The sequence below is a fragment of the Chenopodium quinoa genome, unplaced genomic scaffold (assembly GCF_001683475.1).
Source record: "Chenopodium quinoa cultivar QQ74 unplaced genomic scaffold, ASM168347v1, whole genome shotgun sequence".
NCBI classification, from domain to species: Eukaryota; Viridiplantae; Streptophyta; class Magnoliopsida; order Caryophyllales; family Amaranthaceae; genus Chenopodium; species Chenopodium quinoa.
In genome coordinates, this window is record NW_018745448.1 from 2476267 (window position 1) to 2548355 (window position 72089).

Below are 72089 nucleotides of genomic sequence, written 5' to 3' on the forward strand. Positions count from 1 at the left end.
TAAAGCCATGCTTAAGGGAGCCATATCCTAATAAAACCCAAGGTCACAACAAGTGATGACCAAAACATCTCCAATCACTACTCAACTCCACAAAAGTTCACCAAACAATCATATACACAACACAATCCCAACACATACATATTCACTCACAAAATATGATAATATGAAATAGAGTGAATTAAAACAAACTTTGAACTACTTATTCTTTTTCTTTCTTTTTTTTCAAACTTGAACCCTTTTTTTTTCTTGAGCAACCTTCAAATAGAACATTTGAACATATGAAACAACTTTTTTCTTTGCTCTTCTTTTTTTTCTTTTTTACTTCATATTGGAAATTTTCAGCTTTGTAACACAAAACATCAATATTTTCCAATCATAATATCAAAGAACAATCACTCTTCTTTTATTCCCACATTGTGCAAATGATATGCACACCAAAACTCCCTCACCTCACCAACTAATAGCTCCCCAAGCCAAGATTGGGACTAGTAACTAATGGGGCTCATATAGCCTTGTAATGTGGCTAAATAAACAATAAAAGGGCACAAGCAACAACATGGGTAACAAGAAGGGAACAAATGTATCTAATATCGTCGGAAGGCTACCTAAGAGAACAAATGTCTTCGTCCTCCTCAATGTGCATAATATTGAGCCATATAAACATTACTAATAGTTGCAAACCAATACTCAAATTCATTGACATACCAGGAACTATCACACATTCCTAACCAAATCAACTAGTCAAGCACTATATTCACAAATAGTTGGCAAAATTGACGCATGTTTAGGAATCCAAACAATTAAACTTCAAATCATGATCAACAAATTCACAAAGCTCATTATCATATACCAAGAATCAAAAAAATATTTTCTAAGTATGGGACACAAGGAAGCATGATTTACAATTCATTAGAACGTATTTTTGAATTTTTATATTTTTCAAATTTTTTTGTATTTTTCATAAAGGAACGCAATAAAAACCACACTAGAAAGCAATAAAACTATACTAGAAAAGCAAATAAAAAGAGAACAGAGAGAAAGAGTTACCATATATACAAGAAATCTCCCCCCAAGCCAAATCAAGCAATGCCCTCATTGACTTGGGAAGGTAGCTAGGAGAAGCTACTCCTCATCATCATCCATCCTCTCGTAACCTCCTCCATAACTCGAGCCGGCACCACCCTGGCTCGTTCCAGCACCACCATAGCTTGAACCACCTACAAAGTAGTTAGGGTTCACATTTCCCCCCATACCCCCAAAAGGAGCATCACCCCCATATCCATGGACTGAAGAGTAGTCCACATAAGTACCAAAAGCTCCTGGGGTGGAATACCCTCCTTGGGGGTATTGGAACCAATCGGGAACTAATGCCTTGGGGGGATAGCCCCTCGGCGTGCATAGTCATCGTACATCGGGTATAGACCCCTCCCGAGGTTCCTCTCTATATGACCTACCCGCCTATCCAAAGTGCCTAACCTATAATCGAGGTTTTGCACCATACCCTCTACTCTCCCTTGCCCCATCTCTCTACGGTCAAGTTGGCTTCGAAAAGCCGAAAAGTCATAAGGGTCATGAGGGTCAATGTTATAATCGACGAAGGAGGTGGGCATGACATAGGTGAAGGGTTGGGGTGGTTGGTAGTGTGGTGAATGGTGTTGGGGGAATGGTCTTGGGGTGATTGGTGGGGTTGTGGTGAAAGGTGAGGTTCTTGAACCTCGCCTTGACCGTTTATCTCGAAAGTGTAAGAAGGCTTCCCCTTCTCAAATTTGGTCAAGGCGGGGTTGGGTAGTATAAATGCTTGGTCTCTCCTACCCGATTGCCGGTGGACTATCCACCAAGTCTCACTGCCCATAGGTTGCACCCAATTTAGGCCCCCTAAGTAAGCTAGGTCCATGAGGGTTGAACCCACCACTTTCCTATGTCCGGTCGGGTTCCATCCTAGGTGTTTAACAGCAATATGGGTCACCAACCCCCCAAAGTAGATAGGCTCCCTAGACCTACACGATTCGGCCGCATTGGCCGCCATTTGAAAGTGTTGGGCAATCCTATATGGTATGTTTAATTTCTCAGCATTAGGGATCATATAGTATGCCAACAATTCAAGTTCATCCCTCCTCACGTTTTCCGGTTCATGCCTCCCAAAAATTGTGAGGCCGGCAAACCTTTGACAAAACTTTGGGACGAGATGTTGAATACACGTTCCCTTAGCGTGTTGGAGGTTAAGCAAACCCTCCCCGGTGAGTCTCTTGTAGACCACGGCAATGTGGTCTTGGGAGGGTTCAATAGGTTTGTCCGATTTTAGCTCAAACAATTTACCAAATTCTTTTAGCGTTAATCGCAAATCATTGTTTAGCAATCGGAATTGTACATGAGTGATTAAAGCATTCATTTTAATAACATTAAAACTAGAAATAAATTCTAATTTCAAGTAATCATAATTATCATGATGCATTTGGAAAAAACCACTCATGCCTATACCCTTAAACAATTTCTCTACATGTTTATCAAGACCTAGCCTAGACAATGTAGGATGGTGAACGAAACGAGTAGAGATTACCTGCCTCTCGATGAGGTTGAGCATCCTTTCTCGTTGTTCCGTTGAGGTGATAACAACCTTCTTCCATCCCGATATTTGAAGCTTCCGGTCGACCATTGGTTGTTATTGCCTTGAACTTTCACCCCTTTGTTGTCTAGATCGTTTGGAAGCCATTTGTAGTGAGAAATTTGGGTATTGAAGCTTTCTCCCTCTAAGGGTTTTAAGAAATTTTGAGATAAAGTGGGAGAAAGTGGGTGGAAATGTAGAGGAAGGTGTGAGGATTAAGAATATGTAAAAAATTTAAGGTTTTGATGGAAGAATTTGAGAAGATCTTGGAAAGAAAGTGAGTTTGAAGGTTTGAAAATTGAGGTTTTAGAGAGATAAAGTGTGAATAAAGAAGAAGAAGAAGTAAGAAAGAAAAAGAAAAGAAATGGGGAGAAGGAGGATTTAATCCTCCGGAATTTAGGCGCGCCCGATCAGGCAACCGATCGGGCGTTTCTGGTTTTCTCTGAAATGTGAAGTGTGTGCCCGATCGGGCGCGAACTCTAAGCTCGAAATCGCCAAAATGTTCGCCCGATCGGGCGAGCTTCGCCCGATATTTCTTTTATGGCACTCGATTTCTCCAAAATTCCGCCCGATCAGGCGGCCTCGCCCGATCGGGTGAAATTACCCTTGTTTGTCTTCCTTACTTGCGCGGCCGATCGGGCATGCCTCGTCCGATCGGGCGATTATATGCTCCGATAAAATCCATATTTCGCGCCTGATCGGGCGAAATTTTGCTCGATTCTGGCCTTAAGGTGCGCGCCCGATCAGGCTAGCCTCGCCCGATCGGGCCCGTACCCAATCTAAAGCTTCTCTTTTCTTCGAACTTTTTCTCTTGAAAACTCCTTACTTTGTGATCTAAAACCTGTACAAAAACACTTATAAAAGGTAAAATTTCACCCTCCTCACCTCTCTAAAAAAAATAAAATATAAAAATAACGAAAAACTAGTCTAGAAAGCAAGAAATACGGGTTGCCTCCCGCAAAGCGCTGGTTTATCTAGTTCCCGCACGACCCTCTTACCACATTGAAGCTCAAAATGAATCGGAACCGCTTAGGTGAAGTAATTCAACTGCACCAGTCGTAGCCCCCTCATGATATAGCTTGAGTCTTTGGCCATTAACCTTGAACTCGTTACCATGTTCATCGAAAACCTCCACAGAACCGAATTTATTGGCCCTTTTTACAGTAAAAGGACCCGACCACCTTGACCTCAACTTTCCTGGGAATTGTTTAAGTCGAGAGTTGAACAACAACACTTTATCACCCTCTTTGAATTCTCTTGGAAGGATCATCTTGCCGTGCCATCTCTTTGTCTTCTCCTAGTAGACACGAGCACTATCATAGGCCGTCAACCTAAACTCGTCGAGTTGGTTAATTTGAAGTAACCTCTTTTCTCCCACTAATTTGGCATCCAAATTGAGCTCCTTAATAGCCCAATATGCCTTGTATTCTAATTCGACCGGGAGATGACATGCTTTACTGTACACGAGTCTATATGGAGTAGTACCTATAGGGGTCTTGAACGCAGTTCTGTATGCCCAAAGGGTGTCATTCAGCTTATCGCTCCAATTTTTCCTTGACTTTGCTACCACCTTCTCTAGAATGGCCTTGATCTCTCGGTTAGAAACCTCAACTTGGCCACTAGTTTGGGGATGGTAGGATAAACCTGTCCTATGGTAGACACCATATTTCTTGAGGAGGGTGTCTAACTTCCGCTCATGAAAGTGAGATCCTCCGTCACTGATTATCGCTCTAGGCACGCCAAATGATGGAAAGATGGTCTTCTTGAAAAGTCTATGGACTACCTTGGCATCATTAGTAGGAGTAGCGATGGCCTCAACCCACTTGGATACATAGTCAACGGCGACAAGTATATAGTGGTTCCCTTTTGAAGAAGGAACGGTCCCATGTAATCAACACCCCAAACATCAAAAATTTCAACTTCTAAAAAATTCCGGTTTGAGGCATCTCATGCCGCCGCGAGATGTTGTCAGTCCTCTGGCAAGAGTCACAAGCCTGTACAAAAGTGTTAGCATCCTTAAACATTGTAGGCCAATAAAAACCCGACTCATTAATCTTGGCCACCGTTTTAGTGGGGCCATGATGTCCTCCATATGGTGAGGTGTGGCAACTAGTAAGCACACCATTGACTTCCCATTCGGGAACACACCTGCGAAATAATCCATCTGCACACTCACGAAACAAAAAAGGATCATCCCAAAAATAATGTTTAACATCAGAAAGGAATTTCTTTTTTTGTTGGTAGGACAAGTCAGGAGGTAGAGTACCACCCACTAAATAATTAGAAAAATCAGCATACCATGAGTGTTGCTCTACAACTACATATAGATTGTCATCAGGGAAAGAATCATCTATAGGAAGAGAATCCTTACCCTCATCATACCTGATACGTGACAAGTGGTCTGCCACCACGTTCTCTGCTCCCTTTTTATCTTTTATTTCGATATTAAAATCTTGGAGCAAAAGAACCCATCGGAGTAGCCTTGGCTTTGATTCTGCCTTAGCTATCAAGTACTTCAACGCTGCATGGTCAGTAAAAACAATGACTTCAGAACCAACAAGATATGATCTAAATTTTTCTAAAGCATATATAACAGCAAGAAACTCCTTCTCCGTAATGGCATAATTGACTTGGGCTTCATCCAAAGTTTTTCTTGCATAATAAATAGCATGCAAAACCTTGTCCTTTCTTTGTCCGAGCACGGCTCCTAGTGCAAAGTCACTTGCATCACACATGATCTCGAAAGGAAGATTCCAATCGGGGGCACATATGATGGGTGCCGATATTAAAGCCTGTTGAATCCTGTTAAAAGCCTCAAGACACTCGTCAGTAAAAATAAAAGGAGCATCCTTGAGCAAAAGCTGAGTTAGTGGTTTAGCAATTTTAGAAAAATCTTTGATAAAGCGACGATAAAACCCCGCATGACCCAAGAAACTTCTAACTCCCTTAATATTAACTGGGGGAGGTAATTGCTCAATCACTGAGATCTTAGCTTTGTCTACTTGTATGCCCTTATCAGATACAATGTGACCTAGAACTACTCCCTCTGTCACCATAAAGTGCCACTTCTCCCAGTTTAGAACTAAGTTGCATTCTTCACATCGTTTTAAAATTTTAGCGAGATTAATTAGACATGAATCAAATGAAGAACCATACACGCTAAAATCATCCATAAAGACTTCCATAATAGACTCTATGAAATCAGAAAAGATGCTCATCATACAACGTTGAAAGGTAGCAGGAGCATTACATAAACCGAAAGGCATTCTACGATATGCAAAAGTGTCATAAGGGCATGTAAAGGTTGTCTTTTCCTGATCTTTAGGGTGAATCGAAATTTGGAAAAATCACGAATACCCATCCAAATAGCAAAAGAACTTATGGTTAGCTAACCTCTCAAGCATTTGATCTATAAAAGGGAGGGGGAAGTGGTCCTTTTTAGTGGCGATATTCAGTCTACGATAATCAATACACATACGCCACCCTGTTACAGTTCTAGTGAGAATTAATTCATTTTTTTCATTAGTGATCACAGTCATCCCACCTTTTTTTGGCACTAACTGCACAGGACTTACCCACTTGGAGTCAGAAATAGGATAGATAATACATGCATCAAGTAATTTCATAACCTCCTTCTTGACTACTTCCTGCATGTTAGGATTCAATCTTCTTTGGGGTTGAATGCAGGGCTTATAGTTATCCTCTAGATGTATCCTGTGCATACAAAAATCAGGGCTAATACCCTTGAGATCATCAATACTGTACCCAATAGTTTTCTTATGGGTTTGAAGAACCCCTAGAAGTTGGGAAGTTTGTAGGTCATTAAGTGCAGTATTGATAATCACGGGGTATAGTTCTTGTTCATCCAGAAAAATATATTTCAAATGAGAAGGGAGAGGTTTTAGTTCAGGTTTCTTGACCTCTGCAGGTTTCGATTCCTGAACTAAATTTACTACCTTCATTGTTTCCTTGGGGTCTAACTCTTTTAAGGAAAGAGCTCTTTCAATCTCCTGTACCTCATTACCCTAAACGCTTGCATTATCTGTAGATAAATTCCCACAAAGAATTTCCTCCAGGGGATCCCTTGCAAGAACCTGTGGCAAGCTATCATCACAAGTATTGTCCATTATATCAATTATATCAATATATCAACAATTTTCCTCTAGCATAGGCCCTTTCAAAACATTCCCTAGATTAAAAGTAACATAATCATCAACAACAGAAAGGGTTAGTTTACCATTTTTCACGTCAATAATGGCTCCTGCAGTATGGAGGAAAGGCCTGCCTAATATAATGGATATTTGTGTATCCTCTGCCATGTCTAAAACAACACAATCAACAGGAATAAAAATTTTACCAACTCTGACAGGGACATCCTCTAAAATACCTAGGGGGTATTTTGCAAAACGATCTGCCATTTGCAAAGTTATATTAGTAACTTTTAATTCTCCCATATTAAGTTTAGCACAGACAGACGATGGCATAACACTGACACTGGCACCCAAATCACACAAAGCTTTATCAATAAAAACATTCCCTATATTACAAGGTATAGAAAAACTACCGGGATCCTTTAATTTAGGAGGGGATTTATTTTTCAATAAGGCGCTACACTCCTCTGTGAAAGCTACAGTTTCTATTTCATTAAAGGCCCTTTTCCTAGTCAGAATGTTTTTCATAAATTTAGCATATGCAGGAACCTGAGTGATTAAGTCAGTGAAAGGAACTGTTACCTCCAAGTTTTTCACAACCTCTAAGAACTTACCAAATTGTTTATCAAACTTACTCTTCAATTGTCTATTAGGGAACGGTAGTTTGATAATTGGGCTATGCACATCTCCTCCCTTATCATAAGATTTACCCTGCACAGAAACACTAGAAGGGTTAGTATCTGTTTGTAGCCCTACAGGGTTAGCAGGATTAGCGTTTGATGTAGAGGAATCTAGATCAGGAACTGGTCCATCTTCCTTCGACATAGGAGGTCCATCATAATGTTTACCACTCCTTAGAGTGATTGCATTGGCATGATCTGTAGGATGGATAGGTTGTGATGGTAGAGCTCTCTGATGACAGGATTGTAGGGCAGATGAAAGTTGTGCAATTTGATTATCCAAGATTTTATTGTGGGCTAAAATAGAATCAATTTGCGCATCCCTACTCTCCATATGCTTTTGCATATTAGTAAGCATTGCTCTAATTACTGTCATGGCAGGGTCAGAAGATGATGAGGGTGATGCTTGGCTTTTCTGATTAGAATTTGGATGGTAATATTTTTGTTGTGGTGGGGGTTCCTGTTATGGTTGTTGTGGAGGTGGAGGATTTTGTACATTGGTGCTCCGGTATGAAAGATATAGATGGTTCCGGTAGCCAGGATTAAAAGAATTGGAATAAGGGTTATTCTGCCTATAGGTTTGGAAGGCACTAACTTGTTCCATGGAACTCCTACAAACTTTCTCCCAATGCCCTACAATTCCACAATTTTCACAAAAAGTTTCATGGTTAGCAACAGCAGAAACATTAGCTATAGAGTTAGGAGTAGCAGTAAGATTATCTAATTTTGACAAATAGACGTTAATTGAGCTTGCAAAAAGGATACGGAATCGACATTATGTTTTCCTTTTTTTGCAAACCCTCTCGGATTCTCGTATTGGGAATTGTGTATTGTCATATCTTTGATAACCTGTCCTGCATCGTCCACATTTAAATTCATGAATCTCCCACTGGCTGCAGAATCTAGAACTGATCTAGAAGAATTTCAAAGTCCATTGTAGAAAGCTTGGATCAATAACCATTTTGCTAGATTGTGGTGGGGGCGTTCTCTCTGTAGATCCTTGAACCTCTCCCAATCCTCATATAGCGTTTCATCGGCCTCTTGAGCGAAGTTCTGAATAGCACTCCTTAGTACCGCTATTCTCTCTGCAGGATAATATTTATTATATAAATTCAAAGCAAGAGTTTCACAGTCAGTAATACCAAGTGAAGTTCTATTCAAACCATTAAACCATAATTTAGCCTTGCCACATAATGAAAAGGGAAAAACAATCTCCCTGATTTGGTCCTGCGTGACCCCAGCTTGTCTAATGGTGTTGCAATACTGGCAGAAATCTGCAATGTGAAGATTAGGATCTTCACCCTTAGCTCCACTGAATTGCTTCCTCTCTATCATAGTGATAAATTGGGGCTTGATCTCAAATTGAACTCCATATAGAGCCGGAGTGGGAGTAAGATGCTGGAAATCTGTGAGCTTCGGATGCGAGTAGTCACTGAGTTTCTTTTGGGCCGTCATCTCTGATTCTGAATGTGAAGGAATTTCTGCGTCACTAGAATTAGAGGGATGGTCTCTTCGATTGTTGTCTTCTTCAGAACCTGCCAGAATTTGTCTATAAATTTTCCTTTGCCTATGAAACGAGCGCTCGATCTCAGGATCGAATGGAATGTAATTGGAACACCTGGGCATAAACAAGGAACTAAAAGACAAATATGAGAATTTCCTCAAAGAACTTACGTTCTCTGAGACAAGAGGGGATAATCTAGACTATAAAAAATATTCAGAAAATAAAAATAAAACCGTTTTCCCGACAACGGCACCAAAATTTGACAGTTCTCAAATCGTATTCACCTAATCCAAAATAAACCTAAATCCACTAACTATGTAGATAGGGAAGAAGGGTCGAACCATAGGGAAACAAGTTAATTTACTGCTAATTAATTAAATGCAATCTAAATTATCAAGTAACAGTTTGTTGTAAAAAGGTGATTAAATACTAAAAGTAAGAGTAGAAAAGGAATAAAAAGAGTATAAATCAATGAAGGGAAACCTAGGGCATAGGTTCACTAATAAACAATATTCCAGGGCAGATCATAATAAGCAATCATGAAGCATCAATTAATCATATTATAAATGGCTTTAGCTACGTATTATAATCATAGAGTTAATTTACCGGTATTAAATCTCATATGTCTAATTGTCGAATCTCGACTTAACCATTTATAAATTAGTCCGCCTATTGAAACTAAACCTAAACATCAATTCTCATCTGTCGAATCTCGAATTAATATTGTTAAACTCATACAATTAAATCTGGCCAAACCTAATTGCATAGCATTAAATCAATCAATAGGAAATTAACCAAACATTGATAATTAACAATCACAAATTTACCCCTTCATATTATTTATTAGATCTCCATAAACCCTAGAAATAAAACTACTCAAGCATAATTGAATCTAAACTAATCAAATCAATAAAGCAAGACATAATGAAATAACTAAATAAACTAAGTGAAATTAAAAGAGAAGAAATTGTTAACAAAAGAAATCTGGATTAATGAATGTAATTAAGAAAAATGTTGAGAGAGTTTAAGAGAGAAAAAATATTCTAAGTAGAGAGAGAAAATCTAAAAGAGAAGGTAATCAAAATTACGTACAAAAGTCATACTTAAACATCCCTAAAACAAATCCTTAAACGAAAACTAATCAGGTCCCTAAAAAACACGCGCCCGATCGGGTGAAGGGTCGCCCGATCAGGCCCGCCTTTTTTTCTCTATGCCCTTGCTGGTGTGCCACGCCCGATCGGGCGCGCCTTTCTTCTTGATGATGCTTTGCGCGCGCCCGCCTGATCGGGCGTATACTTGCCCGATCGGGCCCGGCTTCTTCTTCGAGGCTTGGATTTCGATTGGGCTCGATTCCTCGGCCCAATCCGGATTTCCTCTTCGGGTCTTGATTACTCGATCCAATTTCCCCGGTATCACATACCAAGCCCTTAATCACCGCCTCTCACCGGTCCTGGGCTTCAAGGATGGTCGTGTCCTCCTAATGCTCGTAGTTGCTTCGTGAAAAACCCGGAAAACGCTCCAAGTGTGCAATTTCCTACAAAACTCAAGCAAAACTACAAAAACACTAGAAAACACAAGTTAGTAATAAAAATGGCCCTAAAGAGCTAAAAACACTACTAATTATGACCATGGGATGGGGGTAAAACACTATATAAATTGGACATATCATTAGGCATAATTAAGCATCTAATGCGCCGTAAAACAAATTTTCATCTTTTCCTTTGATTCACGCTTGAATTACTACATCAATGAGTCCTACTCATCTATGTATTAAGCGAAAAGATATGTTGGTCAATATTGACAATTTTGAGTTTGCAACTCAATACTTCATGTGTTATCAAAACTACCTAGTATTTTGAATACATGTCCAACCGTCTTTTCGGACTTTATAAAAGTCATTTATGAGAATTGTATTTTAGAAATGCTTAACTTTTCTTTGAGAACCATTCTCAAATATTTCCTTTACCAATCATGGAAAGCAATATAGTTTGATTTGGAATTCTACAAATATAAGTTCAAAGTATAACCATTTATCAAGTAAATAACATGATAAGTTTGAAAATTAAAAGGTATTCATGCAAATCTTCAATCTTATTAAACGTCTTATCCACGCATTAAAATTGTCCCCATTTAGCGAGAATAAGTCGATTCCAAGATCCAAAGAAACAAAGAGTGGTTAAGCATGCTTGGGCTTGTCTTAACACTCAATCTCCTAAGGTAAGCAACGCTTTGCTAATGGCTCCAAGCCACTCTTGGTTGAATAAATCGTTGCATCTAATGCTCTCTCAACAATTTATTCACTTTTCCACGACATGTTAGGACTCCATCACTCATATCGTTGAGTACAACCAAAATCAACTTGCATACCCGGTATGCCTTACTTCCTAGGAGAGATAGTGATGTCTCGCTTTGGCATAGCCCACCACTACCCTCGTTCAGCCGGTAAGTGTTGTTTTGAAATGGCAAGTTTTTACTCAATATTTAGGGACCTAGGGTTTCTATGTTGGTTGATTTAAGTAAACTTAATTAATCTCCACAACATTCGAAATCCTAAACATGTATCTAACGTATAGTTCATATACATAAACATATATATATATATATATATATTAAATCTTCACAACATTCGAAATCCTAAACATGTATCTAACATATAGTTTATATACATAAACATATATATATATATAGATGCATTTGGCAACTAGCATGACCCCTTGAGATCTTCAAATCTTCAAAAGGTCTTCATTTGCAACTTCATGGCGACGTCTTCAAAGAACCTCCATCTTCAAATCTTGACCATAATTAAATAAAACTATTAGTATATATGATTAGGACTAATCTAAATATTAAGGTATAAAAATACTCAACGGTACGCATACCGTATTTAGATTTACAAAAATACATCACGAATCGCAGTCCGTATTTTCTATCCTAATCGGGCCCCACTAATTGTCATTTTATAAAACCTGTGAGAGAATATACATTCCATTCATCCATTCACTATTTGTGAATGGCCCATGCATTTTACAACGATAAACAAGTAACAATGCATAAACACGCGTGAACTAGTAACTAATCTAGGTGGTTAATCCAATTAACACACCTAATTAAAACTAGTCAAAGTTGTTTTAACCAGTTATGTAAATAAGCGTAATTAACATTTGAAGCTCCCACTAAATTCCGCATCCAACTTAAATAATCCAATTAATTAAGCCGGTAATTCCCAATATTTGTCAAAATAAATTTTGCCAATGCCGCTCAAAACCGAGGCCTAGCCTCCAAAATTTATTAAAATAATTAAAATAAATTAGATCAATAAAATAATTAAAACGACAATTATTAAGCAAAAATACGTAGTCCAAAATGTCTAAGTGCCTAGCACTAAGACACGGACTGCTCACATTTCGCACAACCTTTAGATGCTCAATGAACGTGGGAATGGGCCCAATGTAGCTAAGCGTTACACCGCCCACATCAGCGAACTTTCACACATCAAAAACGTGGCCCTTGATGGCCATGTTGATCGAATTCATTGCACTACATTGCTTCGCAAGCAACGTCTACACATACCCCTAATTACACGATGCATGCACCAAGTCCAAATGATGCACCATGTGCTCGTGCACCACATCACCGCGCCACAGCAGCCCCAAGTACATGCAACACAACACACATGCACGCACGCACATGGCAGCGTGTTGCTGTTGTGCTGCGTCGCTTGTGCTACTGCTGCTTGCGGCACTTTGTGTCGCTGCTGCTTGCGGTCGTGCGCACCAGCCACGCAATGGCTGCACGCATAGGGCATGGCAGCCACATGCAGGCTGCTATGCAGCCCGGCCAGCCAAGGGCGCTCATGCCTTGTTTTGCGTGCCATTAGCCTCGGGATTTGATCCCAAAATTTTGCGTGACTTTCAAAATTAATTCTAAATTAATTTTAGAACTAATTTAATGAGCAAAATTAAAAAATATAAAAGTCTAACTCAAATAAAATTTTTAAAGTGCATGCAACCAAAGTAATTTCCAAGAACCATTCTTTAATTAAATTGGTTTAACTTGGTGCAACAAAAATAATAGGGCAAATACTCACTATTAATTTAATTAATTTAAATTAAATTTGAGTTTTTTGAAAAAATAAGAGGAAGTTGGAAAAATGAACATAAATTCAATAAAGATTCCAACTTTAATACTTGTGAATCCTTAAAAAATTATATCTTCCAATATGAAGATAACCAATTTTTATCACAAAGTTTCAAACTTTATGATTCCAATCAACTAAAAAATGATTAAATCAACAAAGTTTAACAAAAATTCATGGAATTTAGTAATATAAAGTTTCGATCACTTAACATAATTAAAGATTGAATCTTTAATACTTAGAAGCCTCAAAGAACAACAATTTCACACTTAATGCAATTACTTTGCAATTATGTGAAAAAATAAAACCAAGCATTCAAGCACAAATTACTACCAAGTAATCATGCCTGAAGAGGTTTTAAATTACATATAAAATATGTATTGAACCAATTACATAACCACCATAAATATGCAATTAATTTTCAAGGTTAGAAAGACTTAAAATTTTTCGTAAAAACGAAAAAACCCTCGAAAATAGTATTTCTGGTCTTTTTTGGCTAAAAACCGCCCCTAGAAGAATAAAACCATTTCCAGAACACATTTTCCACCCAAAATTCACTATTTTTGGGTCAAAATCTGGATTTGGGGCTGAAGGTAGCTTAAATACGAGGTTGAAATAGATAATACGAGCTACTAATCTAATTAGCAACTTAAACCAGAAAAATTAAGCCATAAAAATCACCTTGAAAAATATTATGATTTTAAAAATAAACAAGCGTGGCTCCGATACCGCTGTTGGGGTTTGGTAAGTCCAACTTATCGTGAAAACGACCTCAACCCAAAGAACCACTCGCAATTAATAAAACCATAAAGCATAAAAAATAAACATAAAAGGATAAAATCGGAAAGTACCTTTAACGCGTGCTTCGCCCGACCTAATGGGCTCTTACTTGAAAGCTTTATTAGCTCCGAAAATACCGAGCCTCCAACGGTATCCACCCACAAAGGACGAACACCGACTTTTAGGTCCTCTACCTTGGAGTTAGCAAGGTCCGACCATAACCCGAGTAATTAAATGAGTTCAAAGGTTTTCACAATGATGATGCCTTTTTCAACTCTCACTCAAGTGATTTTCCCAATACCCCAACTTGGGTATTTATAAGGAAAACAAGAGAGTGAAAAAGCTCTCCCATCAATGTGAGAGAATTTGGTTTTTCCATTTTATTTTAAAGCTAAAATAAAATAAATAATCAAACTAGTAATAAATCAATAAGTGGCAAGCTCATGAGAGAGGTTAGGTGAGGACCATTTGGAGGAGGGGGGGCCAAACTTGCTCCCCACTCCCTCTCCAAAAACCGACCACCTCAACCCTCAAGCTTCCTCTTACAATGCGCCACATGGCACCACACTTGGGCACAAAGGCACCCAAGGTGGGCTGCCATGTGTGGCTGCCAGCAGGCCCAGCACAAGCGTGCGGCCTGCTTGGCGTTGCTGGCCAGCAAGCCAAGCACGGCTTGTGCGGGCTGCTTGTGCACTCGGCCAGCAAGCCGCGCATCAAGGATGCGGGCTGCTGCTGAGTACCGATGCTCCTCGTGCGCGTTGGCCAGCGCTGCTAGCATGCGATGCTAGCATTGGTGCGCTAGCACGCACCAGCCAGCCTAGGCTCGGCTTGGTGCGCATGCTAGCCACCATGATATACCAAATGCCCCTAGCACTTGGTTTGCTCGGGGCATTCCGATGCTAAGGGTATTTTGGTCTTGTTGATTTATTATTTTCGTGTCTCGTCTTTTATTATTTTGAATCGACTTCCGACTCTCGGTTTCGACGCTCTAAGCTCGAATTTCCGACGTCTAAATATTCAATACTCGGGCGACGAATTAATTTCCTCTGAATTAATTCATCGAGTCTGTTTGTATATTTGCTAGGGTGTGACCCGAAGGGTTCTGTCAAGATTAAGCTGTAATATTAATTATACATTAATATTATTGATCGGAAGCGGCCTCCACCTAGGCATTCCGATCACTTGACCTTACTGAATATATTAGCTTTCTAATAATTCTGAACCCGCTATCAGAATAATGCACTTGTTCGAAGGACACCATTCCTTTCATAGTACTATATAGAACCCCTCAATTAAAATACAAACAAAACTAATAAGTTAAACAAGCTACACATATAGCAAATAGCTAGCTACAACTATATAGTATGGACAATAAGAAGTCCTTTGCCCCCTGAGTCAAGATTAATAGCCTAACCTTGTCCAATCAATATAAATATGAGGCCCATGTCCCAGCTTTCTGGTATACATCAAGTAGTTTTGATGCTAGGACTTACCATTTGACCTAGCCATTCCCGTGTTGATACAACCTGACCAAAATATGGGTCAACCCTGAAAGGGAGTATATGGACTCTATGTTACACTTCCTAACCTTAGATTAAATTTGGAGTATATATATATAGCGAAATGCACATGAAAATTAGAAAGAAAAACGCACAATCACCCTATATGACCTACTGCACTGCTTATTTCATGCATATTTATCAGCGGGAGCAGCAGACAGAAGGCTATCAACTTGTGGCTGATAAATAGATTGCCCTTTATATTGTTTAGTCCTTTTTTGCTTTCACCTTTGTTCTCTCTTTCATGTATTCTTTACAATAAGATGTATCGGATACTTAATAGAACGTGTTCCAGGAATCACAACCACATTTATTAATAAAGGGATTCAAATTTCTGAATTTCAGTTCTAAGCTTCAGTTCTGAATTTCGGACTAATTTCAGTTCTGAATTTCAGTTCTAAGCTTCAATTCTGAATTTCAAACTAATTTTAGTTCTAAATTTCAGTTCTAAGCTTCAATTCTGAATTTCAGACTGATTTCAGTTCTGAAATTCAGTTTTGAGCTTCAGTTCTGAGTTTCAGACTTATCTCAGTTCTGAATTTTGATTTTGAGCTTCAGTTCTGAATTTTAGACTGATTTTAAATGAGCCAAAAAAAAATTCTTATCTTCAAATATAATTTCATGTTTTCAAAACATATGTTCTGTATCCTGGCAGATAACATGCAAATGTGCGGGAGGAGGAGATGCACATGCGACAACAATGGCACTTCTCAGCTTGCTGTCAAGCTATTCATGGGATGCAAAGGTAGCCATAGCTCTAACGGCACTAGCAATAGCCTATAGAGAGTTTGGGTTAGTGGTTAAGCTCTTCTCTAGTCACCCTCTCGCCAAGTCTGTGGCTCTCCTTAAGCATCTACCTACAAAGAGGATTGTTGAGTTCAGGCAGCTGCCTTAGCAATACATCTCAGCTGAGCAGCCGCCTTTATCTGTTGCTATGACACACATTCCTACTGCTGCTTACTGGACTATCAGGAGTGTTGTGGCCTGTGCCACATAGATTTTCAGTCTTATTGGCATGCGCTACGAGTGAGTTACTTTTAATCAAAACAATCTAATCTGATCATTAGTTTATTTCCTATCATTCTCCAAGGAAGTAAGTTACGCACTCCATGCAGCACCCTCAAGTCTAATTGATTCTGAGATAGAATTTTCTTCTTTTCCCTGTACGTTTAGCCAGCTCACAGTCTCACACTAAAGGTAGCTTAAACAAAGTTGCAATATTGGAGCAAGTTGTCCCCAATAAAGGAACACACCATGACAGCACACAAATTACTAATCTGAAACATCTATAATCACAATGTAGGAACAGATCTTCAAAAGGAAAGAATAGCTATCATCTCAAACATCAGTAATCACAATTCAAGACTAAGAACAATGACAGCACACAAACTGATAACAACAATGACCTGCTCAACAGGACATAAAAATAAGTTCAAGATCGCTCATAAAAATAAGCTTTGAATTAAGTTCTGAAAGTCAGCTTTGAATTCAGTTCTGATTTTCAATTCTGAATTTAATTCTGATTTTCAGCTCTGAATTATGTTATGAATTCAGTTCTCATTTTCACTTTCGAATTCAGTTATGATTTTCAGTTCCGAATTCAGTTCTGATTTTCAGTTCCAAATTGAGTTATGATTTTCAATTCCAAATTGATTTATGATTTTCAGTTCCGAATTCAGTTCTGATTTTCAGGTCCACTTCACATAATCCAATATATGTAAAGACCATATATTACATTGAGAAAGATTAAACGTTCATGTAAATTTTTTTTAATAGTGTAAAATAAAGATAGCATAACATCCTAGGCCGAGGGATTCTAATGGATAGAATATTATTATTAAATGACGACTCGTTACATCATAAACTAGCAAAAACCCATGACTGCTCCTTGACAATAAGATGGAATACATTTAGAAGATAATTATAAATTAATCATAATAAATTCTACACAATATTATACAACACATACATAGACAAGTCGGGTAACTAACCATCACATCTCATTTTAACATTGATGGTCTGGTGGCAGAAATACACCTTTGCAAAACTCTATTCATCAGGCTACAACACTGATACTTTAGCAATTTAGTATTAGACAAAGCTCTTTGACAGTCAAGAGTCAATTCAAGTTTTCCTTTACAAATAAACATAAGACATAATGACCTTCGAATATCCACTTACTCCCCTTCCCTTCCCCAACCCAAGGTCGAACATCCAATTCCTCCCATCCTGCTCCCCAATGGTGACCGGACATCCAATTCCTTCCCCTCCCGCTCCCTAATAATACAGCCAATAGAAAGGCCAGACATTCATTATTTCGCCACCCTCTCAACAATAGAACGACATAAATGAAATATTATAAGCAATCAAACCCAAAAAACCAATTATTGACTACCAGAATCGAAATATTAAAAGAATTTTGCCAAACTTAGGGTTCATAATTCGAATCAAGGCGCACACCTATAATATTAAAAATACATTACATTCACATAATCATATATTCACAAATGAATGAAATCACAATTTCAATTAACAATTAAAAAAAATAGATTATTAAAAAACTAAACCTGAAGAGTGGAGTTTTGCTTTGTCGAAGAGAAAGAACTCAGAGAAGGCTAAAGGAAAGCAGGCGAACACCGGTCGGCCCTCGTCGGAGTGCGGCCAACGTCGATCTGAGAGCAGCATCGGTCCTTGAATGAGAGTGAGGAGAGAGGAAGTCAGTAAGAAGTTAGGGTTCTTCAATGTTTTCCTTCTGTAAAATTGGGAATTGGGGATAAGTAAAAACAAAAAAAAAAAAAGAAAAGAAATAAAGGTGTGTAGGCAAAAGAAGCGCAGTCTAGTAGGCAAGTGCAGTACCAACTATTTTCTTTTTTATTTTTCGTTTTCCTAAAAAAAAAAAAAATAAATAAAATAATAAATTTTTTTGTTTAAAATTAAAAAAAGAAAAATACAAGTGAAGTGTGAGTGACCGGCCTTAATAAAGCCCCTTAATAAATCCCCTTACAATTAATATGGTCTATAAAGTTTGACTTATTATTTGTAACTGACATTTTTTATGCCCATTACTAAAAGTTGGTCACCCTATCATTAACCTACTAGTTGTAACTGACCTTGGTTATACTAGTTACTAATACTAGTTTATTTGTAACCCGCATTATCTATGCCAGTTACTAATACTCTTTTTGTAACTAACATAATTTATGTCAGTTACTGCTAGGGCGTTACAAATATCAGTTTTTCTAAGAGACCATTTATCATTGATAACGGGTCTCAAATTTCATTTCTTTGCGTGGTAAAAAAACTTTAGAGACCGGTTATTTAAGTTAACTAGTCTCTGTGGTTTTCTTTTATTATTTTTTTAATAATAAAAACAATTTGAGACCGGTGGGGTAGATAACAGGTCTCTAGAAAATTTATTATTTTTTTTTTACATTAAAAATTCGTAGAGACCTGTTTTTTCAGTTAACAGGTCTCTGTAGAATTTTTACTAAACTGAAAAAACCTTAGTTGTTTTTAACTCTCTGCCTCTTCATTCACTTTCTCTTTCTTCTCCCTTCCCCCCTTCGCCTCCTCACTTTCTCTTCCAGATTGTTCCTTTCATTGTTCTCCATTTTCCATCATCTCCCATCAACTAGCTACCTCCCACAATTTTATCATTGTAGCTATCATCATCCGATTCGTCTTCATTTGAGCATGCATTAACAGGAAATGTTTTAATTTTGGGTTTAATAGCCATTTATGTACTCCATTATAAATTCCTGGTATTTTTTTTTAGATCTTAGCTATTTTATCATCTTTGCAAAACTTAGAGATCTGTATTTTTTTTTTATGTTTATATTTTGTTTTCATTTTATGTTCTTATATCGTTTTCCTAAAATTTTGATAAACATTTGTTCATCTAAATTTTTGTTTGCTTTTGGTTTTCAATTCTGATTTTTATAATAATAATTTAGATCTGTTTTTAATTTTCGTTTTAGATCTTTTATTCTCTGTTTTCGATTTTTATTGTTCAATTTTCATTGTTTTCGTTTTTATTTTTCGTTAAAAAAACTCTTTTTTCTTTAAATTTTCATATTTCATTCTATATTTGAGTTTTCATATTTCATTCCATTACAAAAAAAAAAAAATAAAAAAAAAATAAAAGAAGTTTTTATTTTCATTTCTATTTTGAATTTTGTTTTAGATCTTACCGATTTTAATTTGTTTCTTTTTTATGGTTTTTTTCCTATTTTATTTCAATAGTACATTTTGGTATAATTTGTGACTATAAAAACTTGGTAATTTCGTGTTCGTAGAAAGGAGAGATGGTAGGCATCTCCCCTGATAGGAATGGGAATGGCCTCGGGCTTTCTTGTTAACTTGGTAGTTTCTTAATTTATTTTTGGTTAATTTTTTTTTCTTCTGTTTTTGCTTTTTAATTTCATTATTTATATTTACATTGTTATTATTATGAATTTGATTTTTTTTAACTCCGTATAACTTCCATTTAGTGTAAATCTTTAATTCTATTTTTTTATTGTGTTTAGTGTAAATCTAACCTTATTATTGTTTGCTGTTATTATAGGTTTATCTATGATCTAAATTTTAATGGAGATGATGATATGATGATGACGAGGATGAAGACCGATGATGATGAAGAAGATGAAACACTCCAATGAAACAAGTGGATGATGGTTCATTTTTAGTGTTAATTTTTTTTATATCATCACACATTAATAGATTATAGTACCTAGTACTATAAATTATGTAATACATACAATAAATTATCTAAAATGTAAATGTTACATGTATAATGTATAGTTCTTTAAACAATATTTATTAAAATTGTATATTTGTTTTTGTAAATTATTTTTTTTAAATAAAATGTAGCAAGAGACCGCCTATCTAACAAAACTGGTCTCTCTTGAACCCACAAAAGAGACAGCTTTTCTAAGTTCACAGATCTTAATTATTAAAATGAGAGACCGCTTTTCTGACAAAAAGGGTCTCTTATGCTTCTACAATTTTAATATTTCAACTATCCAAAGAAACTGCTTTTCTTAGATAACAGGTCTCAAGTTTTGAAACTTTAGACCGCCTATACAGAAGCAGTCTCTTAGCCAAAGAGACCGCTTAGCTAGAGACCGCCTCTAAGGCAATCTCTTTGGCTAATTTGAACGGGTCTCTTTGGCTAATTTTGTAGTAGTGTATTATTATTATTATTATTATTATTATTATTATTAATAATGCTTAATAAGCATGTTGGCCAGGTAATCCCACTCTGCGGATTTGGTTTATTGATAAGGTCTTGGACTTTGTATGATCGGGTCTTTCCTCAAGAATAGCCTTGTAATATAATGAGACTAGTTTGGGGGGTGTGCACACTTGGGTGAGGAATTGGATTAAAAGGAATAGGTTTTTATTGGAATTGGTTTTATCAACTATTATTTGAATATTGAATCATTGGAATTGGTTATATAAATTAAATCATATTTATTGAATTATTGGAATTGGTTTGAGAATATGGAGAATTGGTTTTGAATCAAGAGTTTTGGAATTATTGGATTAATTATTGAAATTGATTTTAAAAGCATGTTTGCAAATAAATTGATTTTATATTATCTTGCACTTATCATACTTAACATATTTAGCTAATCCGTATTTCTTATTTGTTTTGGTTTGCCCTGTTTACCGTAATGGTAAGCAGTGTTGATTATTCTCAGGTTGGCTCTATCCATGCCCAGGGCCGACTACGAGCTAGCCAATGCTCTCGAACTGGACCCCTCAGTTCATAGAACTGTCATGTACTAAGTAGGATGTTATGCCGGCCCCCAGATTCTCCGCCATGCCAAGGACATAGCAGAGAATAATAAAGGGGCCCGTATACTTATAGTGTGGGCTGAGACTGTGGCTGTTAATTTCCATGGTCCTTTTGAAACCCATATTGAATCTTTGGTAGGCCAAGCCTTAAATGGTGATGGGGCAGCAGTCGTCATTGTTGGAGTTGACCCCGATTTCTCAATTGAGAGACAGTGTTTCCAAATAGTTTCAGGCACACAAAGGACTATACCTTACACTCAAGGTGAGGTTACCTCCATAGGCGGACCTACACAGTGTCCTGGGTGGCATGTGCCCACCCTTTATTAAAAAAAATCTGATTGGCCCTTTAAAAAAAAAATTATAATAAGTGTGCCCCCACTTTCCCGTCAGAACATCCCCATTAGATGATTAGAGTAGTTGTAAACTTGTTTGATGCTCTGACAATTGACAAAAAGTAAAAAAATTAAAAAAAAAACCTTAAAAGTACAATTAAAAAAAAAAGGAATACTACTACTTCTAGAATTCTACACCTAACCCCTATTCCCCTAAAATCTAATATTTCCAATTTTTTCACTTCTCAAAATCCAATTACTCGTACAAATCCCCAAACCCCAATACCCCAACCACACTAAAAAACAAATAGTCCCCAACAGTAAAAGAATATCAGTACTTTACAATTCTCCGTATTCAACAGTTATAACCTTTAGGTTTCAACGAAAGTGAAAATTGGTCGAATTCTTGTGTGATTTTGTATTGTTTCTTGTTTGTGGGTGTCACATCCACCAAATTAAGGTCAGTTATTTTCTTATTATCCTTTGTTATTCTTTAATGTTCTAATTTTTATCCTTGATTTTGTTGTTGAATGTTGATATTTTTAATAGATTTTATAATTGAAATTGATACGAATCATATAATATGTTGAATATTGCACATTAATAATTTGTTACGGTGGTACTTTATTACTATTAGTAAATTATAAATTTGTTTGAGGGAATGAGGGATTATCAATTAATTGTAAATCTATACAAAATAATTGTATCTTGTTAAAGTAATTGTAAAAAATCTAATTATACTCCTTTAAAATTACAGTATGAAGAGAACAAAAACAAGAGATATTACAAGTTTTTTTTTCAAAAAGAGTTCATAAAGAATTTGGTGCTACCTCTAGTCTTAATCCTCCCCAATCTCAAGAAAATCAACCTCCCTCAAAATTTAGGAGGTGAAGCAGAAATTGGAGCTAGTTCAAATCCTAGGACTGAAGCTCCAAACGATGAAGAAAGATTAACTGTGGTTGATGTTATAAATCTTCCTCATGGTCCGGGACTAAGTAAAAAGATATATGAGTTTCATCCAAATGACAGGAATCTTGTTAGGAGAGCATATATTCAAAGAAAACTTTGCCATCCTAAAGACTATGAATTTCCTCAAAGACCTTTTGGGCCGAAAATGTGTCGATTTAACCCTAATTGGTTCAAAAACTATAAATCTTGGCTTGAGTATAGTGTTGAAAAGGATGCAGCGTTTTGTTTTCCTTGCTATTTATTCAAGAATGAAAATTCACCGGGTGGAGATGCTTTTGTAAGTGGTGGATTTAGAGCTTGGAATAAAACAGATGCATATGATAAGCATATTGGAGGACATATGAGTGCCCACTATCAAGCTATGGCAAATTTAAATGCTTTTAAAAATTAGAAGGGTTCCATTGCATCTGGTTTATCTAAGAAAATTTAGGATATTATGAGTAAGTATCGAAAGAGACTACAAGCTTCTATTAAGTGTTTGAGGTGGTTATTACTTCAAGGGTTACCCCAACGTGGTCATGATGAAAGTGAGTCTTCGTCGAATCGAGGTAATTTTTTAGAACTTCTGAAATTTCTTGCAACTGAAAATTTTGATGTTCGGCAAGTAGTTCTTGAAAATGCTCCGAGTAACTCTCAAATGACCTCTCCTACTATTCAAAAAGACATCATTAATGCTTGTGCAAAAGAAACAACCAAAGCAATAATTGATGAATTGGGAAGTGATTTTTTTGCTATTCTTGTTGATGAGTCTGCTGATATATCTGATAAAGAACAAATGGCTCTTTGTTTGTCATACATAAATAAAAGAGGAGAGGTGAATGAGCGCTTTCTTAGTATTATCCATGTTGCTGATACCAAATCTCTGACACTAAAAGCTACAATTGAATCATTACTTATGGAGCATTCTCTCACTTTTTCTAGAACTCGTAGTCAAGGTTATGATGGTGCCAGCAATATGCAAGGTGAAATTAACGGCCTTAAAACTTTAATTAAAAGTGAATCTTAATCTGCATATTTTGTTCATTGTTTTTTCCATCAACTCCAATTGACTCTTGTTGGCGTAGCTAAGAAAAATGCTGATTGTGGGTGGCTATTTGTTGATGTGCTTGCACCATTATTGAATTTTGTGGGTGGTTCACCTAAGAGAAAAGAATTTCTTCGACAAAAACAGGATGAACATGTTGCAGAGGCACTAACATTGGGTGAACTTGAATCGGGAACTGGTTTAAATCAAGAGCGTAGCTTGAGTAGACCCGGCAATACTCGTAAGGGTTCTCACTATAGAACCATTTTGAAAGTGCTTAATTTGTATCCCACGATTCTTGAGTCACTTGATGACAGTGGAGCTATTTCTGATCGTGTTGATAGGAATAAAGTTGAGTCACTTATTCACTTATTGATGACATTTGATTTTATCTTTGTGGCACATTTGATGAAGAGTATATTTTCTATTACAAATGAGTTGAACATGAATTTACAAAAAAGTGATCAAGATATTGTCAATGCAATGACTATGGTTGATGTAACTAAGAGACATTTACAAGAGTTACAAGATGATGGTTGGGATTCTCACATGGAAAAAGTAACCACAATTATGGTTAAGTATGACATTGAAATTCCTAACATGGAGGAAAAGTATGTTGTCTAGGGAGACGACAATTTCGTAGTGGTTGGCCACAAGTGACTAATCTTCACCATTTTTGAGTTGAAGTTTTTCTAAGTGTCATTGATCTACAATTGCAAGAACTTGATTATCGATTTGATGAGGTAAGTAAGGAATTACTTATATGCATGTCTTGCTTCAATCCCATTAACCAATTTTCTTCTTTTGACATTAACAAATTGATCCGACTTGCTAGATTTTATCCCAATGAATTTTCGAGTGTTGAAATTTCTTTTATGGAAGATTCACTTAAAAATTTTATTGTGGATATAAAAAGTGATGAGGGATTTTTGAATTTGAAGAACCTTAATGAGCTTTTCATGAAACTTGTTGAGACACAAAAGAATGAAACTCATCCGATAGTATACCTGCTTTTGAAGTTAGTGTTTCTTCTCCCTTGGCGACAGCAAGTGTTGAAAGAGCTTTTTCAGGAATGACTCAAATTAAAAGCAAATTGCGCAATAGCATGGGAGATCAGTTGTTGAATTATTGTTTGGTTACTAGTCTAGAAAAAGATTTGTTTTTGAATGTAAGCATAGATGCTATCGTAAACCGATTCCAAAATATAAAAACTCGACGAGAACAATTGTAACTTTTTAAGTAGAAATTTGTTATGATCGAAATTTTTTATTACATTATGAATTTACCTCTATGAATAGAAGTTTTTTTATAAAAAAAATAAAAAAAAAAAATCGTCTATATCCTTTTATGTTGGTAGATATTGGTGCCCCCTTTGTTGAAAATCCTAGATCCGCCACTGGTTGCCTCAACGATTGTTAGCATGGGACAAACATTTGGCCTCGGTAAAAGCTTCCTCGTTTAATTTGTAACAACATTGAGGAAAGTCTAGTTCAACTATTTAAGCCCATTGGGATCGACGGCTGGAACTCGATCTTTTGGATTACCCACAATGGTGGTGCAGCAATTCTAATGGGATTGAGTCCAAACTCCAGCTCGATGTAGAAAAGCTTGAGGTCACAAGGCATGTGTTAAGTGAGTATGGTAATATGACTAGTGTTGGCGTGTTGTTTATGATGGATGAAATGAGAAAGAGATCACTTTTACAAGGTAAGATGACAACCGGTTTTGGTTGTGAATGGTGTGTTATGGTTGGATTTGGTCCTGGACTCACCATTGAGGCCCTAGCTCTGCGGAGTGTTCCTATACATGAATAAGTACTATGCTCAATCTTGTATATATTGCCAAATCGGCTTAATTGTAGCATCCATTTGTTGTGTTTCAATAATTGTGAGAATGATTAAGTGTTATGCTCACTTTATGTTGTGTTTGAATAACCGATCCTGAAACGAAAGTTGGGTTTATTAAAAGTAAATTGGTCAAGTATTATTAAGATGAATTTTTCCTCAATTAAAAAAAAATGAATTTTTCCTTTTTCATATAGGATTAAACCTTGCTATTATTCAGTATTAAACTATCAACCAAGGGGAAAGCCGGGAATTTAGGATGAGGAAGGTCCATACTTTGTTGAAAAATGAGTCAATCCCCATTGATATCCTATATCAACAAGTTTTGTTGATATAATGGCATTTCTGCAATTATGATACCTACTTTTTGCAATTTATTCATTGTTTAATACTATTGGTGAGCTGGACCCCGTTTTATGAGTCAAATGTGTCACGGTGAAGTTAACGTCGTCAAGTGTTTATTGTGGCCAACCCTTTGCTTGAAAGAAAAGAAGAGAGAGAAACACATATACAGAGATAGAGGGGGTACTTTCATGGCGATTTTCCGATAGATCTGGTTTGATTTTCTGCTCGCCCGTTTGCAAAGTTCGACCTCGATATCCGAATCCCTCCTTTAACTGATTATTGTGTGGTCTGGGTTCGTGAAATCGACGCATCGGAGCTGAATTGAAGTTGTTCGTAGTCGTAATTTTTAGGTAAGTTGTCCAATCCATGGGTTAATTTGGTTTGTATATTCGTCGTTGGTTCAGTTGATGTTGCTGGAAATGTACGTGGTTTAAGGTTTTATTGATTGTTCTACAACCTCCAATGAGTCATAATTGTAGACTACATGTGTTATTTATCGAGGAATATTTGAATTATGAAAAAGGAAATTATGTTGCTTGTTGGGAAAAACAAATTTACTGACTCAATTTGCTTATTGTTAATGTTTATTTTTTTGATTCATATAGGGAATTGCGTTGATTGTTAGGAAAATTATTGTTAATGATTGAAGTCGTCTTATGTGATATGTACATAGTTTCGATTCGATGTTTCTGCATGATTGCAGTACCGCGAAGACGATCAATCTACTGAGTGGGGTAATCGAAGAAACTGCTACTGCTGAGTAATTGAAGATGGCGAAATGGGCTGAACAAAGTGAAACTACTGAGTGATTAAAGATGGTTACAGGGTAACAGGAATGAAGGTTGCGAAATTGCTGAGTTATTGAAGATCGATGGTGGGTGAGCTGGAGCAATTTCAGAGATTGTGAATTGCAGAGAGCAATAGTTGACAGCTCTCCAACGTCGTCTGTCCTCGAAACGGGGTATTGTTCAACGGGATGTGTGGGCAGTCCTTGTGTCGACGATTTTGCCCCTTATTTAATGACTGAAAAGACACTGATGCCCTTATATCAACAAGTTATGTTGATATAGGATATCAACTTGTATTTCCTCGTTGAAAAATATCACAAAATAATCCGTCTTGTGTGTGGCCAGCCACACCGTGCGGCCACTTATAACCCATATAAAACTGACCAAGTAACCCCTGTAATATTAATTGAGTAACCGCTATAACAATAACTGAATAACCTTATAGCACTGACGGAGTAACCCCTTTAACACTGACCAAGTAAACCCTATTACACTTACGAAGTAACTCTATTACACTTACGAAGTAACTCCTGCTTTTTTTTTAATTTACTTAAAAAAAAACAACAACAACAATAATAATAATAATAATTCGTATGTACAAAATTAAAAATAAATAAAATAAATCACCCTTCTTTCTTCTTTCTCTCTCCCCCCATCACCATATTCACCGCCATAGCCACCACCTTCCTTCTTTCTCTCTCCTTTCCCTTCCATGGCCTTCTCCATTGCCACTTCACCTCCCCTTAAAACCCACCAACAACAACACCTCTAGCCACCACCACACACACACACACCACCACTACCAACACACACGCCGCCACCACCACAAACGTACCTAGGAGAGAGAAAAATAGAGAATAGGAAAAGAGGACAACACACACAGAAAAATCAAGAGAGAGTGAAAATTTTTGGAAAATCTGAAGAAGAAAAAAATGTAATCGATTTCGTCGTAGTTGTTGATTTTGTCGGGGGAATTTCCGCCATTTTTACAGGCGAAATGCGTAGGTCGCTAAAAGTTTTGGGTGGGGGGCTTATTTTGTATGGGTGAGTGGTTATTTCGATGGTGTGGCGATGGGTATTGAGTGGGGAGAGGGCTGATTTTGCGAGGGCCAGGGTTGTTTTGGGGGTGGGGGTTGTTTCCAGGCGAGTAATGGGTTGTTTTGGAAGTTGGGTTTGGGGGTTTATTTTCATGAATAGTTTTTGGCCCCGTACAATGCACGGATTTATAAAGTAAGATTTCTTAGTAGTTATAATCGATTGACATTAAATAGAGTTAATTGAAATAAAATGACTTATATAATAAAAAAAAATTCAACTTTGAATTTATTAATGTCTATCTTTTAAATTCTTAAATTAATATGTGTTGCATAAATAAAATTTATTAAAAGAATTTAAATTTTTTTAATAGAATATTTTAAGGAAAATAAATGAATAGTATTTTGGAGGGAAAAAATTTCACAAAATTATGTCGAGTGTCTCCTTTGGTGATTACTTTAGTATATAGTATCGATAGATGATGGGTTTGTTAACAGGTGGGTGAGGTTGTTTTAGGGGTGGAGTGGAGTTGAGTCAGCTGGTTGAGGTGCGGTAGGTGGTGGCTGTTTTGGTGCTAATGGTGGCCAGAGGTGTAGTGGTGGTTGTTTTTGGTGTAAGGTGGTTAAGACTTGTGAATGAGGTAGAGCTTTGGGTTTGGGTGATGGAGGAAGATGATGGCAATTGGCAAATGGTAAGAGGAAGGAGAGGGAAAGGTTGACCAATGTTAAGGTAACCAGTCATTTGGATTCATTTTGGGAATAAGGTGTATAAAGGTCAAAGGTTGGTTTATTTTGAGAGGACGGGACAAAGGTTGGATTATTTAAAATTTTAAAGTAAATTTTTAATAACAAAAACACTACATAAAATAAACAAGGCATGTAACGGTTTTTCTACTTTTAAATTAAGTTTGCATACAGACAATCCTGTAAACACAAGCAATTTATGGGTCTTGACTCTCTTGAGAATTCTATTAAAGGTTCAACAGCTCATTCAATAAAATACCTGAAATGATTATTGTTTTTCTATTATAAACATAACCACAATACAAAAAAAAAATGTCATTTAACTTCTCATCAGCAGCTAAAGCTGTGAGTAATGTAGTTGAAAATACCAAAATTGATAATTGTTTATACTTTATAGTAACAGTTTGTTCTATATAGTACTACTATTTTACAAGTTCAAATTATCAATATTCACGTACAAAACCCATTATTAGCATGAGCAACGAAACAAGCAAGCTAGTGATTACATCTACCCAGATTAGAAGGATCGTCAATCAAACTCAATTGTTCTAAACAAAACCCAAGCTCTTGGGTTGGCCCAATAGCAGTAACAAAGCGTGTTTAATTTGCATTCAAATCATGCACATTGCATATTATGGGCAGAATCCTTTTCCCAGACTTCAACGCTTGCTTTTGTCATCCTTGTCGCTCATTTGCGGGGTATACTGACTGGTTGATGAAGGTGAATAGCCAGGAGCACTAGGAGAATAGCCTGCACTTGGACTGCATGAAGAAATAAATAGCAAGTCAGATATACCAGAATCCAAAGAGACTGCAAAAGCCAGAGCACAGCAATGATATTTTTATCGCTCATTCTCACCTGTACTGAGGAGAACTGGGGCTATAATCAGGGCTTGGACCTGAGCCATATGGGCTGAAAGCAGAAGACAGTGTCAATATACAAATTAATTTATAAATAAATAAATAAAAACCATGTATCCATCAAGTATCAACACCCAAACTCAAGAAGATAATGCAATGAATCAACCTAAAGGGAGGGGCACTATAAAGTATAAACCATTGTGAGAAGCTTCTGAAGGAAATATTGAAAGTTAGTCAATATAAGGGAGTTGACATACAGAAAAACATGTTGAACATAGATGAGAGTATTCTATTAGTATATAATACATATCCTAAGAGAGAACAAGCCTCTTGAATGCTTGCAATATCATTCCATTTCTGTAATTCTATAAATACACTAAAAACATAAACTAAGTAAACTCATCAGCAGAAATGTTCCTGTGAAAGTGTGAATTGATCATAAAACAATATTTTAAGGCTAATGTTACAAACAGTACCTGCTTGGACTATAGCTTGGGCTTGAAGGGGAGTAAGAGGGCGACGTCGGCGAGTAAGATGGTGATGTCGGACTGAAATAACAAGTAAAAGGCACAATTATAAGAACAAGCTGTAATAAGATATTTGCAGGCTCATAAACTTGTGTATTCTCTCATAATGAAGAATTGGCACAATTTAAAACCAAAAAAAAAAAAAACACTGATGCACAAGCCAAAACGTATACCTGTAATTTGGGAGGTAGGGCTGTAGGGACTGGATGGTGATATTCTTGGGCTGCTTGGAGAGTATGCCAGTGATGGACTGTATTTGGCTGAAGGGTTATAGCTTGGAGAAGTTGGACTATAACTAGGTGATGTAGGGCTATAACTTGGTGATGTAGGGCTATATCCTGGAGATGTAGGGCTGTAAGCAGGAGATGTAGGGCTGTACGATGGAGAAGTAGGGCTGTATGATGGAGATGTGGGGCTGTAAGATGGAGATGTGGGGCTGTATGATGGAGATGTCGGGCTGTACGACGGAGATGTCGGGCTGTAGGCTGGAGATGTCGGGCTGTAAGCTGGAGACGTGGGGCTGTAGGCTGGAGATGTGGGGCTATAGCTTGGAGAGGTGGGGCTGTAGCTTGGAGAGGTGGGGCTGTAGCTAGGAGATGTGGGGCTATAGCTTGGTGAGGTGGGAGAGTAAGATGGGCTTGTGGGTGAATATGCCGGGCTTGTTGGACTATAGCCAGGAGACCCAGGACTGTAAGTCGGGGAAGTTGGACTATATCCAGGAGAGGTTGGACTATATCCTGGAGAAGTTGGGCTATATCCTGGAGAAGTGGGGCTGTAACCAGGTGAATTTGGTGAGAGATAAGCAGGAGATGAAGCAGGAGAGAAGGCCATGCCGCCAACAAATGGAGAAAATGAAGCATCATTGATGGGCGAATGTCGGATATTTGGGCTAAGCAAGTAGCTAGGAGACATCATACTCTCATGGTAAGGTGTTCCAGAAATGGGCGACCGAGCAGGTGTCATCCCAAATTCCAAGCCTTCCACATAACTTGGAAGGTGGACTTCAATAGCATGCTGCAACATTTCCTCGTTAAGATATAATGAACAGCCACCAGTTCCAATTGGAGCTAGCTGTCCCAACATGATGTTTTCTGTTACACCCCTCAAATAATCAGATTCTGCATATACAGCAGCATCAAGAAGGATATCCACTGTTTCTTCAAATGAACATCTCATCAAAGGCCCAGTATCATTCCGGTTGATACCATGACGTGTAATAGCCATCAAATGTCCACGATATGTCATCGTATCACACAAAATAGCCAAATGGCGATAATTCACATAAGATCCATCAAAAGAAATGACAACCCGCAACTCATCTAGCAAGGCCTTACGAACAGCCTCAATTCCAAGAACTTCCATAACTTCAATCAAATGATTACTCGTCGTCCTTGTAGAATCAACTTCTTCATGACACATAACAGCAAGAAGATTGACACCTTCAGTATCCAACATCCACTCGGTTTCAGCCTTAAAACCTTTCTCCTCGTCAAATTTATTTACTTTACTCTGTTTGATGAACACCTTGTTGATATCTGGGATTCCCTTTAGTGCCATCTCAGTCAACATACTACCAGCAACCTTCTTAAGGAATACATCATCCTCAGCAGAATCATCCTCCATGTCACCCTTCTGACCTTCATCATTCACAATACGTATACGAAGGATCAACTTTTCAGCATTGTCATCAGTAAAAATACACGTCATGTCATCACTGAATTCCAAGTTGATTTTTTCCGCAATATCAGCCATGCTCAACTTTTTATCCACCATCATTTCACGGTTCAATTCTATACGAAGCAACCAAGGAGAAATTTTATCAGGGGAAACCTCTTCATCTGGCATTTCATAGTATGACCTGACAAAGTCGACATCCTCTTCAATGATAGTGCTCATAGGATCTGGATCGTACCACACTTCAGTGGCATGAGTCACACTTCGCAGGCATGTATATTCTAAGATACATTGCACATTTTTCGCCCTCTCCTTTGTCTTGCTAATTTCAGGATTTAAGAAGACTGATAGAGAAGGAGTTTTAATTTTCTTTGCAACGTTGATGATCTCCCTCAGCCTTGGAACACCAAGAGTGACATTCTTGGCACTAACACCAGCAAAGTGAAAAGTATTCAGGGTCATCTGAGTGGCAGGCTCACCAATGGATTGGGCAGCAACACAGCCTATCATTTCTCCAGGAGCTACCAATGACTGCAAAAACCGAGACTCTATTTCACCAATAACCCAATCGAATGCTTCGCGGTTAAGCTTGAACTCCCTCAAGACACGTTTGCTGGCAAGTGTACTGCGGAGCAAGATATTGAAGAAGAGTGTGGCATTCTTCTGAGCCTCTTTACTCAAAAAGTCATCACCAGGAACAACTTTCAACCTCTCCTGAAGCTTATCTACTGCTTCCACAATTTCCATTGGGTGCATATCAGACTTTTGTCTCATGTCAACCTTGAATGTCTTTTGAGCATTCCATAACAGCCTCTTAAGATTCACAGGTAATGGCCAAGAATTATCACCTGTGGTAGCAATATCAGTTGCAAGTTGACATCTATCTACTTCAAGTTTTTGAACCTCTGCATCAAACACATTACGGAACTCACGAATGGTTTTCAGATCATCCACATGCTCTTTCAACATATAATCTGGCTCCCAGTTATCAGCATCAAACTCATATCTGTATGTCGCCTCAAATTCTGACTTCTTCATTTTCAGGGAATCCAACTTCTGAGATTCTATCCAAACAGCATCCATGCCATCTTCACCATAAAGAAACTGTATAACATCTCCAAGAGAATTCCTCACAGTACCATCATACTTGACCATGATATCCTCCATAGCCTTAACTAGCCTTCTCTGTATGTAGCCAGTCTCAGAAGTTTTAACAGCAGTATCAATTAGACCTTCTCTACCACCCATAGCATGGAAAAAGAACTCCTGAGGAGTTAATCCTCTCAGGTATGAATTTTCCACAAACCCACGACTTTCTGGCCCATAATCATCCTTTGTGAAATGAGGTAATGTACGACCAACAAATCCAAAAGGTATCCGTTTGCCTTCAACATTTTGCTGTCCCACACAGGCAGTCATCTGGGATATGTTAATAAAACTTCCTTTTGACCCAGCAGTAACCATAGCCTTTAGGTTGTTTGTCTCAGACAGACTCCTCTGAGCACTACTTCCAGCATCATCACGAGCTTTATTCAAAACCTGAATATTAGCATCACTCAGTAACTTCTAGACACATAATGACATAAGAGCAATCCAAATGTTAAAAATTAAAAAATAAAGATTTCAATGACCTGATTAACTCTGTTTTCAAATGACTCCATCATCGTGCGACCAGGTTCAGGCTCCAACTGCTTTTCCTGAGCAGACCTAATCAGGTTTTTCACTTCATTTTTAGCTTGTGATATGGTCACATTGATGGTCTCCATGGTTGATGCATCAGCAATTGTATCTCCTATTCCAATACTAAAACCATTCTGCAATAGCCAGTAATTAACAAGCCACTGGGTATGCCCCAAAAATTTACGAGCAGCATCTGGTCCAACTTCTTCCCTGTTGAAGAGGAAATTTTCAAATAAGAATTACATATAATCGTCTCTATACTAGAATCTTATCCTGGGGAAGCATCATGCACAACAGTGATAGATCCACCATAATCAGAAATGGAAAGCAAATGCAAACAGATGGTACAAACTACTCTATTCATGCAACAGCAACTCAACAGATCAAAATTTGACTTGAAGCCAGCATAATCAATTCAAACAAATAAAAAACCATGCTACTTATGATCCTAATAGACTAGACAGCTAAACTTGATGTTTCGGGTAAACATTACATTAGTTCAAGCAGTATGATAAAAGATTCAAATAATAAAAAGGAAGGTTAAGGAAAGATAAACACACAAGTAGAAACAGATTGCAAAGTTTGTTAGCTATGCAAGTTCAAAAGTTAACTCTACCAAAACATTGACACGTATAAGAAAAACTCTATCCAGATGGTAAAAATAGAGGAATATACCAGATAACATGTATTAAACTCCCACTGGATGACCCAAGGGTCTTCTTACACAGTGTTCCAGAAAGTAGTTCTCCTTTCTCTATCAGGACACGAGTATCCCCTGGAGTAAGGAACCCTGTTTCGGTCTCCTGGTGCCATGCAGAAAATCTAACAAGATTTATCTGCTTTGGTATGATAAGATTGAATACTTGCTTTCCAGTCCATATAGGCCTGGGCTTTAAGATAGCTGGCTGAGGAACTTTCCCATCAAAATCCTCCCACCACATGAGAATATTCATAAAAACATCCTGTTACCCAGCGAACATAAAAAGGAAAAAGTTAATGAACTGAACTACTATGCAGCTATGAAACACAAAGAAGTACATATCATTGAATCAGTCACCTTTTCTATGAAGGTATCCCTCTTTGTGACTTTACGGCAACCCAATAGAGTATCCTGCACAATTCCCATAACAGGCCTGTTGGCTTGTGGGGAGACGATACATTTTGGAACCATCATTAGCTCAAGAACTTCTGCTCGAGTCTCAAATGACTGAGGAACATGCATGTTCATTTCATCACCATCAAAATCAGCATTGTAAGGTGACGTAACAGACAAATTCAGTCTAAATGTGGAATAGGGCATGATCTTTATTCTGTGACCCATAATGGACATTTTATGGAGACTGGGCTGTCGATTGAAAAGTACAAAGTCCCCATCATTCAAATGCCGTTCAACCTGTATTTAACCATAAACTAATGTCAGCAAACCCTTAGTCAACAAAGCAAAGGGGATAGATTTCATCTTCCATGAGTAGAAAAATGACCTTGTACCCCAGCTCCAAATGATGGTCACTACTCTTTTTCAAATAACGGAGATCAAGCCTCTGACCATCATCCCTTATAATGTACTTAGCTCCAGTTTTACCAGGAGGAGGATGTGGACCATAGTCAACAAGCTCTTTCAGCCTATACAACAGAAGCAGATTAGAACAAAGACTGGTAAACTTTCAGCAGATGAAACAGGAGTAAAAATACACCTTTCCAGATTATAAGGAGTCACAGTCTCCGGATATGTGAGATTTAACGCTATACTCCAAGGCACACCCAACTCATCAATGTTTATATTTGGATCAGGAGTAATGACAGTACGAGCTGAGAAGTCCACTCGTTTTCCCATCAAATTGCCTCTTATACGACCTTCTTTTGCTTTCAACCTTGTACATATTGATTTGATTGGTCTACCTGATCGTTGTGTAGCCTGGACACCAATATGGGATAACAGTTAATTCTAGCTCCTTAAAAACAGATCTAAAATGATTTCAATTTGAACAAAGATGTAGAAGGCAAGAAAAAAAAAAAAAAAAGCGCTTACTCTTGGCTGTCCAGGCAGCTCATTGTCAAAGTATGTAGCAATATGAAACTGCAGCAACTGTGCAAATTCAGAGATGATATGTGCAGGCGCACCATTCCTCTCTTGTCTTCTCAGATTATCATTATGACGAATGATCATAGCTAATTGATGGGTCAAATCATCCTACAAGTAATTGCAAATTAAAATCCATTATGGAACTATATAGCCAACACAGGGAGAATACCTGTACATGTCTCGCCAAATCTTATTATTTTACCATGCAGAAAATGAAAACAAAAGCAGACACTTGCCTCACTCCTAGAAGAGGTATCCATCATCACAGATGGTCTCACAGGAGGTGGAGGAATAGGAAGAACTTGAAGAATCATCCAGTCAGGGCGAGCATATCTGGGACTGAAACCCATCAATTGACAGTCTTCATCACTTATTCTCTTAAGAACACTAAGCACCTGAACATTTTAAAATGATACGAACTGCTTTTAATAATATTTGCAAAAAAGACAAAGCTAGAAAGTTAATTAGTAGACCATGACACAAACCTTTTCAGCAGTAAGCTGCTGCTTTCTCTCAGCAGGCTCAGGAAGCTGTTCCTGCTCATCACTTTTCTTCTTAGTATTCTTGTACTCGGCAATAATTTTCATACCTTCAATAGTGAAGGTTGGCTGTTGCGCACCACAGCCACCACGACTCTTCTTGGCAGGCTCTTCATCATCCTGATCTTGTACATCCATTGAATCACCTCCTTCACATTTCCTTTTGTTTTTACAGGCCTCCAATATTTTCTTCAAACGGTTTTTGGGATTTCTAATTTTCAATGCTTGCTTAAATTTGTGGTCTTCCTGCAATAATGAAGAAAGCAGCAACAAACCCATCAGTGGCAATTCAAACTTCAACTTGTAGGCAAATCGATAGCAACACAATGGTTGATGAAACATGTGTATATTAACCTCCTAGAAATCAAATAACATCTTTAAATAAGAATGTGCAACACTAACTCATATAAAGTTTATTGAGACATCTATTTTTAAATCACTGTTGCTTCCTTATGAGGCAACCCCACTGCCTATCAAGCCATGAGTAGGATACTGTTTTTGTCAGTGCCTCTTAGTTCAGAGGCTCAAAATTTTAATTTTTAAGTCAAACATCTTGTCCTACTGATTGACACCAGCAGTGAGGTGCTTAGACACCTCCTAAAACAAAGAGATGGCAGTTGAATCCTTTTACTCGTATGACTTAAAGGTTAGGGACCTTTGAGACAGGTATGATGTGCCATTTCTATTCAAGGGCAACTTATACACTTTGTCTGGATTGAAGAATGGGAGGGAAAGGAATGGGAGGGAGTGATTACCTTTCATTTTAATAACAAATGAGGAAGGAAGGGAATTGGAGGGGAGAGAAATGGAGGGATTAAATTGTAAGAAATTTATCTCTCCCACAATTTAGAGAGATTTGAAAGGAAAACTCATCTTTTTTCCCTCCCCTCCCCTTCACTTCCCTCCCCTTCTTTTCTTTCCCATTTCTCTATCCAAACACACCAATATATCTTGCAATCTTTAAAAAAATAAAAGGTATGGTCCTTTAAATTAGCCTAAATTAATAGAACAATTATGTTTTTCGTCTAAGATAAAGCTTCATAGAGCTACATCCAAATCATAGTAAGCATGATTACACAACATAATTGGCTTAGCCTTGTAAAACCATAGTAACACAAGGTATAATAGAATTCAAATTGACACTATATAACATATATGCATTCGTTCTGTATCCTCCTAAAGTGAAACTTGGTATGTTATTCCAAACTTCTCAACAAAGTTTACAGCTAACAATCAGTCCATGCTTCAAACACACTCCATTCACATCTACAACTACACATTGCCGGAAAAATTGCCAATGCAAGCACGAATCAAATAAAGAGTTCACCTCATCGGCCAGAATCTTGGAGCAATTGTAGCAAACACAACGCATAATACTCAGTACAGTCTTCAAAAACCCGATATGAAACATCGGCTTAGCAAGCTCAAGATGTCCAAAATGACCAGGACATTCCGCCATATTAGCTGTACATGTATCACACTTCAACTTCCGATCAATCGTCCCGAGCCTCATATCACTCAAACCCCCCGGTTTCGGCTTCCCTCTCTCCGTCGTCTCACTAAACTCCACTTGCACCACTGACATTTGCCGCTGCACATTACAAAACCTCAATCAATCAATCAAACAAACACCACAATTTCACAAATCCGATCAATCAAAACAAAAACTAGGGTTTCCAAAATCGAAAAAAAAGCAAGAAGATTACAATTTCATCGGGACTCAGAATTCCGAACTGAATCAAGTGAACTTTCGTAACCTCTGCTGGTGAATACGGAAATCTAGTATCCATCTTTGCAGGTAGTCAATTAATCAATAAAATTTCACTCAAAACAAAATTAGGGTTTCGAAATTGATGAACTTATAATCAAATTTTTTTTCCAAATTGAAATTGAAGATGTTCTTCTGCAGTGTAGTAAGTGAGTTACTTCGAAGATTTTTGTCTTTTTTTTTTTTTTTTTTTTTTTTTTTTTTTTTTTTTGGATTATGGAGGGAGAAATGGAGAATTTGTGGATCTCTCCGTAACCAATTCTCTCTCTGCGGCGGAAGAGAAGAGAATGAGAAAATAGGGAGAATTGGAGACCCGAGGGGTTTATTTATAGACGGAGAGCCGGATGTTTCGGGTTGTGAATTGACGAAAGTGCCCTTGTGAAGATAGGTTCAGATTGTCCTTGTGTTAGACCGACTTTCTTGGTTTTGTGCCATTTAGGCCCGTTATTGTTACGATTTTTAGTTGGTTAGCCTAATATTTAAGGTTTGAGTCCAGATTAAGCTCTACTTCCTCCGTTTCACAATGATGTTTCTGTTTGGAATCTTTGACTTTTTTTAAAAATAAGAGAGAATTTTCTAAATTTATCTCAATTTATAAGAACAAATATAGTCATGTGGAATATCAATCTGTAATAACAAATATAGTCATGTGGAATCTAGTTTGATTCATCTTGATCTGACTTTTATAATTTTTGATAATGTGATACTAAATATATTTGCGGTCAAAGATAGGTAAAAATTTGCATCGATTTACATAAACATAAATATCATTATAAAACGAACGGAGTAATATTTATTTCACCATTTATTTATTTATTTTACTTAAGGTAAGCATGTAACTCTAGCATTTTATGAAATCAAGTCAAGCTATGCTAAAATGGGAAAAAGGGCTTGTATAAGCATATTCATTAGAATTGCTTGTATCCCTTCTAGCCACTAAATGAACTATAGAGTTAAAAGTCCCAATTAACATGAGAAAATGTACAAATTTCAAAAGCCTAAGTATTCCTTATAATGTCTCCTAAAATGAGACGAGTTGGAGAAGTCTTGTAGCTAGTGCACAGTGCAGTTGACCCATGATCACATTAACTACATAGCACTCACCCTGTAACATACTACACCCCAAACATTGTTCCAACGAAAAGGGTACACATAGACATAGTCTATGTGTAGCCCGACATAGACAAGACTTTCTATTGGCTGAAGAAGTTGGCCCACATGAATAGTTTTAAAATTTTGTTTTGAAACTTTTGCAAATGAAAAAATTTGAATCTAAATTCGAATTTAATTGTACTTTTTTGCTGTGAATGATGTTGAGGAATTGCGAGAAGACGCAATGAATGATGTTTAGAATTTGCAAGAAGACACAATAGACGACCGACGACGGTGGCTTTAAGGTGAGGGTCGACGAGGGTGGCTTTAAGGTGAGGGCCGACGACGGTGGCTTGAAGGTGAGGGGTGACACGGTGGCTTTAAGGTGAGTAAGGTGGTTGAGAGGAAAGGAAGGGCAAACTGTCGACGTAATCAGAGAGCGATGTGGTTTAGAGTATGAAATGTTGGTCATGCTAAATCAGAGAGTAATGTGGTGGTGTCGGAAACAATGGAGGGTGAAATCAAAGTCAAACTACGGGTTATGAATCAGCAAAAGAGACGACGTAGACCATTTGTATTGTTGTAGGATTGAATTAGTTTTGAAAATATTTTGTAATTGATCATATGTGTTAATCTAGTATCAAAACTTATTGTTTTGGTATTATATTTATTATATTAGTATGAAAAATGAATGTTTTATAGACAAATTAAAATTCATATCAGATTCTTAGTTAGGGTATAGTATGGACAGAATTATGACAAAATGTTTTAATTATAAAAACTATGTTTGTTGTTGATTTTTTTTCCTGAAATTTGTAGTTTTGTTTACATCATATGTGATTTTCAACTTGAAAATTTTGAATTCTAAATTTGAAATGATTTGTACTTTTTGCGGTGAATGATGTTAGAGGATTTGCGAAAAGATATTATAGAGGGCTGACGACGGTGGCTTTAAGGCGAGGGTCTACGATTGTGGCTTTAAGGTAAGTAAGGTGGCTGAGATGGAAGGAAGAGCCGATGGTCGACGTAATGAGAGATTGATATGGTTCACAAGTAGTTTCATCTACACTTCTATGTGGGTCAAGTATAGACATTCACTAAAATGAATTTTAATTGATTGAGCAAGTGGAACCCAATAAATTTGCTTATAATTTTCTGAATTTTAAACTAATTCAGCACAATTACGAGAGTCCCACCTAGCTACGAGATGGGCCACCGTATTACCTGCTCTACGTACATGAGACAAGGATTTACTAAGCCGAACAATATCATCATAAACCAAGCAACTTGGGGAACATCCATCCACGAGTTGGCGCACCTTATTGACCACATTCACCACATCACTTTCAATCCAAACCTTGTCAATACCCAAGCATAAGGCCAATTGGCAACCATAGCGAGCCGCTGCTGTTTCAGCTACTTCAATGTTCATGTTCGCAGTAATTCTCTTAACAGCAGCCCATAAAATGGTACCATTCCAGTCCCTCGCCACCACACCTAAGCCCCCAGCAGTTCCATCACCTATGTGAGCATCAATATTTATTTTTACAACACCCTGGGGAGGCCGAACCCATCTGCTAACAGCAGCAGTAGCAGGACAGCCTTATGGCTTAAAGACTTTGGTGGCATACAATAGTAAAACCCACAGCAACAAAAGTAATATCAAGAGATGCATTATCATGTACACGCTTGTTTCTGCAAAACCAAATAGCCCACGCAATATTCAAAACCACTACAAGAAAAAGGTCAAATTCCGACGGATCAATTCCGACAGACACGAAAATCCATCGAAAATTACTATTTTTCCGACGGATTTAATTTCCGTAGGAAATTTCCGACGAATTTGGAATTTCCGTCGAAAAATTCCGACGGAATTTAAATCCGTCGAAAAATACTTAATTTCCGACGGATTTTATTCTGTAGGAAATTTCCTACAGATTAATCCGTCGGAAATTAAGTGATTTCCGACGAAATTAAATTCGTCGGAAATTTTTCGACGGAATAAAATGTGTTTCCGACGGAATTTTGATTTTTTAAATTAAAAAAATTCTCTAACCCTAATATATTTTCTCAGCCGCCCTTACCCTTCATTTCTCTTTCCTCTCTTTCTCTCTCCTCCCCTCATTCTTCTTGTTCTCCTTCTCCCTCATCCTCTCTTGTTCTCCGCCCCTTCTTGTTTCCCCTCATTCTCACTGTTTCTCCTTCTTCCTCCTCCTCTCTCTTCTGTTTTCTTCTCTCTTCTTTCCCCTTTCCTCTTTTTTCCCTTTTTCTATCAAGGACTCGAGATTATCATGTGATGTTTTTCTTCCACGGTTGACTAAATGACTAGTAACCCAAACCACACCAACAAAAGCCGACGAATTCGACCATTAAAGATTTTGTTTTGCATATTTTAAAGGTTTTTAAGGCCAAATTCGACCATTAAAAGCCTAGATCTAGACTTTTCATGGCCGAATTTGGCCTTGTTAAACCGTTTCCGTGGTGAAATTTGAAGCATATTTCAATTTCAGGTATGTTTTTATTTTTTGATTTTTTCCTGAGTTTTTTTTTTTTTTTTTTTTTTTTGGAACTTTTTGGATTTTGGAGTTGTTTCTGATGGGTTTCGGTGGGTGCAGATCTGGGTTAGGAGTTTCGATGGGTGCAGATTTGGTCAGGAGTTTGGGGAGAGTGGTGGTGTTGTTCGGGTTAGGGTGATTGGTGGTGGCTGGTTTTCGGGCTAGGTTGATTGGTGGTGTGGTTCGAGCTAGGGTGATTGGTGGTGTAGTTCGGGCTAGGGTGAGTGGTAGTGTGGTTCGGGTAAGGGTGGGGATAATTTAGATCTAGGCTTAGGGTTAGTTTGGGGTAAGTGGTGGACTGGTGGTGTGAGCAGGGGTAGTGGCGGTGGTGGTGTGGTTTGGGTTAGGGTTAGGGGCTGGTAGTGGATGATGTAGCGGTGGTGATCTGCTGGGGGTTAGGGTGGTGACACGCCGTGCCAGGGGTGGTGCGGCGTGTTTTTTTTTATCCTGGCTGAAACATTTTCCAACGGAAATTCCGTCGGAAAGTTACGACGGAGTACTATTCCGTCGGAAATTTACGACGGATTTTTTCTGGGCCAAAAACTTTCTTCCAACGCATGAATTTCGACGGAATTTTTAGTCGAAAACGTGTTTCCGACGGAAATTTCGTCGGAAAAAGTCTATTTTCTTACAAAAGGTTTTCTGACGACAATTTCCGACGAAATTCCGTCGGAAAAAACGTTTACCGACGGAAAACAGGGTGTTTTCGAGGGATTTTTTCCGTCGAAAAACAGCAGTTTTCTAGTAGTGAACATTCCTGAGTTTCCCTTTATCGGTTTTCTCATCCATCCAAAGCAACCACTCGGTAAAAGGAGCTTGGCGAGGGGATTCAACAATAATTATAGCAAGGTCATTAACCACCCATACTTGCTGGATTTCAGTACATTAAAAAAGAGCATGAGCGATTGATTCCACCTCTACCCCGCACCCACCACAAATCGCATCCGACGCAATATGTCTTCGGTGAAGTTCATGTTTTACAGCCAAGATACCTTTACAAGCAGACCAAGTAAAGTGGCACAACTTTGGAGGACCATTAATATGCCATATAATACGCCAAACAAGGTCATTTGAGCTTCCTGTATCGTTCCTCATCTGGGCAGCCCCTAATTTTCCCAGCCAGTATGCAGTCCTCATAGAGAAATTACCATGTTTGCCCGGCCACCAGAACTTAGCATCATTTGGCAGATTCAGAGCTAAAGGGATTTGCATAATGTGGTCACATACCTCATTTGAGAACAATTGATGCAGCACCTCCATCTTCCATTCACCACATTGTTGATCAATTAAATTTGCAACTCTTAGCTCTGGGTCGAAATAAAGGAGTTGTGTCTTCGATAAGTGCAATTACTAGATATATCAAGGATCACTATTATGGAGATAATAAGTTTGTTCTCTTGGGGAGTCATCATCTGTTGCTAGACTATGAGAGATGATCTTTGGACTAGTCTAATAGTCCAAAGCCCGCTAGAATGGATTCTATGAGGTCACACACAAGGGTATTGGGTTAAGCAAGTTAGAGGCCCATTAATGGGCCTCATGAGCAATTAACTAATCATGAAATGGATTGGGTTAGCATAGTTAGATTTGAATTAGGTTTTGGGCTTTTGACATGGGCTCTTATTTAGAGATGATATCTATAAATAAGATCCATGCCTAGGGTTAAAAGGAAGCAGTCATAATTCACACACAGTGACTTTTGACATCAAGGCAACCAATCCCAAAACCCTAATTCCCTCTCTAATTCACGGCTCCATCTCCTCCCCCCTTTGGACTCACGGTCGGCCACCCTTGGTGGTGCGTGTGGTGGTTCGTGGTTGGTTCGTTGCTCGCTCTTCTCTATAGAAGTTCAATTAAAGGGTTCAATTGCAACTAACTAGCATTAGTGGAGGTCTTAATCTGTGCCTGTGGACCAAGTAGAGGAATCACGCTTGAGGTTCTTTATCTCCCATTGTTCTTGCTCGATTGCACGTGGAATCACGCTTCAAAGGTACGATTATATGTTCTTTATGTGTTATGCATTAGATCTTGGGATTAGGTACTGTATGAATATGATTCATGTTTTTCCGCTGCGTAGTACCTATAAACTCCTACAGTGGTATCAGTTAGCCTATTGCATTTACGCATATCGACTATAATTCTTTGATAGTCCACAATTTTAATTCAATTAGGAGGGAGAATAATTTAATTATGGGTCAATTATAATATTAAATGTGATTTAACTCTTGGAATTGATTAAATGTGATTTAATAATGCTCAAAATAGCCATGAAGAGATCCGAATTTGCCCTAGATTACTCGAAAATTTTGACCCTCCCAAACCCTAATTTTGAAAATTTCAAAATCCTAACCCTAAATTTTGAATTTTGTGTTTTGGTTTTGATTTAATTCGTTTACTATGTAATTAATGATTTTAATCTATTTGATTTCATGACAAATTATGAATTTTTCTTGATCAAATCATTTAATTTAAGTGTTAAATTAAATTAGGGATTAATTTCATGAAGAACCCTAATTTTAAGATTGAATGTGATTTAATTTTGAAATTAATTGGACCACATTAACATTAATTTAATTTTACAAAATATGTTTTGTTTTATTTAAATTAAAAATCATAAAAAAGGTAGCAACAGCAGCACCGTGGTCTGGAGGGAGGGGCGGGGTGGGGCAAGAGGATGGGTCAGCAAAGGCAGCAACATCAGCACCGTGCAAGGGTTGCGCGGCACTGCTGCAGAGCAGCGTACACCTCACGGTGTACGGCTACCGTGGCCGGCTTTGGCTGGCCACACCATGGTGGCTGGTGCACGATTTTCAAAAAAATAAATTATTTTAATTAAAAAAATTTCAAGATAAATATGATTTATTTTGGATGAGATAAAATATTTTGAATATATGATCTTTTATTTTGAAAGATAAATTCGGTTTTATTTGGATAAAATCTTTTATTTTAGGATAAAATCAAATCTTTCAAAAGTTGTTATATTTGATATTATCCATACTTTAAGTTGTTAGATTGGTAATTATCCATAATTAAAGTGGTTAATTTTTGATAAGATTTGTTAGGATATTCTGAGCATATTCCAAAAGGATAATAATTGATTTAAATAATGTGATTATCCCATAATTAATTTTGAATATAATTCATTTAAAATTTTGTGATTGGTTAGTAATTAGGATAGAATTTCCTAACATTGTTAGGATAATCTTTGAAGATGAATATGATTTATCTTTTACGATTAAAATAAGATTTGACTCTATCTCATGACTAATTTAGAATATATGATATTTTATTGATGGTCATGAATAATATATGATATTATCTAACTGCATTAATTAAAAATATGAGATATTTTGGCGCCATGTTTCCTTAATTGTGAACATTCGATGTTGTAGTTTAGGAAAGCATGATGAGTGATTTATTATGTGGCAATTTTATAATATATGATGTTATTTATTGCTATATAGACTAGTATGGCCCATAGATTCTAAATACGATCTGCGCATCGTTTCGTATTTTTTGTAATCTAAATACGGTCTGCGTACCGTTAAGTATTTTTGTAATTTATTTTATTTTATTTAAGTAGTAGATAGAATAGAATAGTATTATAGGTTGCATTTAATCCAAGAATCCATGGAGTGGAGGCCCAAAGGAGCAAGATGGATGAGATCCATGAAGGTTCAAGTGAGAGCTTTTGCTTTATTAGTTTTCTTAGGATTAAGGGGCCATACTATGTCATGTTTTTATTTATGCATTGGTAGATTATGCATGTTAGATTTTATTTATGTTGTCTGATGATGCGCTAGAGTTCACTAAATAATCACAACATAATGAATCTAGGTCCCAGTAATATTGAGGTAGCTTTTCCAATCAAAAACCCGATGAAACCTTCGATATTTATGATGGGTCATGCCAAAGCAGGGTGTCATATTATATCTTAGGGGAGTGGTGATGAGTGTCATTTATGGCACTCATAGGGTAGTCTTTTAGGGTTATTTCTTTCCCTTTTCATGCTTTCTTCTCTTATTTTTGGTCCTTTTTCCTTTAGTTTCTCTTTCTCCACTTTTCTTTATGGTTCTCGTGTTTTTCTCGTGTTTTCCTTTTATTTGGCTCTTTTTCCCTTTTATTTCCTTTCTTTGTTTGCTTGTGTAGGTACTTGGAGAATCACCTTTGCAAAGGAATCAAGTTGGGACCTTAATGACCAAGTAAGGAAGAAGCATTTGGCTAGAGAGGGCTTAGAGAGGCCTTGGAGAGGCCTCGGAGAGGTCTCCAAGGTATTGCTAGCAGGCCGCAGGCGCGGGCTCAAGAAGCACAAATGACCAGATTTTAGCAGGAACTTCCCGCGGTTGCCCCGCGGGCTCTCCGCGGGCGCGGGAAACTTGGAGAGGGCGCTCCGTCTCAGAGAGACCGCGGCCCCCTGATTGAGATTTGGGAGCAGGGGATTTGCCGCGGGCGCGGGCTTTGGCCGCGTGCGCGGCTTTCGGGGTGTCCGCGGGCGCGGCCGATTTCTCCGAGGGCGCGGACTTCTGGGTCTTTTACGATTTTAAGTTTCATTTCTCCATTTGTTTATATATTGTTTTGGGGGGTTTTTATTATCATTCATTTGCATAATTCTTAGTCTTAGAATAGTCTTCTCTCTTAGGTTGAGAGCTTCTCTCTCTAGATTAGGCTAGATTAGGAGTAGTTTTAGAGAGAGAAAGTGAAGGATTTCAATGGTGATTGAGAGATTGAAGATACAAGGGTGACAATTGTGTTCAAGATCTTCTCTATTATCAATGAGCATTCTTAACTCTATCTCACCTTATTGATTTGTTTAATTTCATGTTTGTTTGGTTTAATTTTGATGTTTGATGCTTGATTAGTGTAATTGTTCTTGATATTTTGTTGATTCTTGATTTCCATAGTTGTTAGTTGATAGATGATGATTCTTGAATAGTTGTTTGGCTAGGAATTGGGTAAAACTTGTATGATTGATTAATTGTGATTAATTTGGAATTGTGTTGATTGATTGTTGAGATTAAAGTGATTAGTGAAGGTTTGCATGTGTGTAATTCAATTAGGCCTTGAGAATTATGCTAGATTGCATTGTAATTGCTAATGACATGAACAATTGATTTAGGAATTGCAATTATCAATTGGTTTTGATTGTGATTCTCTTAGTTTGTTATTCATAGTGAACCCTAGCTTAACAATTAGGAGATAGCTCTTTGATTCCTATTGATTGCTCTTATCATTAGTCCTCACAACCTTTGATTGGCATGATCTTCCCAAGTTGTTGCAATTGACATGATTACTTGTTGATCCCCGTTCCTAGTGTTTTATTTCCTTGGTTACTTGTTTTGTTAGTTGTTAGTATTCTCTCTTACCTTCGTCTTCGACCTAGCTTAGGCTCATAATTGAAAGTGCTTGAACATTACCGTTCCTTTGGGTTCGACCCTTGACTTGCCTCTATACTCGTATTAGGGTTTGTTAAGTGTTTATAAATTTAGTTTGACCGAGGGAAGATTAGATAACGACCTAGTTTTCCCCTCGTCAAGTGGGGGTAAAACAAATTTTACACTTTTGATTGGTTATACTCAACAAGGTTACCTAAAGAGTTTAGAACCTTGAAGCTAAAGGTAATAATTAAACATGTGATGGTTAATTATTCAACCAAGAATTACAAAGAGTTGTAATCAGTAAAGAGTTTACTTACCTTGAAAATGTAATAGTTGATGACAGGGCCAAAGTCCGGTCAATTATTGCACAAATAAAGGATCTTGGAATCATTCTATTCAATAAGGGATCAGTTAAATTGAATGAATGTTTTAAAGTTACCAGTTTTATAATCGCTCATGGTACTTTAAATTTTATTAAATATAATTGAATTTTGCGTTTACTTACAAGTAACATGTCGTTCTAATTTTATTATTATATATAATCTCCTCGATTGAAAATAAAGTTCAGAAAAGTTCTCAAAAGGTTAAGATAATCCATAAAACTATATTCCAATTTTGCTAAGATGGTTCTAAAAGGAAAGTTTTAGAAACCCATGTAACATGTTTAAGGTTGGTTTTATTCAAAATGTTTGAGTAAAATGCCAACACATCTTCATTTTGAAAAGTGTTTCAAGGGATACAATGAGATGGGAAGTACAAACCTTCCAAATGACATTATAAGTCCAATAAAATCTCTTATCTTCAATATGATTGAATATAAGAAAGTGATTGGAAATCCCTATGATCAAAAGTTGATCAAATGACACTATTCTTCATCCACTTTATATAAGAGTTAAATAGTTGATTAAACTCTATTATAAATAATGATTGAATAGAATTAGCAAAATCATGAAAAGTGCTTAAAGTAGTTAAGCAAAGCATCATTTTGAACCTAAGAGAAGTGTTCTAAGTGGCTCAAATGGAAAAGGTTTAGGAATATATGAGGATTGCATTAAGAAGTTATAGGCCAAGAAATGCAAACAAGTTTCTAATTCTCAAACCTAGAACTACTTATATGCTAAAAGTTGTTATGAACGACAAATGTTTCTAATTAAATGGACCAATTCCAATTGATTAGAAACTACCTGTAGGGAATATTTCAAGCATTAATCCCCTAGCTTGAACCCCACTGTGATCATACACTAAAGTACGGTGACGTCCAAAGGGAAAGAAGATAGAGCAAAAGAGTCGCGAACAAGTTTTAGGAACTTGTAAACCGTTCACGAGGTGAAGGTTACACCCCTTAACGATCCAAGAGATCGTCAACTCCATAAGGTCTTGAACCAAATAGGGTTCGGGGATGAAGGTACAAATCCAACCTAAAAGAGATTGAACCTGCCCTAATAATAGGCCTCTACTTTATTCAGATCGTATTCATGTGCGCTTTTTGACTAACCTACTTATCTATGTTGGTTGAATATAATGCACAAACAAAACTATTATTGGAGATCACTTGAATTATAATCATAATAACCCTAAACAAGATTATTAATTATCTTATATAAGCGTGATTACAAGTACAAATTCCCTTTAAACATGCATAAAAGGCGTGATCAAGCAATAACAATAAATATAATCAAGCAACATAATATATAATCATAATAATAATTATAATCATCATAATCATGTTAAATCATAATAATAGCAAGATCCTAGGCATGATACTAACAAGATTAATAACAAACCCTAGCATGTCACTAAACATTAAAAATCAAAGCTTTAATCCTAACATGTACTAACAATCATAAATATTAGGAAGAACATAAAAGGCATCATACTTTTAATCATACTTGGTATTAAAGTTACCCTAGACATGATACTAGGAATTTATTGTTGTCACCCTAAACATCAAATTAAGGAAAACATCCTAACATGATACTAGGAATCATAATAACAACCTAAGCATGATTTCTACATAATAATATCAATTAAACCATTAAAGCACTTACTTGGATGCCTCGTACCTCTTTCTAATAACAAAATACACGCGTTAGTAACTTCAAGAAAAATATAATCAAACAACAATTAAATTAAATAATTGAAAGAGAGATTTGGGACCAAACCCTCAGAAATTAAACCTTTCACGTCTAGGGCGAAGTCAACTTCGAATATGGCTAGGTGTATCTAGATCTAATGAATGCGGAATTTTGTATTTGAGAAAAGCTAGTTAAAAAAAAAGAGAGAAAGAGAGAGTTGGTGAATATTCGTGATTGTAGATGATTGTGATGATTGTTGATGAATCAAAATGGAGTTTTTACGACGTTATTTATAAAGAAAATCAGCCAAAAAGATAAAATATCAAAACAGAGTTCTGACGCAAATAAAATTGAATTAGCGCCAACGCTGGCTATTGGCGCCAGACGCCAACATTAGCGCCACGCGCCAATGCTAGCGCCAGGCGCCAATGTAGCGCCAGGCGCTACAGCTGGCGTTTGGCGCCGATTCAGAAATTCACGCGTTTTCTTAAAATCAGATAAAAATTTCCGTACAGGAGGATAAAATCGTATTTTCCTCAAAATATGTTCTTTGATTCTAATTAAAACTCTGAAAAGTCAACAAAAATCAATTTATCAATGCTAATTAAATTAGGAATGAAAAGAACCTTCTAGAAGAATCTAGAAGACTAAAACCATTCCTAATTGCATTAGGAATGATAAATCTATATTAGGCCCTCCTCTAGATCATTGGGCCGCACATAAAGCTCAAACCGGGCCCAGTTCAGTAATTTGGCCATAATTTCCTCAATATTCATCGGAATTGGGCTTATAATATATCGTTGGAAAGCTCTTGTCAGACCCCATCCAACTACAATACTATTGGACCCATATCATGGACCAACCAAACTGGATTGTCTGTTTTCTTAAAAATAAGATTTCAAACACAGAGAGAAGAGAAAAGAAATTAAAACTATCCGCAACACTAAACTTTCCACACTTTCACTTCATTCATTATGATTCGACGTGAAAGGTACTCATCACTGGGTTTGGTTTTGGGGAGACACAAATGGGTGTCTACACTACCTCATATAGTTGGAAGGTAAAAGAATGGAAAATGTTCTTCCAATTTTAGAAGTATATTATAGAAATTGATTTAGCACATTGCTACTTCTTGGACATATGGTGTCTTGTTTAGTTATCTCTCATTGAGAATGAGGTTGAACTAAATGAAGAAGTATGGCTAAAGGAGAAATAAATCTACAAGTTTAGAAGCAAATGTTGCTACTTCACAAGTAGAATCTACGAGTCTGGAAGCAAAAGTTGCAACTTTACAAGTAGAACCTATATTTCACCTTACCTTGTTATTGGATAGAATTAAATAAATGTTATTCATTCTTGCCAGTATCAAAACACCATTCAATGTTAGTAATGACTAAGCATCAAAGATTAAAAAACGTGGAATAAATGTTATTATATGCTTCATTGAGTCATAATGTGTTTTTGAGAATGCTAAATAGGTTCAAAGTTCTATTTGATAGAAATAATTAAACCATTTCTATATATATAAATTGTCTCTAAAATGTCAATTAATTCGAATGAAAATGAACATTGCATGCGGAGAAGATCCAAAGGGATGGACCTTCAATTTCATTGGATTATGAATCCATTGATATATGTAATTATCATTCTAATTTGAAATTTTGACTAAGTCACCATTTAGAGAAATGATGATGAGAACTCAAGGTCGAATACGTATCGATGTAAGAGAACCAAAGGTTCAAAGGCTAGAGACAGACAATGAAACTTCATTTGTGATACGATCACTACTTGTGCTTAGTTGAAGAATAAGAGTGAAAATTTTGAAAAAGTTCAAAATGTTTAGTATGAAGTTCAGTATCAACTTGACAAGATAATGATTACATTACAATATGATTGAAATTGTGAAAATTTAAGTCAAGACATATACTTGGCAATACATTCAAAGTATTGAGATATGATCGTAATAATGAGAATTTAAATCAAGACCTTGATGAACATCCAAGAGTTGTGAAATCGTTTTACAACAAACTCCGAAAGAAAACCTTGTGAAGTGTTTATGAAGGGAGCTATCAATCTATATAAGATATATTTTGATAATGGATGTAAATTCCCTATCTTCCAACCATTGTTCAAGGGATATACTTTTAAGATAAGCTACAAAACTAAAAAAAGATACATAGGTCAAATCAAAATGTAGCAAAGGTTTCATATGTGATATGGATAAGAAGAGTTCCTACAAAGTCTTTCTACAAAGAAAGGAATAAAAGTTGTATTAAATCGTTTAATGCACGATCAATTCCTATACAGAGCACAAGGTACTACCACATAAATCATACTTAGCACAAAATGTTTATTGCTCAAGTAGGTGCCCTTATGGAAATTGTTCCAAAAGGTCAAGTGGGAGTAGTATAAATCTTGAAAGAGTTCGAGAAAAGCAACAAACAAACATGGCTCAAACCATGGTTGGTTCACCCTATGCTAAAAGTACCTCCTCAAAAAGGCAAGTGGGAGTATAAGAATCTCAAAAAGTTTGAGAGCCTTGAAAGAGTTCAAGAAAAAGGATTTTGAAAATCTTGAAGAAACTTGAGAAGTAATCGAATCAAAGCAACAATATGAGCATGATTCACCTCATGTTACAAATGACAATGCGTGGTCTCATTAAGTGTAATGGGAGTAATAACCATGTGTCGAAGGTAGTACATTCTAAGTGCACATCCTCAAATTGTCGTTTCTCATTGAAAACTAAACAAAGTTGTTGTATGAGTCTCAATTGTTGCATAAAAACCCACAATGATGACTAGCATATGTAAAACTTAGCCAAAGAAATATGATTTCATATTGACTAAGAGTTCTAAAATATTCATTTTGGAACATGATGATTATGCAAGTAATAAATATGATTTGACAAGTTATAACTCCATGTGGTTTAAAACCAGGAAATCTGAAATAGATTCTAAGTCTGTAAGCAAGTGTATGCCACTTGAATAATTTACATAATTGAGTAAGACTCATTGTAAGCAAAGTAGACAAGAAAGAAAATATTTTCTAAATAAAGCAAAGACTTGTTAAAGGATTCAACTAATTCATAGTATGACTATGACTACGATGAAAACTTTATATTAGTCATGTTGCAAAGATCTATTAAAGATATTTTAGTGATTACTGCATTATGAGATTTGGTAGATGGATTTCAAAACACTTTCTTGAAATTTTTCATGAAAGAATATTTGTATATGATACAATCAAAAGTTTGAAGATCCAATAATCCTAGGGATGCATAGCATCATGGAGTTGATTCATGTTCTTAATTTTGTGAGTTAATCAAATCGTTTAATGTTCTCGTAAAATTAAGAAAAGGTCTTATGTATACAAGATGTTTAGTGGGAGCTATGAAGTCTTCTTGGTCTAGTATTAAGTAGAAATTATTCATTGCTTGAAGGGTCAAGTAATGGCTGATGCATTTTGTATGAAAAACCTTGAAGAGAATGATGAGTACATTTGGGATTCAAAAGCTATAGAGATAGATTTTGATGGATGTTTGAGTTTGGTTAAGAAGCTTATGTTGATAAGATTCTTATGAGGTTCAACATTATATTGAAAGGAGTTTCAATCCCATGCAACATGGCACGTTGCTTAATGATTCAATGCTTTGAGAAAGGTTGATGAAATTAAGGTTTTGAGTGATGATCCTTATGCTATTCGCAAAGGATGCATCGTGCATGCCATGGACTATACTCGTCTATTTGATTCACATGTTTTAAAGAACAAGTGATAATAAATTACAATCAAAATCCAATATAACGTTGGAATACAAATTAGAAATTCCAGAGTTCCTTGCAAAAGGGCGAAGGAAAATTCTTAATGTATGGAGATGAATATGATTATAAAATTTGGAAATTGCAAAGGTCATGTTTATGAGAATGTCTCATGAACTCTACTTACTAAACCCCTTCCATTTCCAAAGCATGAGAAACATGCTGATGAAATTGGATTGAGGCAAATGATGTAATTAGAAGTTGTATTTGTTTTTGGAGAAAAACAAGTTACATATGTAATACATTCATTTGCAAAATTATGTTTATCAATTGAAACAAAGTTTCAATCTTATTTAATCATGGTTTCAAGATTAAATAAAATGTCCAAAATAATTCTGAATTGATGGGCTCATCAGGTTGATGACCTGTTGAATGAAACCCCACAGGTGAACTAAATTCATACATTATTTAAGTTCCTAGTCCGGAATCATTAAACTGGACATAAATGATTTCTAATAATGGACTATCATGTTAAGATTGATTGGATAGAGCAGTTTCATGGGCTATAGGAGCGTAGTGAAGCTCGGTCAATTACATGGATATGCATGAATGTTGCATGGTTGAACTATAGACCTACTTTGAAGTTCAAGTATAGAGCTTCCGGATAAATTAGTGGATTCCTTTGACGTGAGTGGAACACTGATTTCATTCAATGGCTGATTTGATTGTGGTACATTCAAACGTCTGCCCGTAACTGGAGATTATAAAGGATGTTTCCCGGTTATTTCAAAGTTGAGTGGGAGCTTTGGTTGCAACAAGATTGGATAGAGTCTACCTATTTAATTAGGAATGTGTCTTATTTTGGCCCCTTGAAAAGGGAGAATTCAGAAAAATGCATTGTCGTGCTCAAATGGATTACATAGTAACCATTTGTATTGTAATTCTCACTCAGTTTTCAAGAAAAGATTTGTAGACTAATATGATCACGACATGAGATGCAATCATATTATCAAATCGACAAACATTGGCTTAAGGAATTTGAATATTGCGCACTTGTCTCAGACAAGTGGGAGATTGAAGGAGTTGTGTCTTCGATAAGTGCAATTACTAGATATATCAAGGATCACTATTATGGAGATAATAAGTTCGTTCTCTTGGGGAGTCATCATCTGTTGCTAGACTATGAGAGATGATCTTTGGACTAGTCTAATAGTCCAAAGCCCGCTAGAATGGATTCTATGAGGTCACACACAAGGGTATTGGGTTAAGCAAGTTAGAGGCCCATTAATGGGCCTTATGAGCAATTAACTAATCATGAAATGGATTGGGTTAGCATAGTTATATTTGAATTAGGTTTTGGGCTTTTGACATGGGCTCTTATTTAGAGATGATATCTATAAATAAGATCCATGCCTAGGGTTAAAAGGAAGCAGTCATAATTCACACACAGTGACTTTTGACATCAAGGCAACCAATCCCAAAACCCTAATTCCCTCTCTAATTCACGGCTCCATCTCCTCCCCCCTTTGGACTCACGGTCGGCCACCCTTGGTGGTGCGTGTGGTGGTTCGTGGTTGGTTCGTTGCTCGCTCTTCTCCATAGAAGTTCAATTGAAGGGTTCAATTGCAACTAACTAGCATTAGTGGAGGTCTTAATCTGTGCCTGTGGACCAAGTAGAGGAATCACGCTTGAGGTTCTTTATCTCCCATTGTTCTTGCTCGATTGCACGTGGAATCACGCTTCAAAGGTACGATTATATGTTCTTTATGTGTTATGCTTAAGATCTTGGGATTAGGTACTGTATGAATATGATTCATGTTTTTCCGCTGAGTAGTACCTATAAACTCCTACACGAAATTGGTGTCATGAGTAGGAATCACAATTCCAGGGATCCAAGAGTCGAGCTACACCCTAATATCCCTTCTATTCCCTACCCTCCAACTAAGGCCATCCAAAAGTAAAGCCTTGCTGCCCCATAAACTCCTCCATGAGTATGATGGATCATGACCTCGATAAGACTCCAAAATTGAACTATTTTTGAAATAACAAGCCTTGAGTATTGCATGGAGTAACGGATTTGGGTTGTTGTATAGTGTCCACATTTTCTTAGCTAAGAGAGCTTGATTAAACACTTTGAGATCCCTAAATCCCAAACCCCCCATCGATTTTGGTTTACACAAAGAATCCCAGTTGTGCCAATGTATTTTCCTAGTAGTCTCTGTAGACCCCCACCAAAATCGAGCAAGTAATGCATGAATCCATCAATCAATGTCTCCGGAATTCTGAAAATACTCATCATATAAGTCGGTATTGCCTGGGCAACCGCCTTAATCAAAATTTCTTTTCCGGGTCTAGACAGGAGCTTCTCTTTCCACCCTTGGATTTTCCACCAAATTCTCTCCTTTATTGCGGTAAAAATTGCTTTCTTCGATTTCCCAATGATTATCGGCAATCCCAAGTACTTTTCATGATTATCAACTTCTCTCACCCCCAAAATATCCACGATTTCTCGTCGTCGGGATTCAATTACACCTTTGCTAAAGACCACATCTATTTTTGTCAGATTGACACTTTGACCAGATGCTCTTTCATACTTGCTGATAATGTCAGCTATCATCGAGCACTCACTAACAGTAGCTTTAGCAAAAAGTAAGCTATCATCGACAAAAAATAAATGAGATACCCTGGGGGGCTCCCCTACACACTCTTGCCCCATGGATCAATCTATCATTCGCGGCCTTGGACAACATTGTCGAGAACGCATCAGCAACAATGAGAAACAAATAGGGAGATATAGGGTCACCTTGTCGAAGACCCCTTGTTGGGACCACAGAGCCAGAAATTTCCCCATTAATTTTAAAAGCAAACGAGACACTTAACACACAATCCATAATCCTTTGAACCCAACTATCACAGAATCCCATTTTATACAATACTTTTTCCAGAAAACCCCACTCAACCCTGTCATATGCCTTGCTCATATCCAGTTTCAGAGCTATTGACCCATCTTTCCCTTCATCCCCTCTCTTCATAGCATGAAAAGTCTCAAAAGCAATAAGGGCATTATCAGTAATTAGCCTTTTCGGGATAAAAACACTCTGATTGATTGAGATAATTTTATCGAGAAAAGGTTTCAGTTTATTCGACAAGACTTTCGAGATAATTTTATATACAACATTGCAACAACTTATGGGTCTAAACTCGGCCACACGTTTAGGGTCATCACATTTTGGAATTAACACCACACAAGGTCTTATTAATTTCATCCAAGGTCAATTCCCCCCGCCACCGGTTCTTCACAAAACAACAGATATCATTCCCAACAATATGCCAGAATTTTTGATAAAATAAAGCATGCATACTGTCGGGGCCCGGGGCCTTATTTGGGTTCATCTGGAACAAGGCAAATTTAATCTCTTCTGTAGTAGGCTCTTCACACAAGCTTTCATTCATCTCTTCTGCCACATTATTGTCAATGCCCGCAAGAGCAGACTCAAAATCGGTGGGATTACAAGTCTAAAAAAGAGTGGTGAAATATGCAGCAATGGTCCCCTTGAGCTCCTCTTTTTTCTCCCTCCACACACCATCATCATATAGGCCCTTGATATTATTAATCCGACGCCAATTGCTTGCTTTTTGATGAAAACATGCAGTGTTTTTATCCCCGTCTCTGAGATCATTTGCCCTAGTGCGGGCAAACCAATACAATTCCTCCATTCTATGAAGCTCATCAAGTTTACAAGACAAGGTGCGGAATTGTTCAAGCATATTGGCATCCGGATCCATTTTCTGAACTTCTTGGAGTCTGCCTTCTGTTTTTTTAATTTTTTTCTTCAAGTCACCAAAGCGTCGTCTCGACCAAGAAGATAAGCTGCTAGCACACATAGTAATTCGGCCAGCAACTTGTGAGCCTATACAACCAGTCCAAGCCTCCTCAACAACCTTCTCACACTCTTCATTAGATAGCCACCATGGTTCAAATTTGAATGATTTTCCATTTCTTCCACGTTCATAATAATTGATTGTACTCATCAGAATTGGGGCATGATCCGACCTGTAGATCGGGAAGTGGCGTACTTCAAAGTGTGGGAACATATCACACCAAGCACCATCCGCAAGAAATCGATCAAGCCTCTCCCTTTTCCACGTTGCCATGGAGTTACCCTTCTTCCAAGTGAATATGCTGCCCTTATACCCCAAGTCTCTCATTCCGCAATCATCAATAGCATGTCGGAAGGCATCCATAAGGGACTCACTACGGGGAACACCACCTTCCTTCTCCTCTAAACTCAAAATCTCATTAAAATCTCCAAACATTACACAAAGAAGATTACTACTAGCTTTGATTCTTCGGAGCATCGCCCAAGTGAGATGTTTATTTTCTTGTTCCGGCCACCCATACACCCCAACCGCCCTCCAACAGGGATTATTCTCATGATCACAGAAATCTAAGATAAAATGGTGGATTGAATAGGAACTCACATTCACCTTCACATCCCTCCACCAAAAGCCCATACCCCTAGAGTTACCTCTGCTACTAACACAGATACCATCAGTAAAACCACATCTATTCCGAACTCTAACCAACTTATCCTCATCGATCATAGTCTCTATTAAAAAGACTATATTTGGCTTCTCTCTCCAGCACCAATCGTAGAGAGCTTTAACTGTCCAAGGGTTGTCAAGCCCTTGACAGTTCCAACTCAATATTTTCATTGCTCTTCGAGGGGTTGGAATACACCACACCCCTCTACTTGATTTACCCCGTCATCGTTAATTGAGTTATCATGAGTTTTTATTATTTTTGATTTTTTGGCAGAAAGTTCCTCCTCATTTTCTCCACTATTCCTTACTTCAGCCCCTCTCTTAGACCCCGCACTGCTATTATTTAAGTGTCTGACATCACCCATCACATAATCCCCATCACCATTTCTCTCCACTCTCTTCCACCCCTTTTTCCCATTAGTGTGTTTATTTTTGCTAGACAACCCCACACTCACATTTTTATTAAGTTCAACATCACAAGGGCTTGGCCCTTCAGCATTAGTACACACGCCCTCTCCCCTTGCCCCCTGACAAACACTAACTGCTTCCTCACCCTTAACCACATTCTCAAAATTAGCACCACCCTTCATTGCTTCTACTTGACTATCAGCATTCACACTTCTTGAACGAAGAACAAGTTTTTGAGAATGTTCATTCGTTACTAACACCAATCGAGCTTCTCTCTGTCGAGGGCTAGTATCACTATCATCAGACCTTGGCGACGCAAATTTGAGTTTTCTAGCAGCCCCAACCGAACCCAATTTTATTGCATCGGGATCATTATATAGTATTTTGCGACCACCTTTGTTTGAGCATAACTTATCGTAGAGCTTTTTCTCCATATCTCTGGCAACTTGAGCAGATTGGGTGATTTTCAATGGAGAAGCTCTCATCCAAGGTCCGTATTGGTATACTACTTCGGCCTTTATACCGTCCTCTGCTTCCTTCTTTTCGCATTCCTTATCAGTGTGATCAAGGTGACCACAATAATAGCAAAAATCAGAAAGACGCTCAAACTTGATATCAATCCACTTCGGCTTCGAGTCCCTTGTTGCAAGAAATAGGCCTCTCCTCAACGGCTTGTGAACATCCACCAGCACCTTAATTCAAACAAATTTGCCCAAACTAAGAGGGTCTGACTTATCTAGTTCGAGAAATCCACCCAGAGAGTCACTGATTTCCTTCAATACACCATGGCTTCGTTTATTGATCGGTATATCAGTGAGTCTTACCCACATAGGAGTTCGGTTGATCGCAATCTCAGACGGTTGTTCATTACCATTAATCTCACAGAGTAATAGTAATTTATCATCGAAAAACCACAACATGCCATCAACCACTTGCTGCTTGTCCTCTTCACTGGAAAATTGAAAGATAAACATATTTGTATCCATCATCTTGATGACAATGTTATCATTCAATCTTCACACATTAGTCAAGGTTTTTTTCATAGCTTCAACGTTAAAAGGTTTTACAGTACACAACTTCCCAACAAGCGCCATACGGAGTTGAGACAAATTGTTCTCAGCAGTCGTAACCACAGGAGAAACCCCAATTACAACATTCTCATCCTCTGTCAATTGAAGTTTCTCCCATTCTTTAATTAAGTCGTCAACCATTCTCAAGGTAGAACAGAAAATGAATTGAAAACCCACAATCACAACGAATTAATTGCTGAAAAATTCACACGAAATCTAGGCTACCAACCCTAGGCAAGGACAAGAACCCTAGACCAGGGACGAGCGGTTTTTTTTATTTTATTTTTTTTATAGAGTACGTATTTGTATGATAGCTTTTATTATTTAGCCTCATATATACATTTTAATAACATATGGTTTTATAATAGCTATATTTTTTAACTACAATTTTTAAACCCATTATTTTTTTTTTTTGAGATAATTCATACTTTATTATTATTATTATTATTATATATATATATATATAATAACATATGGTTTTATGATAGCTATATTTTTTTAACAACAATTTTTAAACCCATTAATTATTTTATCTTATTTTTTGAATAGAAAAAAAAATCGAGCTTGATAGATTTTTTTTTTTATATTGCACACGCACGCATCGCGTGTGTCTCTTAGCTTGTACATATAGTACAAAGTGCTCTATGCAAGTAGAAGTATTTTATATAAATAAAGTAGGAAAAAAAAATACAAAGATACAGTAGTAATCAAGGTAATATTATCATCTTATCTACCATTCAAACCTTGGGAGTTGAATTAATGGCAGATAAAATGATAATACTACCTTGATTACTTTAAATTCCAACATTAAAAAGTTTTTTAAAAAAAAAAAAAAGAAGTCACGTGAAAAAGACGTGAATAAGAAGTAAATAACCATTTAAATATTCCAACCCAAGCCAATCGAAGGAAACTATCATTCCTTTTTGCGTTTTTTCTCTCTCCTCCGGTCTTCCATCAGTCTCAGTCAATCGTACTATTCACATCTCCGCCGCAGCGCCGCCGTGATGTCGCCGGCGCAACCTCGCAATCGCGCCTCCTCCGCCGCAGCTCCCTCCTCTTCTTCATCCTCCGTCAAGGTAAATTTCTCTCTCCTCCGAACAATTTTTCTCTCGCTTCAATTTCATCATGATCTAGAAATCATCGAATTATAATTGTACAGAAATCTCAATTTCCAATTTTAGGTTAATTTAGTGAAAATTTCTTTGTTGAATTATTGGATTATGTTGTATATTTCCAGGCGCCATTAAATTCGGACTCGTTTTTGAATGAATTGACGGCAATGTATGAAAGAAATACTGAGAAGGGTTCTGTTTGGGTTACTCTTAAGCGATGTATGTACCATTTTTCTTCCTAAGTTTTAAAATTTGGTGTAATTTGATTTGATTTTAATGGTGCATTGTTTGATTATAGCATCTATGAAGTCGAAGGTGCAGAGGAATAAGATGAATACTGCCGGAGAAGCCATTGATTACCGATGCCTAATTCGCGCTACCGATGGCAAGAAAACAATCTCCACCACAGTGAGTTATTGTGTTATTGAATTTGAACTTGAATTTTGAATGAACTGTTTGTTGTTGGAATATTGGGACATTTGGTGTTGATGAAATTAGTGTGTTGGTGGTGTTTTGGGAACCATTGTAGGATTAGGGAGCTAGGTATTTTGGAACATGTAAAGATTTTCGTGGAGACGATGCTTAGGTTAGGCTAAGCTGTGTGCTGGTGATGGAATTTTAAAAAATATGCTGGAATTAAATAGCTAAGTGACATGGATTTGATTGTGGTCTACAAAAGTGTTTCCAATTTTAGTATAAGAATTAGGAAAACTTTTGGCAGTTTTTTTTTTTTTTTTTTTTTTTTTTTGCATTCAAGTGATACTAGCTGTCAGCAGCTCGTGATCACTGTGATCACCCGTTTCTTCAAGCTAATATAATGCGCTTTTGCCTAGACAACAACACCTTAGAAAACTGATGGCTTCCTAAGGAATTCTTTTGCTGGTAATATTCCCCAAATAACATTTAGCTCTAGTGATTCTTTACTTATTGCTTTGACCTCATTTTAATCTGGTGCCATATATGCTCTGATGACACTAAGTTGTCAAAGTTGCTAATGTCATTTGTAACTCTCAGAAATTTGATAATTTAGCTATCTACTTCCTATTGTTGCCCTCAGGTTACCTAACCAATCAGCAATGATAGTCACTGTTTATTCACGGGTATTGTTTGGAAAGGAAAATAAGGGCCTTTTGTTTTTTATAGAGAAGTGCAATTTGCAGTTTGAGAGTTTTCAAAGTTCTCCTTCACTTCTCGAATGGTGAAGAAATAATATTTTGTTTGATAAAGTGATAACTTCTAAGGAGGATAGAACGAGAAAATCATGGTCCAACATGGCCCATCAAATTTTAATTTTTGTTATGTTTGCTTTGTTGAGAAGAAGAGTGTAGATCAGTCCTCAATTGAGTCTTGATGAATGGCTTCATCCATGTTGTTTTATTTGCTTATATTGTCTTTAATTAATGACGTCATGGTTGATACCTTTGGTTGATTTGATGTTTTTGAAGGATTTAATTTTGATAATGTGTTATGTTTTCCAAAAAGTTTTCATATGTTTAGTATCAATACCTTAGTACCATTTTTAAAGACAAATTACTAGTAACCAGTGATGCCTTTTCTTTTCACTCTGACTGATGTTCATGGTTGCTATTTGCCTATATCAGTTTAGCTGCCTTTTACAATACCCTATACCCCATATCCTGCTAGAGAAACCACTTTTTTCATTTTTCTTGATTCCTTATTGAATGTTTTGTGCTAGGTAGCATTGAGCTATCCTCCTTGACTTAGCTTGACCTTTTGCCTTGACTAAATATCTGCAAGTTATACTTTGAGTAAAGCTTTAACATGTCATTTTGTGCTGTAGTGTTAGATTAACAATGTGTTATTGGCAACTTTACATGACCAGTTTAACATTACTCTTTTTAAAACTTATATTATCATTTTACTAATATATAATGTAATACAATAACATTCTCCTACTCATTCCTCATTATGTTTTTTTTCTTTATTTGTATACTACATACTTTCGGTGCCAATAATTAATAGTAAGGTCAAACAATACTTTCAACAATATCATCAAGGCATGTTTAGCACGGTTGTATGACTTCCTTAATAGTCACGCGTGTGCTGTATGACACAGCAGGAACAAAGCCGGTGTGTTGTTGTAAAACTTGTGCTAGTATAACCTAAGGGGCAATATGGGCAGTCTGACCTAGACCCTGACACAAAGCCAACTAGTTAAGGCACATGTAAATATCCCGTCTACTATTTTGTGTGTTGTATAATTTTATTACATCGTAGAGGATGTTGCCTTCTAGGACACTTGAATTAGTGAGAATATTTTCACCTATTTAAATCACATTTTGAAACCTTTTCAGTGCTTTAGAAGATGGTACTTCTGTTATGGAGGTTTACATTCTTTGTACATTTAAGAAGTGCTCCAATAGATATCCATTCAGTATTCTATCTTATCAAAAGTTTTTTCATCTTTATACTGGGGTCTAAATTGACATAAATCTGATTAAGCAGCTTTTTGAAATGAAGTGCTACCTCTGTTACAGGTTATGTGCAACGATTAGACATTTTCCCTCTCTACTTTATGTCGAATCGTTGCACATAACTTGTAATAGAGGTAGTATTTGATTTCAACTGAGCTTATATTATGATGGGCCAGTTGGAGAGGCAGAAGATTCCTTTATGAGGCGAGGAAGTCTTGCCTGTGCTTTAACGTCTCTCTGGAAACCTTGATGGGTTAAGCTAGGGTTGTATGGCAGAAGGTGTACTCCTTAGCCTCGTAGGGAAGCAGTTCCCTAAAGAAGTTGCCTGGTTATTATGGAGACAATTATCAATTTATAATGGCTAGACATATATTTGTGGCTTTATTGCATAAGACATGTAGGTATAAAAATGTAAGAGCTATTTCATTCACAATTTAGGTTGGTTACATTGCCAAGAGTTTCTGGTTAGTAGTGTCAAGTGCGGGAATCTTTCATCATGATTCAATTTTGTCTGCAAATATGTGTGGCTATAGATTTTGTGCCCTTTGGTCTCATAAACCTTCGGACTCACCAATTTGCTAATATTCAGAGGTTTTGGCCAGTATGTGCTATTCACAACCCCCACAAGCTCACTGATGATACTTGTAGAGCATACTGTATGTTGTAGTGAGAAATCAGTGTTTGGTGAGGTATCAGACATGACTGTTGTGATTGAGCCTGTTTTCATGGAGCTTATTTGGTTCAATTTCTTGTTGATTGTTGTTGATCACCGATGATGTACATCTCCTGGATATTTGTGCTACTTTTTCCTCAACTGTTGCATGAGGATTTATGAACTTCTGAATATCCAGGAGTAAGATATATATTTTTGCTTTGTAGATTTGAAGGATAAGGCATATGGTGTAACACTGAAATATTGCTGGTTTCAAGGTGCACTAATATTACTGCTTCATGATCCCTAGTCCCCTTCAATTGATTATATTTGCTACATTTCTGTACTTGGCTATTTTGCTAATTTTGTTATGGATCCTGTATCTCTTGCTTAGTTCTATTGGATTATTGCCCTTTTTGGTCTTATTGGTTTCTCTGAATAATCAAAATCTTGTAGTCCTTGTAGTATTTACACTTTGCTATGTGGGTTTGCAGTCATTTGTGCTGTATTTATGCATCAGACTTAGTTGCTAGATGCCTGCACTACATGAAATGTAAACGAAACACATGTGCCTTTGTTGTGGTGATTGGATATTTGGATATATTATGGAATATTCCCTGCCGGCATGCACTGTGTTTTCATAATGAGCATCTGTTATATACCTCTTACATCTCAAGGAATTGAAGTAAACAATTAGCATTGTTTGTTAAGCAGAACTTAAATTAGATGAAGGTGGGTACAGGGGAATGCCAAAAGCTAGGAATTTATTCAAATGGCCCTTGTTCTGCTATATTGCTGTAACATGATGGTAACCTATGCGTGTTGTGCATTTCTTCTGAATTCATCTGTGGCTTTATAAAGCATGAGTTACGGCATTGAACTATTGTGCTGGCCTCTTTGGTGTTGCTTTTGCATCAAGACTAGTTAATTATCTACAACTCACCATATTATAGGCAAGTCCTTGCCTGGTTTTTGTAATACCAGACCCTGCCCTCCTCTTCCCACCCCACCCCACCCCACCCCAATCAAGGAAAAGTATAACCAGACAAATGAAAGAAAGACTACAAACAGTTGAAAAGAAAAAGGAATAGATAGAAATAGAAAGAAGAGGGTATTGTCTATCATCAAACCTTACTGGATTGCTTTTAGTTAATATTGGGTGTCTTGATTTTTGTAAGTTTAAACCGACAGTATGTTTGTTAATTTTCTCAGCTGCGATAAATGGGGTGTTAACAGAGATCTGCTCATCAGAATTGAAAACATAGTGAATTTATTTAAGTTCAATTTTTTGTTACTGCCTATAATAATGTTAATTTTATATCGAGCACAAGTTCTTATATGAGATCTGCAATTGTACAATTGAATATGAAAGATTGAAAGGGTACTTTTCCTAACTTTTGAGTATTGCTGTTGATTTTCACTTTGATTTTTCTTTCAGGTGGGTCCCAAGGAACACCAGCGTTTTCAAGCTTCATATGCTACCATCTTGAAAGCTCATATGACTTCTCTAAAGAAACGGGAAAGGAAGGACAAACGAAAGGTTGCTGATTCAGATAAGAAAGCAGGAAGCTCAAAGAAGGTGGCTTCTTCTAAGTGATTTTTTTGCTCTTTTGGACATGACTGGGTTTTTCTTCCCCTAATATACAGCTCGGAATTTTTTGAGAATGAGAGGGATTGTTTTCAGAAATTTGCTCCACCCCTTGAGTTTATGTATACCTTAATTTGGTGAGCCTACGCGAGATTGATTTAAATGACATGGGGTAAAAGTCCAAAATCTTTTTGATTCATATTACAGGGTTGCAATCTAGGTTTAAATTATGGTTTAAATGGTGATAGCAAAGTAGGTCGGCCATATTTCATGTGATAAATCACTATGTTGCTGTATCATTATGTTTCTTACAATTCATTGCTTCAAAGATCCTGCTCGAAATTTGAAGCTGTAGCAGGCCCTTCCACATCCCTCACTACTATGTACTCCGTAGTCTCTTTTTGAAAAAATCATGTTGACCATCTTCCTTAGCAAGCGTCGCAAATCTTGAGCTAATATCATCTCCACCTTCCTAAGTACCATGATTGACTGTTGCACTAGCACCATAATGTTGCTTGGACATGTCATGTGTCATACCACTTGTTCTTCTTGTTGCATATTTCCAGATTATGAAGTTCTTCATTTAATAGGTTTTTAAACAGGTATCCATGAGCCAAAATCATTGTGTTCATCAAGTTTAAGACTATAGGTGGCAAAGGATTTTCAACCTTATTCAGGCGATCATTAGTTTGATCAATATTCATTTTTCTCACTGACATGATTTGATGCACATTGATCCTTTACATGCTTCAACTTACCACAGTTATATCATATCATTTTAATTACGTCATATTGAATTCTCCATATTTTGCCATTCAACCAAAACTTAGACAATAGAGAATTAGATAAGTCAATCTCCACACTCTGCCTAGTAAATTGCCCTCTCTCTGCAGGAGCATTTGACTTTTCTTCCCTAAGGATGAACTTTCCTAATATTTGGCTTTTTGCCCCAATTTTCTTTAAAAAGTCTTTATCAAAATTCTCAATTGACAGATTAAGAATTCTTAGATTATTAATTAAAGCTTCCTTTGAGATGATATTAGCTGGGCTTCCATTTCCTAATCCTAAGATGGATATCATTAATCAGTGAGAGACCGTGAGTTCACGCATAGTTGTAACTTGTAAGCGTCCAAGTTAAACCTTGCCTATGAAATATTTGTATCTAATATCAGTTAAAGCCAAATTTGAGCTTCTTTCAATTGCCATTTCCTTTTTATTTTTTCATCAATCCCATATATCCCACAAGCTACCCCAAAATACCTCTAGTAAGACTAGGTTAATCACCTTGATAAAATCATAGGGTTTAAATTGTAACTTCAATTAAAAAAAAAAAGCGAAGGGCATTTTTATAAATCACCATCCTTCTTCTTGCGATCACCATCAAAACCGACCACTATCTCCTTCATATTCTTGAAAACCACCACCGGATCTGACCACCTTCTTCTTCCTTCATTTTCTTCCTCCTTTGATCCACAATTGGAATCCTACCCACCTTCATTTCTCCGGCTTTGCTGTTGAATCTATATATATATCATATAACTAATATATAAAGCTAAACTTTTAGCCAGGTCACGAAATAGCGACACTTGACGTTCCAACTTTTCGCCAAGTGTCACGCCACCTTGGATAGATTAAAAAGTTAATTTAGAATAAGATTGTTAGTTTAGAGTTTTGTTTTCGATAAAATACCAAATAATCTATCTATTAACTATTACTAAAATAGAAGATCATCATCACTACCCACGTTTCGTTCTGTTAATAAAAAAACCGCCTAAATGCAATTATGATGTCATCTTTTTTTTTTTTTTTTTTTTTTTTTTTTTTTTTGGGTGGAGTTATCCTATTTAACATTTTTGAAATTTAAATGTTAAAAGCTTCTATCTTACAACTAAAACATATCAATTTATCGTAGGAAGTTAATTTTTTTTAATAACACGCTAATAAATTATCTCCTACATTTAACAATGAATTAGACGACGTCAAACAACTACTATATCATAGTTTTGATGAAAATAAAAGATTTTAAATTACAAAATGTACGTAATTCTTATTTATATTCATGTATAATAGCGATTTATTATTAAAATGTACAAATTTATATAAACCGTGCATCGCACGGGTTCTAACCTAGTATATATATAAAGAGAGTTTTTTTCCTGAGTTTTTAAAGAGTCATGTAGGATTTAATTTTTTCAGCGCGCCATGTAGGATAATAAATTTTAGTGGTAGTCAATTAAATACGAGATTATTAATTTCTTTTTGAATTAAATAATTTAAATGATACGTAAGCAAATTGATAAATGAGATTTCCCTGTTTAAATTAAATAAATATAAAACATTATCTTTTTATATTAGGAATTTTATCTAAATATATTACAAATTTTAGCATATATAGAATTTGTTTAACGTCAATTTCTCGAAATATAGAATTTGATTAAGGAAATTTTGATTTTTACCACCTTCAAATAACGACTTTATTGAATTTACCACCTCCAAAAAAAAAAAAGATTTACTTTACCACCTTATAAAAAAACTAATCATCAGTTTTCCCACCTAAGCCTAACTCTGGTGACGGAAACCACCAGTGGTGCCCGCCATAACAGCTAGTTTTTGAAATTATCCCCAAATTCTCTCGATTTTTTTCCTATTTAAACAACCTTCTTCATTTCCACATCAAATTGTTGAAGATTGAAGTTTTTTTTTTTTGCGATTTTCTTTACAAATCCTTAATTTGGGTAGTAAATGAGCCAAAGTTCATCTTATAATTTGCTTATAGCTTGGTTTTTGGTCTGATTTGTATCCTTAATGGCTTAAGGATTGCAAACAAAAACGTGTTTGATCTTATAAATACCGAATCCGTGGATGAGCAACAACAATTACTCGTACCTGAGCTGCTTCAATTTCTGTTTCCTGAACCTGATTGTTATATGACAGAGGTTTCAGAAAACAAACGGCGACGAAGAATAGATTCGACTTCTGGAAAAAAACTGTTCTCGTAATTCGGAGGTAGTGTGACCATTTCTACTGCCAAATTTTCATTGAAGTTAATTGTATTTGAACACAATTACCATAATCTAACCCTAATTTTACTGCCTAATTGAAATATCAAAAACCCCCAAATTAATTTACACTTACATGAACCCTAATTATTTACAATATGAAATTGGGGTTGAATTAATAACAGAAAACATGCAATTTCAATTATACTTAGCAGTTGTAACATAATCACGCAAACAATTGCAAAAAATTACAACAGAATTCATGAAAATTGCTTACCTTTTCGCTGTTAGTCGTCGAACAGTTCAATTGATTCAGGGCCGAGTACAATCTTCAATAATTTGATAATTTGAGGATGTGGGATTGTTAAGGATCACCCAAAATCAGAATTTGTGAAGAAAATGGCAAAAAAAAACTTCAATCTTCACGAAATAGATGTAGAAATGAAGAAGTTAGGTTTAAATCAATGGGAAATCGGGAGAATTTGGGGATAATTTAAAAAACTAGCTGTTATGGCGGGCCCCTCTGGCGGTTTCCGTCACCGGAGTTAAGCTTAGGTGGGAAAACTGATGTTTAATTTTTTTTATGAGGTGGTAAAGTAATTCTTTTTTTTTTAAAGGTGATAAATTCAATAATTTAGTTATTTGAAGGTGGTAAAAATCAAAATTTCGTTTGATTAATTGAATGCAAAAAATTCAGTTCCTTCGTTGAATAAAATTTAAAGCTATATCTCTCTTCCCCAAACTTCACTCTTCTTCTCCCTGCAAACTCTAAATCACCTCAGATCTTCCATCTTCTTCTTCATGCAATCAACTTAGGGTTTCTGCAAATCCATAAACCTCCAAGCTTTCAACAATGGCGAAACCGAAATACGGTCGTCCTCTACTTCGGAAATCGTCAACGCCATCGTCAACGCTCATATTCGCATTGCTTCTTTTGTTCTCTGTCCTCGTTCTTATCCTTCTTGCTCTTGGAATTGTCTCCATTCCTAGCATTAATCCTTCCGCTTCTCATCAAGTTAATGATCTCAATTCCATCGTTCATAATGCTGTTCACAGGTTTTGATTTCATCAATGTTTGAATTTTGAATTGAAATTCCAATTGTTATTGCTAATTCAATGTGATCGAATTTTTCGAGGGCAGCTGAATTATACTCTTTGATAAACACTCCAAATGTATTTAGATTTTGCGACTGATTATCCAACAACTAATTATAGACTTGTTTTGAAATTGATAATCGAGGAGATAAATTTGGAGTTTTTGGGTTTTGGATTTTACTTTGATTTTTGTTTAATTGATTTTATGTTGTTGGCAGGGTTGATCATGTGAGCAAAGAAAGAGATCAGCAATGGGTTGAATTACTATCTTGGGAGCCTAGAGCTTTTGTTTATCATAATTTCTTGGTATGTGTTCAAAATTATTTAGTTATTTACTTCATTTTCAGTTAAAGTTGACTTTTTTATTTTTTTTTTCGTTTTCTTTAGAATTGAGCAAAAGTTATGATGGTTAATATATACAAGTATAAGTTTATATTCACTCTATGTTATTGATTTGTTATGTTTTTGTAATATAAACATATCCTGCGATTTGCATTTCTTACATGAGCTATGATTTAATTATATCAATGTCCGTTTGCTGGTTACTTAGGGGTTTTGAATGTGTGGAAAATTTGTTTTGTAAGCTGGATCGATGGAGTTTCTATCATCGAGAATTGATTTGGAGAATTAATTAGTTTTACATCCAAGGTTGTTCCTTGTGTTGGTTTTCGTCGAAGCTTAATTTAAAATTATGGATTAACTATTGGTTGAGACATAATGCACCTTGTTTCACTACATTATAATGCATCATTGGAAAGAACATTTGGTGTTTGTCAAGTTGCATTCATGGAAGGAATTGAATGCATACTGAACTTTCTTATTTTCACAGTCTAATAGATCGAATTCTTTGATTATTAAAACGAAATTGAAAGCTTAATCAAAACTTTGGTCCTTGGCAGTCTAAGGAAGAATGTGAGTACCTTATCAAACTTGCCTCACCTCGCATGGAAAAGTCACTAGTTGTTGATGAGCAAACCGGCAAGAGTAAAGACAGCAGGCACTAATTTCTTTATTCCCTCTCCATTCTCCAGTCTCTGTTATCCCTAGTTCTCTTGTTTCCTCTGTCATTTAAAAATTTGCTGCCATTTTATGATGCCTATCTCATAGTGTTTTCCTTTTTTTTATCTTGCTGTCTACTTATTAGATTTTTTTTTTATTTTCTTCTCTTATAGGGTGCGTACTAGTTCAGGAACATTCCTTGCTAGAGGTCGGGATAAGATCATCAGGACCATAGAGCAGAGAATTGCAGATTTCACTTTTCTTCCAGTAGGTATGAAACTTAGAAATTTTTGTGTTATTGTTTGATAAGAACCATAGTTACTTAATATGCTAATCCCCTGCGACCATGAACCAAAAAACAATACTACCTCCGTTTCTTTTTAGTTGACTCGTATTCCTTTTAGGTTTTTTTTTTTTTTTAGTTGACACGTTTCCTTTTGGGGTAACTTTTTTACCTTGTATTTACAACCTACCCCACTTTTTTTTTTTCATTCTCTCTCACTCTCTCTCCTCTCCTTAATATATATGCCTAAATCAAACGTGTCAACTAAATAGAAACGAAGGAAGTACATTATAAGGAAAGTGGTACATTTTTCATTTTTGGTCTAATTAAATAAATTAGGTAGTGTGAATTGTCTATCTGTACCCAACCTCGTATTGGCAAATTAAGTAACTCTTCTAAGGCTTCTTTTTTGAAGCTTATATTACACTTCCTGTGCTTCACTAAAATTTCAACACTACTTTGACTCATGCACTATTCAAATACTTTTCTTTGGCTTACTTTATGATTTATAATTAAGGAAATAGTAATGGGGGATCGTTCTAGATTCACCTCGATTTATGAATTTGTGACACTACTTTGACTTATGCACTATTCACGTACTTTACTTTACCTAACTTTTACGACTTATGGTTAAAGAACACTATAGTCATGTGGGGTCTTTTTAGAATTGCCTCAACTTATGCATTTGAAAGCGTGAAATGTGAGTGTTGCAATTTCATTGAAACGGAGAAAGTATTTTAGTTCAACTTCCTTATCCGTTTCGGGACCGGGGGATTGGATTTTGAATTGTTAAGTTTCTATCTTGTTTAAAATGGGAGGGGAAGGAATAAGAAGGAAAAGAAAGGAAGGCGAGAGAAGGGAAAGAGCGACCTTCAGCTTCCTTCCAAAGCTCTCCAACAAGGGAGGGATGTAGTTTATTAAAAGGGAAAAGAAAATGGAACTCTCCATTCCTTTCCCTTTCTGTGCCCTATATTTTATTAGAATATGGGATAATGTATCCCTCATTATCAGAATTCAAAATCCTTATTTTTGTAAGAATCTACTTGTTGAAACTTGAAAGTAAGCTGGGACCTATGGCATGAAAGTAACAGTTCTCAGATACTAAGATTAGTTGCTTTCTTTTTGAAGCATCCTGGACAGGGTAGATATCTACTAGTGATGAGCAACCTTTGGCCTTTGATTTTACTGATTACTCTAAATCTCCTTAGCCACCTTGGTTCCCTTATATATGGATTGAGGGAACTTCAGGAAGCTTGCCAAGAACTTGTTAACCACTTGACCCTACTGTATATTGCAATTGCATGTACTTTTTTTGAGACTCATGTCATTACTGTTGGTGTATTAAATGAGTCTAAACTAGTCTAAGTGCAACAGCTTCAACTTTATATCTTTTACTTTTTGATTCGTGAAGGCTATGCCCTAATAACCTTCGTGCTTCTAGGTTTGGTGTAATCCATGTAATTGTCCATACCATATCACAGAATTGTGCTTGATTGTCTGTGTTCGTTCTGTACATAAGTTTACCAATCCTCCACTTTTGTTCCTTATGCATATGTGAGGAAGACATTTCCCACTTTTGTCTACCATATCCTTCCCTATCTACCGCTGTTTTTTTAAAAAGGTATAGAAAATCTACTATTTGTGGCAATCGAGAGCCAACTATTACAGCATTATGTGTCTTGATTAGTTATCCTAGTCAATCAATAGTGTCTATTAAATGAATGCCAATTTTTCAACTGAACATGCGCAAATGAATCATGCATGGTTTTGGTCTGTAAAAGAATGGGTTGCTTTTTGAGAATATATCTGCTGATCCAGGGCATACATAATAGCAAAAGCTTTCTAAATCTACTGTTATGATATTTTTTAATTTATTTTAATTTTTTTTACCATACCCCATCAGCTCTTTATTCTAACTTTGCTAGCTGCAAACTATGATGAATTACAATGTAGTCAGATTTTTGAATATGAATTTTCTTATTGTATTTGCATTTTTTAGCAAGTTATGTAGCTTCTTTTTCATCATTTTGCAAGGCATCAAATGATTAGGATGATGGATGTTAAGCTAGTTTATACTCAATGAACACAAAACAATGATAATTTTCAGGATAGCGAACTTCCTAGAGACCTAAACTATTTCCTTACGGCTTGTCCACTGGCCAATACTTAAATTTTATGAACCATGTTATTTTTTGAGTGGGCGGAGCAGTGGAGGAAGGGATGTGTTAGATACTTACGCGTGACAAATTTGTGCAAACTTCTCTGATCACCAATCAATGATAAAGAACTCTACTTTCAGTTTAACAAATCTTATGCTGTCTAGAGCCAAAGCCAAAGAAAGTAGACTGCGTAATATAGTCCAATTGCAATGAGAAATGGATTCTTAGCAATCAATTCAAAGGTTAAAGTTATATAGCTCCATTAACATACTCTCCAGACAATGTCTTTTGGAGACCTCACCTTGAGAAAAATAAAGATGTGGGACTAATCAGTACTGATGCGGGAGCTATCGTTCAATATGGGTTTTCTTGAAGATTCTTGGAATATTCAACTGTGAATTATTTGTAAAGAATTTTGCGATTTTCTTGCAAATCTTGAAGATTCATGGAGTTTAATTTTAAAACCTACA

The 72089-nt window shown here is 36.6% G+C and overlaps 4 protein-coding genes and 1 long non-coding RNA gene across 6 annotated transcripts in view; 4 read left to right on the forward strand and 1 right to left on the reverse strand.

Moving 5' to 3' along the window:
- The first annotated feature begins 18803 nt into the window (after positions 1 to 18803).
- Positions 18804 to 20221, forward strand: LOC110713697. The gene is made up of 2 exons (XR_002510037.1): positions 18804 to 19172; positions 19976 to 20221. It is a non-coding gene; the product is annotated as an uncharacterized LOC110713697 (long non-coding RNA).
- Positions 20222 to 22947: 2726 nt separating this feature from the next.
- On the forward strand, positions 22948 to 25349 carry LOC110713585 (zinc finger MYM-type protein 1-like). Its single transcript, XM_021892034.1, has 3 exons — positions 22948 to 23473; positions 23576 to 24146; positions 25097 to 25349. The coding sequence occupies exons 1-3, from the start codon at positions 22948 to 22950 to the stop codon at positions 25347 to 25349; spliced, it is 1350 nt and encodes a 449-aa protein (XP_021747726.1).
- A 3197-nt stretch (positions 25350 to 28546) lies between these two features.
- LOC110713826 (DNA-directed RNA polymerase II subunit 1) lies at positions 28547 to 37887 on the reverse strand. 2 transcript variants are annotated; one of them, XM_021892267.1, is made up of 14 exons: positions 37361 to 37887; positions 36982 to 37245; positions 35601 to 35900; positions 35352 to 35510; positions 35062 to 35223; positions 34727 to 34947; positions 34514 to 34655; positions 34090 to 34425; positions 33708 to 33994; positions 32984 to 33242; positions 29858 to 32891; positions 29628 to 29706; positions 29150 to 29203; positions 28547 to 29052 (listed from the first exon to the last, which is right to left on the reverse strand). In XM_021892267.1, the coding sequence occupies exons 1-14, from the start codon at positions 37442 to 37444 to the stop codon at positions 28950 to 28952; spliced, it is 5484 nt and encodes a 1827-aa protein (XP_021747959.1). In that variant the 5' UTR covers positions 37445 to 37887; the 3' UTR covers positions 28547 to 28949. The 2 variants fall into 2 exon arrangements, with proteins under 2 accessions (XP_021747959.1, XP_021747958.1); XM_021892266.1 differs by having other exon boundaries at positions 29628 to 29699; positions 29852 to 32891; positions 37361 to 37876.
- Positions 37888 to 58945: 21058 nt separating this feature from the next.
- Positions 58946 to 64412, forward strand: LOC110713684 (signal recognition particle 14 kDa protein-like). Its single transcript, XM_021892142.1, has 4 exons — positions 58946 to 59373; positions 59535 to 59628; positions 59708 to 59817; positions 63935 to 64412. The coding sequence occupies exons 1-4, from the start codon at positions 59302 to 59304 to the stop codon at positions 64091 to 64093; spliced, it is 435 nt and encodes a 144-aa protein (XP_021747834.1). The 5' UTR covers positions 58946 to 59301; the 3' UTR covers positions 64094 to 64412.
- A 3259-nt stretch (positions 64413 to 67671) lies between these two features.
- LOC110713658 (probable prolyl 4-hydroxylase 10) overlaps positions 67672 to 72089 on the forward strand; it is a 7326-nt gene continuing 2908 nt past the window's right edge. Inside the window, exons 1-4 of the mRNA XM_021892119.1 lie at positions 67672 to 68139; positions 68397 to 68484; positions 69078 to 69175; positions 69351 to 69448. Of these exons, the coding sequence (XP_021747811.1) occupies positions 67937 to 68139; positions 68397 to 68484; positions 69078 to 69175; positions 69351 to 69448 (487 nt within the window). The 5' untranslated portion in view covers positions 67672 to 67936. The remainder of the gene's footprint in view (positions 68140 to 68396; positions 68485 to 69077; positions 69176 to 69350; positions 69449 to 72089) is intronic.

What these genes read in the sequence shown, in the direction of transcription:
- LOC110713585 (XM_021892034.1), top strand. Translation starts at nt 22,948, where the DNA reads ATGAGTAAGTATCGAAAGAGACTACAAGCTTCTATTAAGTGTTTGAGG. An exon ending in TGGTGCCAGCAATATGCAAG is followed by an intron (nt 23,474 to 23,575) that starts GTGAAATTAACG and finishes TTGTTGGCGTAG; the next exon opens with CTAAGAAAAATGCTGATTGT. An exon ending in ATTCCTAACATGGAGGAAAA is followed by an intron (nt 24,147 to 25,096) that starts GTATGTTGTCTA and finishes ATGGTGGTGCAG; the next exon opens with CAATTCTAATGGGATTGAGT.
- LOC110713826 (XM_021892267.1), bottom strand. Translation starts at nt 37,444, where the DNA reads ATGGATACTAGATTTCCGTATTCACCAGCAGAGGTTACGAAAGTTCAC. An exon ending in ATACCTCTTCTAGGAGTGAG is followed by an intron (nt 35,224 to 35,351) that starts GCAAGTGTCTGC and finishes AATTACTTGTAG; the next exon opens with GATGATTTGACCCATCAATT. An exon ending in CCCAGTTCTCCTCAGTACAG is followed by an intron (nt 29,053 to 29,149) that starts GTGAGAATGAGC and finishes TTCTTCATGCAG; the next exon opens with TCCAAGTGCAGGCTATTCTC.
- LOC110713684 (XM_021892142.1), top strand. Translation starts at nt 59,302, where the DNA reads ATGTCGCCGGCGCAACCTCGCAATCGCGCCTCCTCCGCCGCAGCTCCC. An exon ending in CTTCTTCATCCTCCGTCAAG is followed by an intron (nt 59,374 to 59,534) that starts GTAAATTTCTCT and finishes GTATATTTCCAG; the next exon opens with GCGCCATTAAATTCGGACTC. An exon ending in AGAAAACAATCTCCACCACA is followed by an intron (nt 59,818 to 63,934) that starts GTGAGTTATTGT and finishes TTTTTCTTTCAG; the next exon opens with GTGGGTCCCAAGGAACACCA.